At 45.8% G+C, this 72,089-nt stretch overlaps 2 protein-coding genes across 2 annotated transcripts; one reads left to right on the plus strand and one right to left on the minus strand.

The window, feature by feature from the left end:
* Positions 1-25,356: 25,356 nt before the first annotated feature.
* On the plus strand, positions 25,357-30,174 carry LOC123166280 (uncharacterized). The gene is made up of 6 exons (XM_044584054.1): positions 25,357-26,143; positions 27,219-27,330; positions 27,429-27,600; positions 27,685-27,884; positions 29,390-29,524; positions 29,766-30,174. Exons 1-5 carry the CDS (start codon positions 25,509-25,511, stop codon positions 29,519-29,521), a joined length of 1,251 nt encoding a protein of 416 aa, XP_044439989.1. The 5' UTR covers positions 25,357-25,508; the 3' UTR covers positions 29,522-29,524; positions 29,766-30,174.
* On the minus strand, positions 30,173-31,581 carry LOC123166281 (uncharacterized). Its single transcript, XM_044584056.1, has 5 exons — positions 31,131-31,581; positions 30,941-31,046; positions 30,777-30,858; positions 30,589-30,646; positions 30,173-30,510 (listed from the first exon to the last, which is right to left on the minus strand). The coding sequence occupies exons 1-5, from the start codon at positions 31,470-31,472 to the stop codon at positions 30,367-30,369; spliced, it is 732 nt and encodes a 243-aa protein (XP_044439991.1). The 5' UTR covers positions 31,473-31,581; the 3' UTR covers positions 30,173-30,366.
* Positions 31,582-72,089: the final 40,508 nt, after the last annotated feature.

Genomic DNA, 72,089 nt, shown 5'->3' on the forward strand with positions numbered 1-72,089 from the left:
ACATCATCACCAATAAGAGAAAAATACTAGAAGTTCAAATATCCACCATGCTTGCTAATTATACTTTTAAAGATGGAGTACCTAAAAAACTTGGAGATCCGAGAATACCAACTATACCTTGCTCTATCAAAAGAAATTATGTGAAAACCGCTTTGTGTGATTTGGGAGCTGGTGTTAGTGTTATGCCTTTCGCTTTTATATAAAAGACTTGATTTGAATAAACTCACACCTACTAAAATATCTTTGCAAATGGCTGACAAATCAACTGCCATACCTATCGGTATTTGTGAGGATGTGCCCATTGTTGTTGCTAATGTTACTATTTTGACTGACTTTGTTATACTTGAGATGCCCGAGGACGACAACATGCCGATTATCCTTGGTAGACCCTTCTTGAATACTGTAGGGGCTGTTATTGATTGCAATAAAAGCAAGGTCACTTTTCATATTATTGGTAATGAGCATACGGTGCACTTTTCGAAGAAACAATTCCAAGTGAATGGTATTAATGTTATTGCAAAATCTCCGACAATCACTATTGGAAGTTTTCAACTACCTCTACCTACTGTCAAAAAGAAATATGAAATGCTTATTGTTGGGGACGTTCATATTCCCGTTGAGGTAACTCAGTGATTTACGAAAGTTCTTCGGTCATGCTAATCGAAAGTGGTTGTTAATAAGACTTGATCAACCTTATTAATGAATCATTTTTGAGAGGTATGAACTTGATGAATTTAGTGAGCACTACCTTCTGTCCCTACCTTTTGTTTTCTGTTTTTATCAGTTAAATAAAATAAAATGTCATGTTTTGTCTGTTTTCTGAATTTCCCGTGCAATAAAAAATGAACCAAAAATAAAAGTTCTCAGAATGCCCTGAAAATTTAATACGATTTTTTCTGATTATTTAAGAATTTCTAGTGCAAATAATATCAGAGGGAGGTGCACCAGGTGGGCACAACCCACCTGGGCGCTCCAGGACCCCCAAGCGCACCCTGGTGGGTTGTGATCCCCATGTGGGCCCCCTCACTTATCTCTTCATCCCACATCACCACCTACCTCCAGAAAAAAATCACCATTGCTATCTCTCCCGTGTTCTTGCTCTCAAACCCGCGGATTTCGGTCTCTTTGCTCGAAGCTCCGTTTCTGAAACTGTTTCGGGGGATTGTTGCTTGGAAAAAGTTGAGTATCTTTAGGAAGTTTGCTTCCAAGAAGAACTCCAAGGGAGTTATTGGGGAGTCATCTGACAGTGATCTCCACACCCGGAGAATGGCAGAGGTACGGCCATGCGAATCGCCGCATAACCCATTCATGGAACGGGCCAGAATCCTTCAGGAGTTTGCACAATATGCTGCTAATGCAGGCCTCACCAACTTCATCGCAGCTAAATGTGAATAGTATCATCTCCTCACAAATTCCTTTGTGCAAATTTTTCATTTCCTTCCTAGGAATAATTCCCTTGAGGTGCAATTTAATTTATATGCTGAAGCCCATTAGATACCTCTTGCTGAATTTTGTGACATATGCTTGATCCCTTTTGATGGGAGTTTAGTAGAGCCTAGGCCTGCAGAGTTCGAAGGCTTTTATCGTACTCTGTCCATAGGGAATGAGAGAGGGGTATCAAGTGTCATCGCTACTAGCTTGCATTTTCCTGCCGTGCATTATTTTGCTCTATTCATTGAGTGCTTGCTTGCTAGAGAGAAGGTGGGTGCACTCAGTGCCCCGAACTTCGCTGTTTTACGATGTGCACTTCAAGGCGACACCACTTATAGCTTGGGAGCTATTGTGGCACGTCGCCTCCATATTAACAGATCAAAGGGTAAAGTACATGGTGGTATTTATGCTACTCGCTTGGCTGCTCACTATGCCAGCATGATTATCCTTTACCCAAGGTTTACCTAGATCGCGCGGCCATGGGACACCATCAGTTTGTTGCAAGTGATTACCCTAACATTCATGTTCCTTATAACCTGGTTTTTAGTGAAAACACTCGTGATATTATTCCATTGCCTGCACCTGCTTTGTTTGATCCTATTGCCATGGGCGGATACAAGATTATGCTTGCGGACATCGTCGCCTACCGGAACAACCTAGCTGCAGCACAGGTGGAGCCTCAGCAGTGGTATCCACAGGTACCCGCTCCTCAGCATTCCAATGTAGGACCCCATGGCTTCTTCGACTGACTGATTACCAAGTTAGGCCAAAAGCCTAATCTTGGGGGAGTACGTATTTCTCACCGACATTACATTCATGTTCACACATTTCATTTGTCGGTGTTCACACTTTTTCATTGTATTATCCATGCTAAATTTATTTTCTTGCTTTCTTCTTATGTATTTGAAAAACTTTGAGAAAATCCAAAAATATATTTCATGTTTCTTTTCGGTTTTTCTTCCTAGTTTAAATTGTTGTAGTACTAAAAAGAAAACCCAAAAATATTTCCTTGTTCTTCTTTTACTTGTTGGGAGCTTTCCCGTGTAAATAGTTTATCTCATTTTTGTTTTTCTCCTTTTATTTGCTTGTTCAAGAAAAAACCAAAAACTCCAAAAATATTTTAGTGTGTTTCTCTGAATTTCTTTTCTTTTTATCGAGTCTTACTGAGGAGAAGACCACGATGAAAATGATGAGTGGCTCTCATATGCATTATTGTTGATCTAACAAAGAGCCCATATTACCTTGTCTTCTCCTTTTGAATAAAATGTTTGCCGATTCTAGCTTAGTCCATGGCACTCTTGCACTATTATTATTTTCATATCGTTCGCTCGTGCAAGTGAATGGCAATAATGACGATATTTGATGAACTGGCTGTGGCAGAGGGAAACGGGTATGAACTCTACTTGTTCTATTTTTGTAAATATGTTTAACCTAGTATCCATGATTCAGCCTGTTATGATTAAACATGTTTGCAATAACCATTAAAGATTATAGTTTCTCATGCCATGCATAAGTAGCTAGGAGTGGATAATGATTTATCTTGGAAGTCAACATTGTGTTAAAATGATTGTGATGTAGTATGATGATATGGTATCCTCCTCTGAATGTTCGACTGGTTTGACTTGGCACATGTTCATGCATGTAGTTGAATCAAAACCAACATAGCCTCTATGATATTTATGTTCATGGTGTTCATATCCTAATCATGCTAGTATCCAATGTTACTTATGCATAATGCGTATTCATGACCGTTGTTGCTCTCTAGCTGGCCGCTTCTCAACCTATTTGCTAACCTTCACCTATACTAAGCGAGAATTCTGCTTGTGCATCAAAAACCTGAAACCCAAGTTATTCCAGATGAGTCCACCATACCTACCTATATTGGGTATTACCCTACCATCCTAAGTAAATTTGCATGTGCCACCTCTAAACACTTCAAATAAATATCCTGTTTGTGTGCCTGGATTGTTCATAGAGCTATAGGAGGTAGTCGGTATCTTCCATGCTAAGCGGGTTATTCTCAGGATGAGTGTTTATTCACTCGCCACTGCATGAGAAAGGGGCGGTAATAGGGATTCTCAGTCCCAAATTACAAAAAGAACTTACAAATAATCAAGCAAAAACTCCCATGGAGTAATAACCTTTACTTTATCGCTTGGGAAATGCCACTATTGTGTTTAGCATGGAAGATATTGACAACTGATAGTCGCGAAGCAAACAAGAAGGGTGCATTTCTCAAAATATCATTTACCTTTGTTTTAAAAACTTGAGCTCTGGCACCGCTGCACGAGAGCGTGTGTGCCAGTGACAAAAGAAGTGCGAGACGATCTGGGAAGTGAGGGATGCCCTTCCTGGGTATCACGAGCGGCAAAATCACTCCTTCCCTCTGCGAAGGGACTATCTATTTACTTTTATGTTGTGTCATCACCTTCTAAAATAAGCGCCAGAACCTGAGAGCACTGTTGTCATGCTTATGCATTGTGTGTAGCTAATGTTGGGTGCATCATGACTGGATCTTTTCTACCATGAATAATAATGTCTAGTCGCTGCTTGAACTTTGGAGGTGCTCTGCATTTATGTTTTGTGGTCTCAGAAAGGGCTAGCGAGATACCACTATTGTCATATTATATCATGGTTGTTTTGACAACATGTTGCTGTTTGAGATATCTTATTATTGCTCGCTAGCTGATTATGTCATTGATATGAGTTAATACAATTTCTAAGAGTTATTGTCGGCATGGTTAGTTATAATATTGGCTGAAAACCTGGGTGTTGTTTAAGCTTATTTATGCAAACAAGACAAAAAAAATCGTAAAATTGTTTCTTTTTCACTTTTAGTTTATCAACTGAACTGCTTGAGGAAAAGCAAAGGTTTAAGCTTGGGGGAGTTGATACGTCTCCGTCATATCTACTTTTCCTAACGCTTTTCCTCTTGTTTTGGACTCTAATTTGCATGATTTGAATGAAACTAACCCGGACTGATGCTTTTTTCAGCAGAACTACCATGGTGTTGTTTTTGTGCAGAATAAAAGTTCTCGGATTGGAACGAAACTTTGCGGGGATTTTCTATACAATAAAAGATAATTTCTGGAGTCAAGAACCACCGGAGGGGGGCACCTTGGTGGGCACGACACCCCTCCAGGCATGCCCACGTGGGTTGTCCCCACCTGGTGGCCCCGCAAACCCTGAAACTGACGCTATAAAATCATATTTTGTCAGAAAAAATCAGGGATAAAGAATTATCGCATTCCATGAGACAGAGTCGCTGCCGTCTCCTATTCTTCATCGGGAGGCCAGATCTGGAGTCCGTTTGGGGCTCCGGAGAGGGGGATCTTCGATCTTCATCATCACCAACCCTTCTCCATCGCCAATTCCATGATGCTCCCCACCGGGAGTGAGTAATTCCTTCGTAGGCTCGCTGGTAGGTGAGGAGTTGGATGAGATTCATCATGTAATCGATTTAGTTTTGTTAGGGCTTGATTCCTAGTATCCACTATGTTCTGAGATTGATGTTGCTATGACTTTGCCATGCTTAATGCTTGTCACTTTGGGCCCGGGTGCCATGATTTCAGATCTGAACCATTTATGTTATCACCATTATATCTATTTTCTAGATTCAATCTTGCAAGTTATAGTCACCTACTACGTGTTATGATCCGGCAACCCCGGAGTGACAATAGTCGGGACCACTCCCGGTGATGACCGTAGTTTGAGGAGTTCATGTATTCACCGTGTGTTAATGCTTTGTTCCGATTCTCTATTAAAAGGAGACCTTAATATCCCTTAGTTTCCAATAGGACCCCGCTGCCATGGGAGGGTAGGAGAAAAGATGTCATGCAAGTTCTTTCCATCAGCACGTATGACTATTTACGGAATACATGCCTACATTATATTTATGAACTGGAGCCAGTGCCGTGTCGCCCTAGGTTATAACTGTCACATGATGGATAGCAACCAACAAATCGCCGATTCAATGCCTACGAATTTCTCTTATATTGTTTCTGCTAAGTTACTACTACTGCTGTCACTATTATCACTGCTACAAAATTATTGCTATCACTGTTACCGTTACCATTGCTGCTACTACTACTATCAAAACTATCATACTACTTTGCTACTGGTCACTTTGCTACAGATAATTAATCTCCAGGTGTGGTTGAATTGACAACTCAGCTGCTAATACTTGCAAATATTCTTTGGCTCCCCTTGTGTCGAATCTATAAATTTGGGTTGAATACTCTACCCTCGAAAACTGTTGTGATCCCCTATACTTGTGGGTTATCACTTACCTTCTCCAGTGTTCCCTTGAATTCTGGAGTCTGCTTTCCTGCTTTACGCGGACCATATATTTTTCTTGTGGTTGTTGAATGCTATCGCCATCTTCTTAAGAGCACAGTTTTTGACTTTCTCCAGATCTGCATCTGTCGAATGATTTGGTACGGTGAATGTGACATGAGAGATTCCCAAAGCAACTCTTTTGCTCTTTGGTCGACAAAAGTAACATCTGGATCTTCCTTTGCTGGCTTTTTCCATTCTTGAACGGAGATCGGGATTTGGTCTGACAATAACTCTGCATTGACGAATGGACTTGTCCGCATTCTTCTTAGGTTCATGCGGTTCGCCATTAGGTTTGATGGCATAGATGTTGTACTTTACGCCATCCTTCAACTTTTTGGCCGGGCCTCGAACTGTCAAGCTGCTTGTAGAAGATTTGCTCGATCCGAATGGCTAAAAGAAGAAAGATCAATTCGTTAATATATATACAAATAAATTAAAACATGTGATGATCAGAAAATGCCTTATATAAATATACCTCTCCGGCCTTTGTTATTTGAAGAACAACATTTCCTTCGTCGTCATTGTTCTGGAGTTCATCTATTCGTTCGTCTTCATCAAATATCATACCCATGTTCAGATATTGCGTGCCGTCATCTTCTTCACTCTCATCTGGGCTCGGGGAGCGTATGATGTCGAACATAGTCTCTTCTCCTTCTCTGCCGATATTTTCCATAGCTTTTATTTAACTAATCCAGAAGAAAAATAAAAAAATTAGTATTCAAATTAGAATGCATGCATGCAATCAATAAGGAAAAACTGAATCGTAGTAGATAATATGCATCTCGAATAATCCAGATAATTAATATGCATCATCGAATATAATCTCGAATAGATCATCTCAAATATTATCGAATAATATAATCTTGAATACATCGTCTCGAATACATCACTAGCTAATACAGATCGAATATTATCGAAGAATATAGTTCACTCGCGGTGGACACCCAAAGAGAAGGAACCATCACAGGATCATAGCTCGGGTGAGTGACACGTCTCCATCGTATCTACTTTTCCAAACACTTTTGCCCTTGTTTTGGACTCTAACTTGCATGATTTGAATGGAACTAACCCGGACTGACGCTGTTTTCAGCAGAGTTGCCATGGTGTTATTTTTGTGCAGAAATAAAAGTTCTCAGAATGACCTGAAACTTCATGGAGAATATTTTTGGAATTAATAAAAAATACTGGCGAAAGAATCAAGACCAGGGGGCCCACACCCTGTCCACAAGGGTGGGGGGCGCGCCCCCCTGCCTCGTGGGCCCCCTGGTGCTCCACCGACCTCAACTCCAACTCTATATATTGACATTCGGGGAGAAAAAAACCAGAGAGAAGGATTCATCATGTTTTACGATACGGAGCCGCCGCCAAGCCCTAATCTATCTCGGGAGGGCTGATCTGGAGTCCGTTCGGGGCTCTGGAGAGGGGAATCCGTCGTCGTCGTCATCATTAACCTTCCTCCATCACCAATTTCATGATGCTCACCGCCGTGCGTGAGTAATTCCATCGTAGGCTTGCTGGACGGTGATGGGTTGGATGAGATTTATCATGTAATCGAGTTAGTTTTGTTAGGGTTTGATCCCTAGTATCCATTATGTTCTGAGATTGATGTTGCTATGACTTTGCTATGCTTAATGCTTGTCACTAGGGCCCGAGTGCCATGATTTCAGATCTGAACCTATTATGTTTTCATGAATATATGTGAATTCTTGATCCTATCTTGCAAGTATATAGTCACCTATTATGTGTTATGATCCGTTAACCCCGAAGTGACAATAATCGGGATACTTACCGGTGATGACCATAGTTTGAGGAGTTCATGTATTCACTAAGTGTTAATGCTTTGGTCCGGTACTCTATTAAAAGGAGGCCTTAATATCCCTTAGTTTCCAATAGGACCCCGCTGCCACGGGAGGGTAGGACAAAAGATGGCATGCAAGTTCTTTTCCATAAGCACGTATGACTATATTCGGAATACATGCCTACATTACATTGATGAACTGGAGCTAGTTCTGTGTCACCCTATGTTATAACTGTTGCATGAGGAATCGCATCTGGCATAATTCTCCATCACCGATCCAATGCCTACGAGCTTTTCACATATTGCTCTTTGCTTAGTTACTTTTCCGTTGCTATTGTTACAATTACTACAAAACTATTACTGTTACTTTTGCCACCGTTACCGTTACTTCCATACTACTTTGCTACTAAATACTTTGCTGCAGATATTAAGTTATCCAGGTGTGGTTGAATTGACAACTCAACTGCTAATACTTGAGAATATTCTTTGGCTCCCCTTGTGTCGAATCAATAAATTTGGGTTGAATACTTTACCCTCGAAAACTGTTGCGATCCCCTATACTTGTGGGTTATCAAGACTATTTTCTGGCGTCGTTGCCGGGGAGCATAGCTCTATTCTTTGAGTCACTTGAGATTTATATCTGTTGATCACTATGAGGAACTTGAAAGACGAAAAAACCAAGATTTTTCCCTCAACTACGAGGGGAGGTAAGGAACTGCCATCTAGCTCCGCACTTGATTCACCTTCTGTTTTGAGTAAGCTTGCGAACCTAAACCTGCTTCTGCTATTAATTCTGATATGTCGCATGTTATTGATGATGCCACTTCTGCTATGCTGATGCTTATGATGAAACTACTTCTATGCTCGATAATACTGTGCCACTAGGTGAATTTCTTGATGAACAACTTGCTAGGGCTAGAGAGAATGAAATTATTGAAACTGATAATATTGATGAAAGTGATGATGAATATTCTCCCCCTAGACATGAATTGCCTGTTGTGCCTGAGGGTTATGTTATGGATGAAGAAACTGCTAGAGACTTTCTTGCTTGCAATGATAGATACGATCTTAAGAAATTGTTAGTTAAGCTGAAAGAAAAATCTTTGAATGCTAGAATGAAATATGACCCTGCTTTTGCTACTTCACCTATCTGTATTTCCGATAAGGATTACAATTTCTCTCTTGATCCTGAGATAATTACTTTGGTTGAATCTGATCCTTTTTATGGCTATGAATCTGAAACTGCTGTGGTACATCTTACTAAATTAAATGATGTAGCCACCCTATTCACTAATGATGAGAAAACTCGCTACTACTATATCCTTAAGTTATTTCCGTTCTCATTAAAGGGTGATGCTAAAACATGGTTTAATTCTCTTGATCTTGGTTGTGTGCGTAGTCCCCACGATATGATTTATTACTTCTCTGCTAAATATTTCCCTGCTCATAAGAAACAAGCTGCTTTAAGGGAAATATATAATTTTGTGCAAATTGAAGAAGAGATTCTCCCACAAGCTTGGGGGAGGCTTCTCCAATTACTTAATGCTTTGCCTGATCATCCTCTCAAGAAAAATGAAATACTTGATATCTTTTATAATGGACTAACCAATGCTTCCAGAGACCACCTAGATAGTTGTGCTGGTTGTGTTTTCAGGGAAAGGACTGTTGATCAAGCTGAATTTCTATTGAATAATATGTTGACTAATGAAAATAATTGGACACTTCTTGAACCAACTCCTAAGCCAACTCCGAAGAAAAGGGGTATTCTATTTCTCAGTCCCGAAGATATGCAAGAGGCAAAGAAATCTATGAAAGAAAAAGGTATTAAATCTGAAGATGTTAAGAATTTACCACCTATTGAAGAAATACATGGTCTTGATAACCCGACACAGGTAGTAAAGGTAAATTCTCTCTATAGATTTGATGAAGGTGATATTCCTCGTTATAAGTCTGCTAGCCAATGCTTAGATGAGTTTGATAATTTTATTGTTAAACAAGAAAACTTCAATGCTTATGTTGGTAGACAATTGAAACGTAATGCTTATATGATTGAACACTTGAGTGATTATATGTCTAGAGTTAAAGGTGAACTTAAACTTATTAGTAAACATGCTTCTATGGTTACCACTCAAGTAGAACAAGTGCTTAAAGCTCAAAATGATTTGCTCAATGAATTAAATAACAAGAAAAATGATAATGTTGTTAGAGTTATGACTAGAGGGGGTAAAATGACTCAGGAACCTTTGTATCCGGAGGGCCACCCTAAGAGAATTGAGCAGGATTCTCAGAGAACTAATGTTGATGCGCCTAGTCCTTCTAAAAAGAAGAAAAAGAAAAATGATAGGACTTTGCATGCTTCTAGTGAACCTGTTGTTGGCACACCTGAGAATCCCAATGATATTTCTATCTCTGATGCGGAAACACAATCTGGTAATGAACATGAACCTAGTGATAATGTTAATGATGATGTTCATGTTGATGCTCAACCTAGCAATAACAATGATGTAGAGATTGAACCTGCTGTTGATCTTGATAACCCACAATCAAGGAATCAACGTTATGATAAGAGAGACTTTGTTGCTAGGAAGCACGGTAAAGAAAGAGAACCATGGGTTCAGAAACCCATGCCTTTTCCTCCTAAACCATCCAAGAAAAAGGATGATGAGGATTTTAAGCGCTTTGCTGAAATGATTAGACCTATCTTTTTGCGTATGCGTTTGACTCATATGCTTAAAATGAATCCTTATGCTAAGTATATGAAAGATATTGTTACAAATAAAAGAAAGATACCGGAAGCTGAAATTTCCACCATGCTTGCTAATTATACTTTTAAGGGTGGAATACCAAAGAAACTTGGAGATCCAGGAGTACCAACTATACCATGCTCCATTAAAAGAAACTAAGTTAAAGCTGCTTTTATGTGATCTTGGAGCCGGTGTTAGTGTTATGCCTCTCTCTTTATATCATAGACTTGATTTGAATAAGTTGACACCTACTAAAATATCTTTGCAAATGGCCGATAAATCAACTGCTATACCTGTCGGTATTTGCCTGTCGGTTATTGATTGCAACAAAGGCAATGCCACTTTTCATGTTAATGGTAATGAGCATATGGTACACTTTTCGAGGAAACAACCTCAAGTCCACAGTATCAAATCTATTGGAAAAATTCCATCAATTGTTATTGGAGGTTTTGAATTCCCTCTTCCTACTATCAAGAAGAAATATGATATTCTTATTGTTGGGGATGTGCATATCCCCGTTGAGGTAACCTAGTGCTATTTGAAATTTTTCTGGTTTCATGCGATTCGGAATGAGTTTGTTAACAAGACTTGATCAACCTTGTTAGTGGATTCCTTTTGATGAGCATGAGATGGATGAAGTTAGAAAGCACAACTTTCTGTACCCTCCTTTAACTTTCAGTTATTTAGAATGAATACAACAAAAATAGTGTTTTCTGTCTGTTTTCTGATTTATCCTTGCAATAAAAAAATACCCCGAAAATAAAAGTTCTCCAAATGTCCCGAAATTGAAATATGATTTTTTAGAATATTTAAGAATTATTGGCACTGAGAACACACCTGGGGGCCACACCACCTGGCCACGAGGGTCCAGGGCGCGCCCACCCCCTGGGCGTGTCCCCTACCTCGTGGGCCCCATGTGGCCCCCCTCCACTTATTCCAGCACCCACACACTCCTTCTTCCTCCAGAAAAAATCACCACCTAGCTCAAACCTGTGTTCTAGCTCGTTTTGCTGCGATTTTCGATCTCCTTGCTCAAAGCTCCATTCACAAAACTGCTTTGGGGGATTGTTCTTCGGTATGTGACTCCTCCAATGGTCCAATTAGTTTTTGTTCTAGTGCTTTATTCATTGCAAATTTTTGCTGCTTAGGTGACCCTGTTCTTGAGCTTGCATGTCAAATTTATTTGGTCCCAAGTAGTTCTAATGCATGATATAGTCTCTAGGAACTTGTGGGAGTAGTTGATATCAATCTTGTTGAGTTTGGTTCACTTTTATTTTGAGTTACTAAAATTTTCAGAAATTTGCAAAAAATGATGAAGAGATTATTGAGGGGCTCTTCGAGCCGAAGCTCGAAGGATAAGCAAAGTGAAGAGAATAAGAAGCCCAAATATAATCTTCCTCGCACCGCGGAAGTTCGTCCGTGTGAATGGCCTTGTGATGAGTTCTTGAGAGCAGCCGGGATTCATGATGATTTTTATTATTTGGCTGAGAATGCAGGCCTCACTGACTTCCTCCACGACCAGCTTGATCAGTATCTCCTACTCACTAATATTTTTGTGCAAAATTTTCATTTCCATGCTAGGAGATCACCACCTTCGGTGGATTTTCACTTATATGATGAGTATAAGGAGATGTCCCTTTATGATTTTTGTGAGGTTTGCAAGTTACCCTTTGCAGCCAGCATAGAGGAACCACATCGTAATGATGTGGAAGGGTTTATTGATATGATTGCTGTAGGGGAAACGAGGAAAGTTTCCGATGCAAGAATCACTAGCATACATTTTCCTGTTCTACGTTACTTTGCAATATTTGCTAGTAGATGCTTAATTGGTTTTGGGAACAGTGGAAACCTTAGTGCCCCTGATATTGTTATTTTGCACCATGCCTTGTTTCGTTATACTACTTTCAGTTTAGGCGCTATTGTTGCTAAACGGTTAAATCTGAACCGTACAAAGGGTCCCATCTTTGGAGGCATCTTTTCTTCACGCCTTGCTGCACACTTTAACATACCTATTAGGCATTATGAGAAAGAAGAAAAGTTGCTGCCTCCTGTTTTTCTAGATTATAAGAGTATGGTAGCACATGATTTTATTGTTAAAGATAAGAAGAAGATGCTTAAGTATAAATTGATATTTCATAAAAATTGTTGTGAGATCATTACCTTGCATGCACCCTCTCTGTTTGACATACTTTCAGGCACGTACCTCATCTTACCGGAGGCCATTCATGCATACTTGAGCATGACGCCTGCTCCAGAGGCTGAACCAGAACCACCACTTGACCCTTATCGGCAATCTGTTTATCAGTGGGATCCAGAGGAGATCGCCAACCAGTGGCACCCCGAGGATCCTCCTCAGTACACCGGAGAGAGTAGCTTTGATCCATGGGCATAGACCAACTTAGGCCAAAAGCCTAAGCTTGGGGGAGTACGTATTTCTCACCGACATTACATTCATGTTCACACACTCACTCTAGTTGTCGGTGCTCATACTTTTTCATTGTATTATCCATGCTAGTTTATTTTCTTTTCTTGCTTTCTTCTTGTGTGTTTGAAAAACCTTAAGAAAAACCCAAAAAATTAGTTGTAGCCTTTAGCTAGTTTACTTTCCATGCCTGTAGTAGTAATAATTAAAAAGAAAACCCAAAAAGATTTCTCGTTCTTCTTTTGCTTGTTGGGAGCTTTCCCGTGTAAATAGTTTTATTTTATTTCTTTTCTTTGGGGGTCGAGAGGAGAAGACCATGATTAAAATGTTGAAGTGGCTCTTATATGCATTATTGTTGATTTAACAAAGAGCCCATATTACCTTGTCTTCTCCCTTGTACTAAAATGCCTGCAGATTCCAGCTTAGTCCAATGCACGTGCACTATTATTATTATTATACACACCGTTCGGTCGTGCAAGTGAAAGGCAATAATGACGACATATGATGGACTGAGTGGGATGGGAGAAGCTGGTATGAACTCGACCTCTCTTGTTTTTGTAAATATGATTAGTTCATCGTTCCTGATTCAGCCTATTATGATGAAACATGTTTGCAATGACAATTAGATATTATAGTTGCTTATGGCATGCTTAATTTGCTAGGAGTTTATAATGGTTTACCTTGCGTGCCAACATGCTATTAAAATGGTTGTGATGTGGTATGATAGGGTGGTATCCTCCTTTGAATGATTCAAGTGACTTGACTTGGCACATGTTCACACATGTAGTTGAAACAAAATCAACATAGCCTCGACGATATTTATGTTCATGGTGGATTATATCCTACTCATGCTTGCACTCAATGTTTATTAATTTTAATGCATGTTCATGACTATTGTCGTTCTCTAGTTGGTCGCTTCCTAGTCTTTTTCTAGCCTTCACTTGTACTAAGCGGGAATACTGCTTGTGCATCCACTTCCATAAACCCCAAAGTTATTCCATATGAGTCCACCATACCTCCCTATATGCGGTATCTACCTGCCGTTCCAAGTAAATTTGTATGTGCCAAACTCTAAACCTTCAAATGAAATTCTATTTTGTATGCTCGAATAGCTCATGTATCAACTAGGGTTGTCTGTATCTTCCATGCTAGGCGGGTTATTCTCAAGAGGAGTGGACTCCGCTCCTCACTCACGAGAAAATGGCTGGTCACCGGGATGCCCAGTCCCATGCTCAAACCAAATCAAAATAATTGCAAACAAAAGTCCCCCAGGACTGTTGTTAGTTGGAGGCACCCGTTGTTTCGGGCAAGCCATGGATTGATGCTTGTTGGTGGTGGAGGAGTATAAACTTTACCATTCTGCTTGGGAACCGCCTATAATGTGTGCAGCATGGAAGATATCGAGATCTCTCAGTTGTTATGTTGACAATGAAAGTATGCCGCTCAAAATATTATTCATCTCTATTACAAAAATCGAGCTCTGGCACCTCTACAAATCCCTGCTTCCCTCCACGAAGGGCCTATCTATTTACTTTTATGTTGAGTCATCACCCTCTTATTAAAAAGCACTAGTTGGAGAGCACCGCTGTCATTTGCATGCATTATTATTAGTTTATATTGAGTATGACTATGACTGGATCTCTTTTACCATGAATTACAATGTTTAGTCGGTCCTTGATCTTCAGAGGTGCTCTGCATTTATGTTTTGCGGTCTCAGAAAGGGCTAGCGAGATACCATCTTGTTATATCATATTATGATTGTTTTGAGAAAGTTTTGTCATCCGAGATTTATTATTATTGCCCGCTAGTTGATTATGCCATTGATATGAGTAAACATGAGACCTAAATGTTATTGTGAATATGGTTAGTTCATAATCTTTGCTGAAAACTTGAATGCTGGCTTTACATATTTACAACAACAAGAGCAAACCGAGTTTGTAAAAGTTTTTCTTTATCACTTTCAGTTTATCAACTGAATTGCTTGAGGACAAGCAAAGGTTTAAGCTTGGGGGAGTTGATACGTCTCCATCGTTTCTACTTTTCCAAACAATGTTTCCCTTGTTTTGGACTCCAACTTGCATGATTTGAATGGAACTAACCCGGACTGACGTTGTTTTCAGCAGAATTGCCATGGTGTTATTTTTGTGCAGAAATAAAAGTTCTCGGAATGACCTGAAACTTCACGGAGAATATTTTTGGAATTAATAAAAAATACCGGTGAAAGAATCAAGACCAGGGGGCCCACACCCTGTCCATGAGGGTGGGGCGCGCCTACCCCCCTGGGCGCGCCCCTTGCCTCATGGGCCCCCTGGTGCTCCACCGACCTCAACTCCAACTCTATATATTCACGTACGGGGAGATAAAAATCAGAGAGAAGGATTCATCGTGTTTTACGATACGGAGCCGCCGCCAAGCCCTAATCTCTCTCGGGAGGGCTGATCTGGAGTCCGTTCGGGACTCTGAAGAGGGGAATCTATCGCCGTCATCATCATCAACCTTCCTCCATCACCAATTTCATGATGCTCACCGCCGTGCGTGAGTAATTCCATCATAGGCTTGCTGGACGGTGATGGGTTGGATGAGATTTATCATGTAATCGAGTTAGTTTTGTTAGGGTTTGATCCCTAGTATCCATTATGTTCTGAGATTGATGTTGCTATGACTTTGCTATGCTTAATGCTTGTCAGTAGGGCCCGAGTGCCATGATTTTAGATCTGAACCTATTATGTTTTCATGAATATATATGAGTTCTTGATCCTATCTTGCAAGTCTATAGTCACCTATTATGTGTTATGATCCGTTAACCCTGAAGTGACAATAATCGGGATACTTACCGGTGATGACCGTAGTTTGAGGAGTTCATGTATTCACTAAGTGTTAATGCTTTGGTCCGGTACTCTATTAAAAGGAGGCCTTAATATCCCTTAGTTTCCAATAGGACCCCGCTGCCACGGGAGGGTAGGACAAAAGATGTCATGCAAGTTCTTTTCCATAAGCACGTATGACTATATCCGGAATACATGCCTACATTACATTGATGAACTGGAGCTAGTTCTGTGTAGCCCTATGTTATAACTGTTGCATGAGGAATCGCATCCGGCATAATTCTCCATCACCGATCCAATGCCTACGAGCTTTTCACATATTGCTCTTTGCTTAGTTACTTTTTCGTTGCTATTGTTACAATTACTACAAAACTATTACTGTTACTTTTGCCACCGTTACCGTTACTTCCATACTACTTTGCTACTAAATACTTTGCTGCAGATATTAAGTTATCCTGGTGTGGTTGAATTGACAACTCAACTGCTAATACTTGAGAATATTCTTTGGCTCCCCTTGTGTCGAATCAATAAATTTGGGTTGAATACTTTACCCTCGAAAACTGTTGCGATCCCCTATACTTGTGGGTTATCAGTGAGATCCCTGAAGAACCTACTAGGTATTGGAGAACCTGACGTCCAACGCAACCATGTAGCGACGGACCTGCTCGTCCTCCTCCCTGACATGGTGAGGTACCACCTCCACGGGGGGACGCCAGCCTCAGCACCAAATGTGGCCCACGCGCCCGCCACCAAAGAAGCTCCGGGTCGACGACGGGACCTGGGTTCCTCACCAACATGCGCGCCCCTGAAGGTAGCACCTCCTAGTTGCTAGCACGGCGGAGCCCAGTCCCGAACATGGCGCCTCTGAAGCAGGACGTCATCGCGAACGAGTCGACAACGAGGATGCGGGCCGGGTATCATTGACGTCAAGAACGAATTCTATGCAAATGTAACATTTTTAAAATGCTTGGATTGGGATTTCTTATATACGAGGAACCTTTAGTCCCTGGCTAGGAATAGGATTCAGAATCATAACGGATTCTCTTAACCTTTAAGGGGTTTAACAAAAGGGCGCCATTCTGGATGTGCAGAAAATGGTCCATATTTTTCCTGATCTCATCTACTCTTCTATATGTCACGTTGTCTAGTGTCAAAGGATTCAAGAAAACCATGGCTTCGTCATTAGCTGGAAGTAACAGGCGCATGATGGTACGAAGCTCTCCAAAGTTGTTTCGGAACGGAGTCCCGGATAGGATAATTAGCTTTTTGGTACGAAGTTCAGTAAGAGCCTTCCGAATATCGCTATTTGGAAGGCCTTTGCTGAACTTCGTACCAAAAAGCGAATTATCCTATCAGGAACTCCGTTCCAAAACAACTTTGGAGAGCTTCGTACCATCATGCGCCTGGTACTTCCGGCTAATGATGAAGCCTTAGATTTCTTCAATACTTTGACACAAGACAACGTGACATATAGAAGGGTACGTAGATGAGATAAAAAAAATTGGATCAACGTGTGCACATCCATAATGGGGGCATTCTTGATAAATCCCTTATTAAAGGACTAGGACAATGTATTGTATACATACATATACTAATTAATTGCAAATACATAACAAACTTCTGCAAATACAACATTAAAATATGCAACTTTTGCAAATACTAATTGCTATACATTGGATCAGATGTCAAAATTCATCAACTTTTTTCTATACATTGTATTCATACATATATATATATACTAATTTCTCTACATATTGGATCAAAATGTAAAAATTACTCAATCAAAATTCCTTAACTTTTTCTATACATCTAATCATCTAGTGAAAAAATGTCAAAATTCCTCTGAAAATGTCAAAATTGCTATACATATATACTAAAACATACAAAAATACATATAAATCATCTAACTTAAGAAAATGTGTGTGTGTGTGTGTTCATGCATATATGTGTGTGTGTGTGTGTGGGCTCGGGGAGGGGTGGCCATGGCGGCACAGGGGGCGGGGGAGAGGGGGAGCTCGTAGCGGGGCGACGGCGAGGCGAGGTGAGTTGGGGGCGGCGACGGCATCGGTGGCGCGGCGAGGAGCTCGGAGCCGGAGGAGCGGGTGCGGGCGGCGTCCCGGGCGGCATCGGGCCGGGCTCGGGGAGGAGCGGGCGCGGGCGGCATCGGGGACCGGTGCGAGGAGGCGCGGGCGGCCGGCATCGAGGGCAGCGACGAGCTCCGGCGTTGGGGAGGCGAGACGGCGACGACGCGGCGATGTCGAAGAGGTGGAAGAAAGCAGTGAAACTGAAAATTTTGAAGTGTGAGTGTATATATGCGGAGACCTTTAGTCCCGGTTGGAGCCACCAACCGGGACTAAAGGTCAATTTTGGCCAGCCGAAGCGGCGGGAAGCGCAGACCTTTAGTCATGGTTGGTGGCTCCAACCGGGACTAAAGGGGGACCTTTAGTCACGGTTGAAGCCACCAACTGCGACTAAAGGTGGTGCGCTGCCAGACGAGGGGCGCGGTGGAAGTTTAGTCCCACCTTGCTAGTTGAGGGGATCCAGCACCTGTTTATAAGCCCCCGTGCGGGCACTGCATCGAGCTCCTCTCTAATGCAGGCCTTCTAGGCCTACCTCACCTACGCTGCCCTGGTGGGCCTACTGGCCTTGCGGGCCTGCATCCTGGCCCAACCACAGGTTGGGTTTCTAGTCATATGCAGGCCTTTGTGGCCCAGTAGGCGGGCTTTTTTTAATTTATTTATTTTTCATTTTTCCTGCTTTATTTATTTTCTTTTGTTTCTGAGTTGTTTTTTGCTTTATTTAGAGTTTCTTTGTGAATCTTTTTGCTTTAGGTAAAAAAATTATAAACTTTCTGTTAGTGCGAGTAGTTTTCAAATTTGAATAGTTTAAATTTGAATCATTTGAAATTTGTATGAATCACTAGTTTGTGAATAACTTTACTTTAAAAATAGATTTTTCAGTGATTCTTTTTTCTTCTGTTTAATATTAGTGTGTTTTATCATTATATTCAATTTGGTAATTCTTAGGTTATTTAAAAAATGAAATGCCTTTGTAACAAATGAGTTTTCGTCCGAAACCCTGATACTTCGAAAGAGATTGTCCATTTTGTACACGAAGTGCATCCAGTTTTTGTCGTAACCCTCTCAACTTTTTTGCACATGCTATGTGGGTGAAATGATGATGCCATGCCAACTTTCAACCTTTTCAGAGTTCATTTGTAGTTCTTTTCAATTTTAGGGTCATTTAGCTCAAAAAATCAGTAAATGCATGAAAAATAGCAAATGGAGCCAGAAAGGGTTGAAAATTGATGACGTGGCTTCGAATGGTGCATACTAAACACAAAAAGTCTGGAGGTGAAATAAGTTTAAAAAAATGAAATGCCTTTGTAACAGATGAGTTTTAGCCCAAAACCCTGATACTTCAAAAGAGATTGTCCATTTTGTACACGAAGTGCATCCAGTTTTTGCCGTAACCCTCTTAACTTTTTTGCACATGCTATGTGGGTGAAACGATGATACCATGACAACTTTCAACCTTCTCAGAGTTCATTTGTAGTGCTTTTCAATTTCAGGGTCATTTAGCTCAATAAAATCAGTAAATGCATGAAAAATAGCAAATGATGTCAGAAAGGGTTGAAAATTGATGATAAATTAATCACACATAAGTACCCTAACTATTACAAAGATTCCCTCCGGTTTGTCCGAAGTGGGACTTTCCAGATATATAAGTCCGGAAACTCACTAGAGAAAAAAGTGATGACAGTGAAGCCGGTCACATCCCAAAGTGGGATCTTTGGGTGTAAAACTTTTTCTTCGCATGTGTCCCTTTGCGTTGTAACCATGGACAAACTTCATCATTTAACTGGATGCTCAGGCCAATATTCACTGTGAAGGGAGCAATTTCATGAAACTTTTCATAATCTTCTGACATGTCTGTCTTGTCCTCCACTCCCACGATGTTTCTTTTCCCTGAAACAGTTATGTGGCGCTTTGGCTCATCGTATGATGTATTCGCTTCCTTATCTTTTCTTTTTCTCAGCTTGGTAGACATGTCCTTCACATAGAAAACCTGCGCCACATCATTGGCTAGGACGAATGGTTCGTTTGCGTACGCAAGATTGTTGAGATGCACTGTTGTCATTTTGTACTGCGGGTCTTCCGTTACCCCGCCTCTTGTCAGATTGACCCATTTGCACCGAAACAAAGGGACCTTCAAATCACGTCCATAGTCAAGTTCCCATATGTCCACTATGTAACCATAATATGTGTCCTTTCCCCTCTTGGTTGCTGCATCGAAGAGGACACCACTGTTTTGGTTGGTTCTTTTTTGATCTTGGGCGATCATGTAAAATGTATTCCCATTTATCTCGTACCCTTTGAAAGTCAATATATTCGAAGATGATAACTTGAACAACAACTACAGCTCATCTTCAACAGCGTCGTCATGCATGAGACGTGTCTGCAACCAACTGGTGAAAGTCTCCGTTTGTTCACGTGTAATCCAGTCGTTAGACTGCTCCGGGTGTTTGGAGCGTAGAATATTCTTGTGTTCCTCGATATACGAAGCCACCAAGGAGGAATTTTGTAAAATTGTGTAGTGTGCTTCAGTGAGAGAATGCCCATCCATACATATTATTGCTTTCGGTCCTAGCGTGCCTTTTCCACCCAGTCTACCCTCATGCCGCGATTCAGGAACACCAATCGACTTAAGTTCAGGAATAAAGTCAACACAAAACCCAATGACCTCCTCATTTTCATGGCCCTTGGAGATGCTTCCTTCCAGCCTAGCATGGTTATGAACATTTCTTTAAGACTCCCATGAACCTCTCAAAGGGGAACATATTGTGTAGAAATACAGGACCCAGAATGGCAATCTCTTCGACTTGGTGAACTAGGACGTGCGTCATGATATTGAAGAAGGATGGTGGGAACACCAACTCGAAACTGACACTTTGGTATAATTTCTGGATCAATTACCTTATGAGAGATTGCATTGAGGAATGCACAAAGCTTCACAATGGCTAATCAAACGTTTTCCGGTAGAAGCCCCCTCAATGCAACTGAAAGCAGTTGCGTCATAATCACGTGGCAGTCATGAGACTTTAGGTTCTGGAACTTTTTCTCGGCCATATTTATTATGCCCTTTATATTCGATGAGAAGCCAGACGGGACCTTCATACCGAGCAGGCATTCAAAGAAGATTTCCTTCTCTTCTTTGGTAAGAGCATAGCTGGCACGCCCCTGATGTATGCCGTCTTTTCCGTGCATACGTTGCTGGTCCTCTCGTGCCTCCGGTGTATCTTTTGTCTTCCCATACACACCCAAGAAGCCTAGCAGGTTCACGCAAAGATTCTTCGTCACGTTCATCACGTCGATTGCAGAGCGGACCTCTAGGTCTTTCCAATAGGGTAGGTCCCAAAATATAGATTTCTTCTTCCACATGGGTGCGCGTCCGTCAGCGTCATTCGGAGCAGATTGTCCGCCAGAACCCTTTCCAAATATTACTTTTAAACCTTGACCATATCAAGTACATCATCACCAGTACAGTGGCGAGTCTTCTTCCGGTGATCTGCCTCACTTTTGAAATGCTTGCCTTTCTTTCTTACGGGATGCCTGCTCGGAAGAAATCGACGATGTCCCAGGTACACATTCTTATTACAATTATCCAAATATATACTGTCGGTATCATCCAAACAGTGCATGCATGAGCGGTATCCCTTGTTTGTCTGTCCTGAAAGGTTACTAAGAGCAGGCTAATCATTGATGGTCACAAATAGCAATGCATGTAGGTCAAATTCCTCCTGTTCGTGCTCATCCCACACACGTACACCTTTTTTATTCCACAACTGTAAGAGTTCTTCAACTAATGGCCTTAGGTACACATCAATGTCGTTGCCGGGTTGCTTAGGGCCTTGGATGAGCATTGGCATCATAATGTACTTCCGCATCATGCACAACCAAGGAGGAAGGTTATAAATACATAGAGTCACAGGCCAGGTGCTATGATTGCTGCTCTGCTCCCCAAAAGGATTAATGCCATCTGCGCTTAGACCAAACCATACGTTCCTTGCGTCATCTGCAAAGTCCCGCCACTTTCTCTCGATTTTCCTCCACTGCAACCCGTCAGCGGGTACTCTCAGCTTCCCGTCTTTCTTACGGTCTGCTCCGTGCCATCGCATCAACTCTGCATGCTCTTTGTTTTGGAACAAACGTTTCAACCGTGGTATTATAGGAGCATACCACATCACCCTGGCAGGAATCTTCTTCCTGGGGCGCTCACCCTCAACATCACCAGGGTCATCGTGGCTGATCTTATAGTGCATTGCACCGCATACCGGGCATGCATTCAAATCCTCGTACTCATCGCGGTAGAGGATGCAGTCATTAGGGCATGCATGTATCTTCTGCACCTCTAATCCTAGAGGGCAGACAACCTTCTTTGCTTCATACGTACTGTCGGGCAATTTTATCAGTAACTTTTCAAATCCCTTGTCAGATACACCATTCTCTGCCTTCCATTGCAGCAATTCCAGTGTGGTGCCCAGCTTTTTCTTGTCAGCTTCGCAATTTGGGTACAACAATTTCTTGTGATCCTCTAACATGCGCTGCAACTTTAGCCTCTCCTTTTCAGTTGCGCAGTTTCTCTTTGAATCGGCAATGGCCCGACCAATATCATCAGCGGGCTCATCTGATGCCTCTTCTTCAGCTTCTTCCCACATTGCCGGCTCAACTTCTTCCCCCATTGTACCATCGTATTCAGGGAACCCACGGTCAGGATAGCTGTCGTCGTCCTCTTCTTCTTCACTGCCTTCCATCATAACCCCTCTTTCTCCATACTTGGTCCAGACATTATAGTGGGGCATGAAACCGGACTCAAACAGGTGGACGTGAATGGTTCTTGACTTAGAGTAATTCTGATCATTCTTACAGACAGCACATGGACAACACATAAAACCATCCGCCCGCTTGTTTGCCTCATCCACAATCAGAAAAGTATGCATGCCTTTAACGAACTGGGGAGAGCATCGGTCATCCTACATCCATTGCCGACTCATCTTCATTACACAACACCGAAAAGACCAAATTAATACAAGTTCATACATAAAGTTCATACACACTTATTCTCATAAAACAACATACAAACTCTCTAGCTAAAGCATTTAAATGCAACAACAAATGCGATCAAGATCGCAACTAAGGTAAAAATTGATCCAACAACATAATGATACCAAGCCTCACTATCAATGGCACATTTTCTAATCTTTCTAATCTTCAAGCGCATTTTCTCCATCTTGATCTTGTGATCATCGATGACATCAGCAACATACAACTCTAGTTTCATCTTCTCTTCTTCAATTCTTTTCAATTTTTCTTTCAAATACTCATTTTCTTTTTTAACTAAATTTAACCTCTCGACAAGAGGGTCGGTTGGAATTTCTGGTTCACATACCTCCTAGATAAAAATATCTATGTCAACTTAATGGGCATAATTTGTCATAAACACGAAATACAACAAATAGTTATAAAAGAGAATCTACCACATCCGAGTCATAATCCGGACGAGGGCCGACGGGGACGGATATCAAAACCATGCCACTATGTATAACAAACAACGTACGGGTAAGAAAATTATACAACTAACTATATATCTAAATCACACAAACATGATTTTTTTTAATAAAAAGATAAGACAAGAGGCTCACCAAGGTAGTGCCGGCGACGGGACGGTGCGGGCGATCGACGGTGGTTAGGACGGGGACGTGAAGGCACTAAGTAAACCACAACTATATATGCAAACTAAGAGTTAATTTGAGCTCAAATTGCATATAAATCAAATAAACTACCACATATAATTACTCCTAAACTAAAACCCACAAATCACTATACTTATAGAGCATTGCAAGAGCTAATCTAGCAATGAGAGATAAAAGGACAAAGTTGGTAACCTTTGTGATCACTTGGATGGATGGGGGGCCTTCAAATCTTGACAAATTTTGGGCAAAATGAAGGATGAGCTCGAGCTTTGGGGAAGAACAGAGAGGAGAGGAAAGGGGAAGAACAGAGAGCTCGATTGCGGGCTGGATGAAGGGTTTATATAGGAAAACCTTTAGTCCCAGTTCATGACACAAACCGGGACTAAATGTGAGCTTCTAGTACCGGTTCGTGCCACGAACCGGGACTAAAGGGCCTGGTGGGGGCCCAACCTGACACCAGCCTGCCACCACCTCTTTAGTCTCGGTTCGTGGCACGAAATGGTACTAAAGGTTCAACACGAACCGGGACTAATGATGCCCGCCCGCCTAGCCGTTGGAACCGACACTAATGGTCACATTAGTGCCGGTCCGTTTATAAACCGAGACTAATGTATGTCACGTAAAGTAGTTTTTCTACTAGTGCTACGTAGTTCATCATAGATAGATAAAAACAAGCTACATTTGAATGAAAAACAACATTGCCATGGACCATGAAGCTCCGTCTCCTCTTCCTCATTGCTGACGTCCACAATGAGCCGCTCCCTCTTCAAATAGACAAGGTGGCGGTTCCCTGAGACCCCTTGCTCGGATTGAGTCAAGTCGAGGATTGTCATTTGCTCCGCCTCGAACTGTGCCGCCGCCTCTGCGGCTTGCGCGTGTTGGAATTCGGCATCCGCCTGCTCCATGCCAAAGCCGTCGGGCTCATCCTCCATGCCATACACTTCCTTCGCCTCCTCCTCCACGTCATCCGGCACCTCCTCTTGCTTGTCCTTTGGCACCTCCTCCTTCTCTTCTTCCTCCTCCTCCTGTTCCACCGCAATTTGAGCGGGGCGGCGTGCATCTCGGCGGTGATCTTCACCTGACGCTCGGACGTGAGCATCCTGCAGTAGTAAAGCTCATTTTCAAAACAGGGTCAAGGGCGCATTAAAATGGGCAGACCCGTTAAAAGGATGCTTACTTTGCGAATGAAGTTCAGAATCAACAAGGGTTCTCCGAACGAAGGGAGTGTACTACTGTGGTGCAACCCCACTTTTTTTGTTGGAGAGATAGAATGGAGTTAATTCTTCCAAGCCATGGCGTCGACAAGGCCGGAGCGGAAGTGAAAGCAGACGGGGAGGGGGGGTGGTGGCGGCACGAACGAAATGGAGAGGAAGGAAATGGGGGCTGCTAGGGTTTCCTTCACCGTCTAGCTGGAAAAAGCCAGATTTGATCCCTCGGGCAGCGAGGCGGAGCGGTGGCATTGTGACATGAATGCCTTCTCACCAAATCGGAGAAGGAAGCCAGCGGTCCAATGGGTTTTTGCATGGATCTGACTGCTTGATGGACGATCTTCGGTCTCTCGGCCCGTCCTCTTGGATTGAGTTATCGTTGTGGGTTCAGGGTTGGGAGGTGCTTGATGTCTTGTATCGAGGTGTTCTCATCGGGGTCATTTGACGTAGTAGCAGTGTCGGGGTTTATGGATGTTGTGTATTCGAAGAATTTGGCGGGCCGCCTATGGGGTTGTGGGGTTTTATGTCATGTGAATAGTTCCTCGAAGATTCGTTTATATTGGTTTTCGCTCAGTTTTCCGTAAATTAACGGGATAATTCTTTTTTAATTATTCTATGAGACAAAACTTTTGCCTCCGTTTCAGAGAAATTCATGGAAGTGCGGACATTGGATGGAGTTTTTGTGGGACCGAAGAAACAGAAGCCGTATGCGTAATGGAATAACACTGGCAAACGAGGGGGCAAACAGAAAAGAGCCCCTGACCTATGCATCTCTATCCGAAACGCCAACCGTGGAGAAAACTACAGGGCCAGAACAGACAGACAGAGCACACACAGGAGCGGTGCTCGCTGAGCCCACCGGAACCACCGCGACCCAACCCCCCTCCCTAAACAAAACCGCGGCCCCCCGCCCGGACCCGAGAGCGGAGCGATTCCCCATTTCAAAAAAAGGCGACGAGAGTCCGCCGCCGTCTCCGCCCCGAGCCCCGATGGTGTCCGACCAGGAGCTCGCCCGCTACGTCGAGTCCTTCGTCCGCCAGGCCGCCGCGCTCCCAGGCGCCGCCGCGGCCGGGATATCGCCCGACGCCGTCGTGCGCCAGCTCCAGGCGCAGCTCGGCGTCGACCTCGCCCCCAGGGCGCCGCTCATCCGCGACATCCTCATCGCGCTCCTCTCCCCCGCCCCCGCCCCCGCCCCGCGTAAAGACCCTTTTGCCCCCGCCTCCTCTCCCCACGCCCAGCCCCACTTCAGCACCACCACCACGGCCTCCGCTTCCGCCCCCGCCGGCGTGCCCCACTTCTTCTCGCAGCAGCCGACGCCGCAGCAGCTGCAGTCCTACTACGCCGCCTCGCAGCAGTACCAGCAACACCACCACCAGCAGCAGCAGCACCGCGCCAGCCCGCCGGCCTCCTCGCCGTATGACGCCCCAGGGTCGTTCCGCTACGGACAGCCCGGCGAGGCGCAGCTGCAGAGGCTCGTCCAGCTGCAGCAGTACCAGCAGCAGCAGCACCACCACCAGCAGCAGATGGCCGCCGCGGCTAATGCGGCCACGGCGGCGGCCAGTCCGCGTGCGCCGGTGGCCGAGAGTCCGCGTGGGGCCGCATCCGCGAGAACAAAGAAAGAAAGGTGATTCTTCGCATCCTTCGTCTCATGATCTTTTTCCACATTCGTGCTAGGGTTTGCGTTGGGTACGGCTACTAGTGTGCTATGTATTAACTTCTACGCGAAGCTATGCTCCAAATTCTTTACACCACATGTTCTGGTAGTTCCTTTCTCAGATTTATTCGGCGGACTGAGTCTGGGTTATGCACAAAGGCCTGAACTTTTTTGTGTGTCACATGATATCCTTGTTCATGCTGTTAGGGCTAGTGCTTTTGATTCTTTCTGGTGGACAGTGATGTTCTATCATGATTACTGTGAGTAATTAGGATGGTGGTGTAAACTGCAAGCAAATGATTTCTGAGTGGTTCAGTAGGTTCATGCCAACCCGTACTAAATTTTTAATGTTCAAGGACTCTTGCGAGATTACTTCTTGTGTACTTCAGAAAATCTTTGAATACTGCCGTAGTTATGTCAACCTGGCCTGCAGAATTGAAGCCTCTGAACCCGTAGTAATGGATTTTGCTATCCCCATCAAAATTGTTGCTTTAAAAAGCATCCTCAACCAGAGCTTTTATTGCGCTCAAGAAATGGATTAGCAAGTGCACCCCATTTATTTTTCTGTAACTGTAAGGGATTTGAAAGAAATCCTTAATGTCTGTTTACTTGACTTTGTTTAACTGATTACATTTGTGTGCGGGATGGCAATATTTAGTAGGGTTTTGGCTTGTTGCCTAAAAAACATTTGATCAATCTTATACATACTATAATCTCTTTTTCACTAAATGAAGAGGCAGCGCTCCTTCGGGTTGCTCAAAAAAGGAAAACAAATACTCTCTCTGTAAACTGATGTAAGACGTTTTTGCAGTTCAAATTGAACTGCAAAAATGCCTAATTTAGTGTACAGAGGTTGTATTTATTTAGCACACATCAATCTGTCTGCGTGGAAGAATATTCCTGAGTAAAATCTGGAGGTGTACTTCCCCTATGACTACAGTAGTTACGGATGTGTCCCTTCTCTTGTTCTTGAATGTCAGCTATCTTTTACTGTTGTCCAGTCTGTTCATCAAACTTATTATTTCTGATCATCTTTATGAATCAGTGCAAGTACTGGAGTAAAACGAAGAGGTGGTCCAGGGGGATTAAACAAAATCTGTGGTGTTTCGCCTGAGCTGCAAGCTATTGTTGGTGAACCAACAATGGCTAGGACTGAGGTTTCATTATACTGGCCCATCTTTCTACTGTCTTCCCTTCTCTTGATATGATTACATCACGGAAGAAGCCCTGAGATTGTGAATTGAATCAATTGCAGATCGTTAAGCAGCTTTGGGCGTACATTCGCAGGAATGACTTGCAGGACCCAAACAATAAGAGAAAGATCATATGCAATGATGAGCTACGATTGGTTTTTGAGACTGATTGCACTGATATGTTCAAGATGAACAAGCTTTTAGCGAAGCATATAAAACCACTCGAGCCAACAAGTAGCCCTTGCCCACAAACAGTAGTTATGTTATAGAAAGTAATCAAGCTTTAGTTTAAATCATATTTGCTACAACTTCTTGCAGAAGATTCAAATCGAGATATGAAGAAGCTGAAGCCTGTGGAAGATGTTCCCGTTCCTCTTGCCGAAGATGTTGCTACAAACCAACCGCCACTTAACGTGTCTGATGCTCTTGCTAGCTTTTTTGGAACCGGAGAAAGAGAGATGTCCCAATCCGAGGTTGTCAAGTGTGTTTGGGACCACATTAAAAGCAACAATCTAGAGGTCAGTGGATGATTATTATCAGAACTTTGATGTGCTATACCGTTCTAGTATGAAGTGCTCTGGGTGATATTAAACTTGTAGTGGGCATTGCAAATTAATTGTGTCCAACCATGAAGAACTAGCTAAGTGGAAGCGATTCTTCATTCAGTTTAGTTATGTAAGCATCTTTGGAAAGTACAAGCATATCTAGGTTATTTTAGAATGTTAGAATTACTGTCTCACAAGAAAGCATAGTTAAGTGTACAACTTTAGGATGTTAGACGTAGAATTACCATCTCCCAAGGAAGCATATTTAAGTAGACTTGGTAATTGTACTCCTTTGTCTGTATGCTCTGGATAAATGCTATCAGGCCTGGAATTTTTTCTGTCTGATTCATGACCGATTGTGTTGACTGGAGTGGACATCATGGTTGATATTTTTATTTGGTAGATCACTCACTTTCTGTTTTCTCTTTCTGATTTTAGATTTGGTTGGCATGGTTGTTGGTGGTTGATCAACTAGAGGCATATATGGTGGTTGTTTTTAGATATAGGTTGTTGAGTGTATATTCCATGTGCTCTATTTATTTTAACTTGAAGAGCTGGCACATGGAAAAAAAATCTGTTTTTTGGTGTGTACAGTTATACCCTTATGCCTTGAGCAGCGATTAGCCAGTATTTTGCAGGTTGCTTTATACACAAGTTGGTCGGTTGTCTATTCTTTTTTAATGTATGGCAAGAGTGAAGCATAAGCAAAGCATGTGGGGTCAATTAGTTATATGCATATGGTGGTTGTTCTGGATAAAAGTCATTTTAGTGTATGCTCCCATTTGTTTTTCATTTTTGAAGTTAAAGAACTGGTACATGAGGTTGAGAGGTTTTTTAACACCACTATGACCTTACATACATCCTTGTCAGCTGTATGGGAGTATTTTGCTGATTGCTTTTTTATGCAAGTTGGCTTGTTATTTGTTCTCTTTCGACTTACGATGAGTAAAGCATAAGGAAAGCATTCCCGCAAGTCCCCCTTTCACTCTCCTGAGTGCTTTCATATATAACTGAACAGTAACGATGTTGCCACCTAAGATACTGCGAATTATAAAATCAGCATATATGCAATGTGTTAATGAAATTATTTGCAGCTCTCAGCTTGCAAACTTCTCTATTTATGGTATCAAATAATGCATGCCACCAACCCCACCCGCCATGTGATCTTCCTTGTTCTTTTTGTTGATCAGGAATGTTTCATGGGTGAATATTCAGTTCTGCATGTTGCCGCGTCTAGATTTAGGCATTAATCAGTGCTAGGCTTTTTAGGTAGGCATATTTTATATTTGGCGGATTGGTGGTAGACTGTATATTCCCTCTGCTTATATTGTGAGTTCCCTTACTTGCAAGGATATATTCTTGTGTGCAGACAAGATAAAATTCCTTATGCAACCATCTTTCTGTTCTACTTGGTACTCCTATGTAAATATAGGCTTGTCTAAAGTACCCCATTTCCGATCTTGCTTATTTTGTTGCAGGATCCATCAAATCCCACGATGATATTATGCGACTCTAAGCTTAAAGATCTCTTTGGATGTGAAAGCGTAACTGCTTCGGCTGTTTCAGAGTTGCTGTCAGACCACCTTTTCAAGCAACCTAACAAGATCTGACTGGTTAGTTATTGACTCCCTCCTAAGAATATCCTCATGCTTATCCATCTTGCACCGCCGATTGCCAGTCCCTATTTTTTTTCCAGCGTTGCACTGTAGAAGTACGGAAATGTGTGAAATCGGTATGAGGGTATTTTTAGTTGTTATATCAATATCTAGGCCTGTTAACTATTCGTTCTGTTTCATTTAACACAAATGTGTTCGTTTGCTTATATCTAATACGAGTGTCTAACTTCGGTTGCAGATGAAATGTGGTTGGTCTAACATCCTGGTAGTAGGAACTGATGAAATGGCAGAAACTCGCCGAAGTTATTAACTGCATCTTTGGTACCCAACAGGCTTATTTACTTACGAGAAAGGGCTGTAGGCTAATCTCATCACAGTAGCAATGAAAAGGAATGGTAATTCTGCATATTGTCTAGTTTGGTCTTCCCGGAAGGGTCACATCTGGTAGGCTGTCCGGATTTGTAGCAACAGTAAGAGAAAGTGAAAGCTGATTAACTTTGATGTAAATTCAGCAACCATAGACGCGTCTTATGGTAAGAGGCAGCTTTCTCCCTTTTTACCCAGAACATTGTGATGTTGTAGGTGATGTCTAATTATATGTTGTAGATCGTTATCAAAATGATAAATTTGCTCCCGTTCGTTCTAAATTGTGTCTCCGGTTATTCTTATATTCATTGAAGTTTTTCTTCCTTTTTGCAACCAACAACAACTACTTTGCTAGTATGTATTACATTAAGGGGTAAAGTCATTGTGCTTGCTGACCAATTTACAGGAGATTCTGGTATCTGTGCATCAGAATTCTCTGAAGCATCAACCTGGCCTTGCTGCCCCTAGTGAACCTATAAGTTGTTAAACATGGCGTAGAACAGAACCATGACCACCAGGCCAATGATGACACACACAATTATGTTGCTTCTCTCCTCATCCAGCGTGCCGTCCGGTAGGAACTTGTTTGCCACGATCAAAACTACCGCATCCAGATTCTGCAGTGGTAAACAAAGTCGAGTCATTGTACATGGATTTGTGCATTTTTTTATTCATTACGAGTGTATCATGCTTGCCTGGTAAATCATCTGTAGAATTCTCTGCAGGAGCGGCCCACATGCCTTGTTCACTTGGCTACAGAAACAAAAAACACAATGTGATTTTGATCTGAAACTTGTGTCTCTGCTCTCTAAATTGTACAGTAGCTATAGGTAAACACCAAAAGCTGGCGCAAATCCAGAGAGTTAGGTGGATGGCAATGTACCTGACGAGCAGTAGGCCTGTGTAGACGTGGGTCGTGGATACAGTGCAGTCTACGTCCCAGGGCAGCTTCTGGCCCTTCCATTCTGCAAGTAATCAAACACATTTCGGTATGAACTGATCAAACCGTGGTTGACACGTTATGACTGACAGGTGTTTGACACAGACCTAGCGACCACTTGACGCCCAGGTCGAAGGCTCCGTTCTCCGCGGGCTTGAGCACGAACGAGACCTGGTGCCGGAGCATCATCTCGTGTAGAAACATGAACACGCTCTGTCAAAGCATGTCCCGTGTCAGCGACCAGAACGAACAAAAGAACAAAAGAAAGTAGCAGCAGCAAGCAACATGCTGTAGTACCTTGCTCATCTCTGAAACATTGACGGTCGGTAGGTTCCTCAAGAAATACTGGCACTCGTCGGCGATCAGCTCGAGCAGCTCCCGGACGCTCCGGTTCTGGATGGCGGAGTTGAGCTTCACGATCCTCATCACCGCCCGGAACCCGTCTTCTCCTCCTCCTCCGTCGCCGAACAGGGCCTCCACGCGCAGCCTGCCGCCGCCCCTCTTCCTCCTCGTCCCGGCGCCGTTGCTCCATGCCCTGCATTGACGCCCCGGCATGCTAGCGCTCACGCCGTTTCGGCGCAGGCGGGTCGGCGACGCGGCAAGAGGAGGAGGAAGAAGGCATGACAGGGTCGAATCCATGGCGGAGGCGCGCTCTGGACGTGGAGTGCATCGTGCCTGGATGTGGACGATTTATGAGGCTGGGGTTTTGGTTTGGGACAAGGAAGGGATGGTATGGGCGCGAAGCCATCCATGTCCCGGTGTGCTCTAGACTAGATTTATAGCTTGGCATGAACAGGTTGCAAGGAAAGCAAGGAAGGATGCTCTTCCAAACTTGGCTTGAGGTCCATACCCTACATGCATCCTAGAACTGGCTATGCTCATAGGCAGCATGTTTCAGAACCTTGATCGCTGGGTTTTCTAAACTTGTTTTAGCTTAAAACTGACAAGTCGGAAGCCAAGCATTCTCACATTCACCGGGCATTGTAGCTCGGCCCACTCTTCTCCAGCTCGGTAGCATCTCACTCGGTAGCTTAAATCATATTTTAATTTCATACCATACTTATCATAGTATTAATACAGTACAAACCAAAAAAGTATAAACCAAACAATGAAAACCGAATAAATCGAATGCACGGAATTACTACTATGCTACGGGAATGTATCCTGTGCACTCGCACTTGTGGTGCTACCGGTGCACGGATGCCATAGAACATTTTTAAAAATCTAAAAAAAGTCTAGCACATTAACACAACATCAATGTATGATGTCACAAAATTTCGTATCAAAATTGAAAACACTTTTTAAGATACAAAAATGACAAGTTTGACATCTGTGTGATAATGGGCCAAATCTAAAGCCCAAGTTATGTTACATACTATTCACTGTTGAATTTGTCATTTTTTTTTGAGTTATGTTTCAAATTTTGACTTGAATTTTTGTGACAACCTACATTGATGTTGTGTGAATGTGCTAAATTTTTTTTCAGAATTTTTTGAACAATTTTAAAGCGCAATATGAGTTCGGTGGACCGGTAGCACTACAAGCTCCGGTGCACCAGATATTTCCCTACTATGCTACGGCCAAGACCTGCGACTCCACACACCCGAAACTCCGAATTTTCTATTTACCGCACATGTGCATCAAATAGGCGCCGTTTCACACAGGATGAGCACGCCAACCCGAGTGCAAGTGGGCCAGCCCATTTTTAGCGTTAGATAGAGAGGTTCCAGTTCCAGTTTTGGGACCCTTCTAGAAGGTTCCAAGCCAACCTTACCAGGTTTGGGAACGTTCTAGAAGGTTCCTGGCTGTTTTTTTGTTGTTTTCCTACTGGTTTTCCGGTTATATTTTTTCCCTTTTTTCTCTTCTTTTCTTATACCTTTTCTTAATTCAGAAATTCCCAAAAATGTTGAGTATGTTCAAAAAATGTTAAGAATTTCAAAAGTAAATTAAAAATTATTCATATTTTTCAAAAAAAATTAACAGTTCGGAAAAATATATCACATTTTGTAAAAATTATTTGGATTTTATTTAAAAGTTCGTGGTTTAAAAAAAATCAAATATTTTTGATTTTTTTTCGAATTTTTTTTCATGATTTGCAAGAAATGTTTGAAATTTAAAAAATATTCATTTTCTAAAAATTTTGAAATTTCAAAATGTGTTCGTGTTTCCATGTTTGAATTTCAAAAAAATTCATATTGAAAAAGATCCAGAAAAACTTATTTTTTTGCATTTTTAAAATGTTTCCAGAAAATTAAGAACCATATTCTACAATACCGGTTTGCTACAACCCAGATCACTACAGTATTCTATCCGGTCGCTCGGTCCGTTTGCTAGAATGCTCGGTCCACTCGATACTATGCTCAGTCTGGTTCGCTCGTTGAAGACAGTTGTCAATGGGCCAGTCCATTTGGAGGCCGCATGTGTGTTGCCCCGACAATTTGCCGCTAAGAGCGGTAGATAGGAGCTCCTCCCAAACTCACTAGGGTACCGGGAACCCTCAAGAAAGAAAACTCCGCTTGGCACTGAAGCCCAATGTGTCAGGGACAAGGGAGGCGGCGACGGTGACTCTACACACCCCTGGCTGCCAACCCAAGCTGGGACACAAGCCTAGATATTCGGTGCCACACCGATTTTATGTCTAGATAGACATGGATGACATGACAATGCTTGTCATCCCGGTAGCTTTCCAGAAGGTGCTGAAGGGGTGGATGAATATCATGCTTCCCCATTGCATCCAGGTGTCCGCCTGCCCATGAAGTGACAAATGGGTGCGGGTGGCCTAGTTCGCAGTGGGGTGTTGTTGTTTAGGAACGGAACGAGTTCTGTCAGATGTACCACCTAGTTTAGGATGTCACCCTCGTGTTCAAGCTTCAGGCTCGGGGACTGAATTTTGAAGATCTTTGATGGCGGCACCTGCACTACAAAGGCATATGCCTGCCCTAACAACGAATTTCTGGTATATAAAAACTTATTTTCAAAACATGTTTCACCATTTATGAAGCATGCTCACATATTTCACGATAAAATTATGCTAAATTGTTATAAATGTACATGACAAATAATGTTTCATATCCCACAAAAGAATATGATAAATTCAGGTGTGTTACACTTCTCTTGTTTTTTATATTAGAAAATTCTTATATTCTTGTGAACAAATTCCCATTCTTTCTTCCAAGTGACCTTACTCCGAAGAATTTTTATTTCTAATCTTGACTCAATCTCACAAAATTGGATTGATTGGCACACCGCGCATCTAGCATTCGGTTCTCCTATCTATCTCTTCCAACTAAGTTGATCTCTGAAAAATCTGAAATCTTGCAAGCAATCATTCCAGAGCCAATTACAAAGATACCTGGTCTTCCACTCTATTCACTGGAGAGAAGACAAGAAAGTAAACAATTCTTCAAAGGAATTGGCTCTATCGAAAAGGAGGAATTGGCTCGCTCCTTCACTCGTTGTGTAAGCGTAGAATGCACATTGCAACATGACACCAAAGAAATAACTCTTTGAGAACACATATATGTTGGAAAACATTGCATGGAAAACAAAAAAATTCTACGCACACGCAAGATCTATCCATGGAGATGCATAGCAACGAGGGGGAGAGTGTGTCTACGTACCCTCGTAGACCGTAAGCGGAAGCGTTTAGTAACACGGTTGATGTAGTCGAACTTCTTCGCGATCCAACCGATCAAGTACCGAACGTACGACACCTCCGCGTTCAGCACACGTTCAGCTCGGTGATGTCCACGCCTTCTTGATCCAGCAAGACGGCGAGGTAGTGGATGAGTTCCGGCAGCACGACGGCATGGTGACGGTGATGGTGATGCTATCTCCGCAGGGCTTCGCCTAAGCACTACGAAAATATGACCGGGTGTAAACAGTGGACGGGGGCGCCGCACACGGCTAAGAGATTGTCGTGGTTATGTGTGGAACCCCCTCCCACATATATATAGGTGGGGGAGAGGGGAGAGGCCAAGGGGCATCCCAAGTAGGGCCAAATCCTACTTGGGGACTTCCCGAAGCCACGCCCCCTTCCTTATTTGAGTGCGGGAGGAAGGCAGGAGGAGGTGGCGCCCCCCCTTTCCTTTCTCTCCTGAGGAGGGAAAGGCAGGAGGGGCCACTCCTCCCCTTTCCTTCCCCTAGGGCCGGCCGGCCATGTAGAGGGGTGTTGGAAATATGCCCTAGAGGCAACAATAAATAGGTTATTATTATATTTCCTTGTTCATGATAATCGTTTATTATCCATGCTAGAATTGTATTGATAGGAAACTCAGATACATGTGTGGATACATAGACAACACCATGTCCCTAGTAAGCCTCTAGTTGACTAGCTCGTTGATCAATAGATGGTTACGGTTTCCTGACCATGGACATTGGATGTCGTTGATAACGGGATCACATCATTAGGAGAATGATGTGATGGACAAGACCCAATCCTAAGCATAGCACAAGATCGTGTAGTTCGTTTGCTCAGAGCTTTTCTAATGTCAAGTATCATTTCCTTAGACCATGAGATTGTGCAACTCCCGGATACCGTAGGAATGCTTTGGGTGTACCAAACGTCACAACGTAACTGGGTGGCTATAAAGGTGCACTACAGGTATCTCCGGGGTTGGCACGAATCGAGACTGGGATTTGTCACTCCGTGTAAACGGAGAGGTATCTCTGGGCCCACTCGGTAGGACATCATCATAATGTGCACAATGTGACCAAGGAGTTGATCACGGGATGATGTGAGTTACGGAACGAGTAAAGAGACTTGCCGATAACGAGATTGAACAAGGTATCGGGATACCGACGATCGAATCTCGGGCAAGTAACATACCGATTGACAAAGGGAATTATATACGGGATTGATTGAATCCCCGACATCGTGGTTCATCCGATGAGATCATCGTAGAACATGTGGGAGCCAACATGGGTATCCAGATTCCGCTGTTGGTTATTGACCGGAGAACGTCTCGGTCATGTCTGCATGGTTCCCGAACCCGTAGGGTCTACACACTTAAGGTTCGATGACGCTAGGGTTATAGGGAATAGAGATACGTGGTTAACGAATGTTGTTCGGAGTCCCGGATGAGATCCCGGACGTCACGAGGAGTTCCGGAATGGTCCGGAGGTAAAGATTTATATACGGGAAGTCCTGTTTTGGTCACCGGAAAAGTTTTGGGTGCTATCGGTAATGTACCGGGACCACCGGGAGGGTCCCGGGGGTCCACCAGGTGGGGCCACCGGCCCCAGAGGGCTGCGTGGGCCAAGTGTGGGAGGGGACCAGCCCCAGGTGGGCTGGTGCGCCCCCCACAAGAGGCCCAGGGCGCAGGAAGGGGGGGAAGGGGGAAACCCTAGGCTTAGATGGGCCTAAGGCCCATCTAGTGGGGCGCCCCCCTCTCTTCCCCCCTTTGGCCGCCCCCAAGCCCCATCTAGGGCTGGCCGCACCCCTTGGGGGGGGGGGAACCCTAGATGGGGGCGCAGCCCTCCCCCTCCCCTATATACGTTGGGGTTTTGGGGCTGCCATACACACGAGAGAACATCTCCCTCATGGCGCAGCCTACCCCTCTTCCTCCTCCTTTCCCGCGGTGCTTGGCGAAGCCCTGCGGGATTGCCACGCTCCTCCACCACCACCACGCCGTCGTGCTACTGCTGGACGGAGTCTTCCCCAACCTCTCCCTCTCTCCTTGCTGGATCAAGGCGTGGGAGACGTCACCGGGCTGCACGTGTGTTGAACGCGGAGGCACCGTTCTTCGGTGCTTAGATCGGAATCAACCGCGATCTGAATCGCTACGAGTACGACTCCTTCATCCGCGTTCTTGCAACGCTTCCGCATCGCGATCTACAAGGGTATGTAGATGCACTCCCCTTCCCCTCGTTGCTAGATTACTCCATAGATTGATCTTGGTGATGCGTAGAAAATTTTGAATTTCTGCTACGTTCCCCAACAGTGGCATCATGAGCTAGGTCTATGCGTAGTTTCTATGCACGAGTAGAACACAAAGCAGTTGTGGGCGTAGATGTTGCCAATTCTTCTTGCCGCTACTAGTCTTATCTTGTTTCGGCGGCATTGTGGGATGAAGCGGCCCGGACCGACCTTACACGTACGCTTACGTGAGACAGGTTCCATCGACTGACATGCACTAGTTGCATAAGGTGGCTAGCGGGTGTCTGTCTCTCCCACTTTAGTCGGAACGGATTCGATGAAAGGGTCCTTATGAAGGGTAAATAGAAATTGGCATATCACGTTGTGGTTTTACGTAGGTAAGAAACGTTCTTGCTAGAAACCTATACAAGCCACGTAAAAACTTGCAACAACAATTAGAGGACGTCTAACTTGTTTTTGCAGCATGTGCTATGTGATGTGATATGGTCAGAAGATGTGATGAATGATATATGTGATGTATGAGATTGATCATATTCTTGTAATAGGAATCACGACTTGCATGTCGATGAGTATGACAACCGGCAGGAGCCATAGGAGTTGTCTTTATTTTTTGTATGACCTGCTTGTCATTGAATAACGCCATGTAAATTACTTTACTTTATTGCTAAGCGCGTTAGCCATATAAGTAGAAGTGATCGTTGGCGTGACAACTTCATGAAGACACAATGATGGAGATCATGATGATGGAGATCATGGTGTCATGCCGGTGACAAAGATGATCATGGTGCCCCGAAGATGCAGATCAAAGGAGCAAAATGATATTGGCCATATCATGTCACTATTTGATTGCATGTGATGTTTATCATGTTATGCATCTTATTTGCTTAGAACGACGGTAGTAAGTAAGATGACCCTTATAATAATTTCAAGAAAGTGTTCCCCCTAACTGTGCACCGTTGCGAAGGTTCGTTGTTTCGAAGCACCACGTGATGATCGGGTGTGATAGATTCTAACGTTCGAATACAACGGGTGTTGACGAGCCTAGCATGTACAGACATGGCCTCGAAACACATGCAAAACACTTTGGTTGACTTGACGAGCCTAGCATGTACAGACATGGCCTCGGAACACAAGAGACCGAAAGGTCGAGCATGAGTCGTATAGAAGATACGATCAACATGGAGATGTTCACCGATGATGACTAGTCCGTCTCACGTGATGATCGGACACGGCCTAGTTTGACTCGGATCATGTATCACTTAGATGACTAGAGGGATGTCGATCTGAGTGGGAGTTCATTAAATAATCAGATGAACTTCATTATCATGAACATAGTCAAAAGGTCTTTGCAAATTATGTCATACGCTTTAGTTCTACTGTTTAAGATATGTTCCTAGAGAAAATTTAGTTGAAAGTTGGTAGTAGCAATTATGCGGTCTGGGTCCATAAACTGAGGATTGTCCTCATTGCTGCACAGAAGGCTTATGTCCTTAATGCACCGCTCGGTGTGCTGAACCTCAGCGTCGTCTGTAGATGTTGCGAAACATCTGACATACACGTTTTGATGACTACGTGATAGTTCAGTGCGTAATGCTAACGGTTTAGAATTGTGGCACCAAAGACGGTTTTTGAAACGTCGCAGAACATATGAGATGTTCCGAAGACTGAAATTGGGATTTCGTACTAGTGCCCACGTCAAGAGGTATGAGACCTCTGACAAGTTTCTTAAGCCTGCAAACTAAGGGAGAAAAGCTCAATCGTTGAGCATGTGCTCAGATTGTCTGAGTACTACAATCACTTGAATCGAGTGGGAGTTAATCTTCCAGATGAGATAGTCATGGTTCTCCTTAGTCAATGCCACCAAGCTATTAGAGCTTCGTGATGAACTATAACATATCAGGGATAGATATGATGATCCTTGAGCAACTCGCGATGTTTGACACCGCGAAAGTAGAAATCAAGAAGGAGCATCAATTGTTGATGGTTAGTAAAACCACTAGTTTCTAGAAGGGCAAGGGCAAAAGGGATACTTCATGAAACAGCAAATCGTTTGCTGCTCTAGTGAAGAATCCCAAGGTTGAACCCAAACCCGAGACTAAGTGCTTCTGTAATGAGGGGAACGGTCACTGAAGCAGTACTACCCTAGATACTTGGTAGATGAGAAGGCAGGCAAGGTCGACAGAAGTATATTGGATATACGTTACATGAATGTGTACTTTACTAGTACTCCTAGCAGCACCAGGGTATTAGATACCGGTTCGTTTGCTAAGTGTTAGTAACTCGAAATAAAAGCTGCGGAATAAACGGAGACTGGCTAAAGGTGAGATGACGATATGTGTTGGAAGTGTTTCCAAGGTTGATGTGATCAAGCATTGCATGCTCCCTCTACCATCGAGATTTGGTGTTTGCGATGAGCATGATTGGATTATGTTTATCGCAATACGGTTATTCATTTAAGGAGAATAATGGTTACTCTGTTTATTTGAATAATACCTTCAATGGTCTTGCACCTAAAATGAATCTCGATCGTAGTGATACACATGTTCGTGCCAAAAGATATAAAATAGTAATGATTGTTCCACATACTTGTGGCACTGCCATTTGATTCATATTGGTATAGAACGCATGAAGAAGCTCCATGTAGATGGATCTTTGGACTCACTCGTTTTTGAAAAGATTGAGACATGCGAACCATGTCTATTGGTATATATGCATGAAGAAACTCCATGCAAATGGATCGTTTGTACTCACTTGATTTTGAATCACTTGAGACATGCAAATCATACCACATGGGCAAGATGACCGAAAGGCCTCGTTTTCAGTAAGATGGAACAAGAGAGCAACTTGTTGGAAGTAATACATTTTGATGTATGCAGTCCAATGAGTGCTGAGGCATGCAGTGGATATCATTATGTTCTTACTTCACAGATGCTTTGAGTAGATGCTGAGAATATTTACTTGATGAAACACAAGTCTGAATTATTGAAAGGTTCAAGTAATTTCAGAGTGAAGTTGAAGATCGTCGTGACAAGAGGATAAAATGTCTATGATATGATCATAGAGATATCTGAGTTCCGAGTTTGGCACACAATTAAAACATTGTGGAAAGTGTTTCACAATTAATACCGCCTGGAACACCATAGTATGATTGTGTGTCCGAACATCATAACTGCACCCTATTGGATATGGTGCATACCATGATGTTTCTTATCGAATTACCACTATCGTTTATGGGTTAGGCATTAGAGACAACCGCATTCACTTTAAATAGGGCACCACGCAATTCCGTTGAGACGACACCGTTTAGAGAAACCTAAGTTGTCGTTTCTTAAAAGTTTGGGGCTGCGATGCTTATGTGAAAAAGTTTCAGGCTGATAAGCTCGAACCCAAAGCGGATAAATGCGCCTTCATAGAATACCCAAAAACAGTTGGGTATACCTCCTATTTCAGATCTGGAAGCAAAAGTAATTGCTTCTAGAAACAGGTCCTTTCTCGAGGAAAAGTTTCTCTCGAAAGAATTGAGTGAGAGGATGGTGGAGACTTGATAAGGTTATTGAACCGTCACTTCAACTAGTGTGTAGCAGAGCACAGGAAGTTGTTCCTGTGGCACCTACACCAATTGAAGTGGAAGCTTATGATAGTGATCATGAAACTTCGGATCAAGTCACTACCAAACCTCGTAGGACGACGAGGATGCGTGCTACTTCAGAGTGGTACGTGATCCTGTCTGAGATATCATGTTGTTGGACAATACTGAACCTACGAGCTATGGAGAAGCGATGGTGGGCCCATATTCCGACAAATGGTTAGAAGCCATGAAATCCGAGATAAATGGATCTTTGAGAAGAAGACGGACGTGGACGGTAATGTTACCGTCTATGAAGCTCGACTTGTGGCAAAGAGTATTTCCACAAGTTCAAGGAGTTGACTACGATGAGATTTTCTCATTCGTAGCGATGCTTAAGTCCGTCGGAATCATGTTAGCATTAGCTGCATCTATGAAATCTGGCAGATGGATGTCAAAACAAGTTTTCGTAAGGAAAGGTTGTATGTGATACAATCAGAAAGGTTTTGTCGATCCTAAGGATGCTAAAAGGTATGCTAGCTCCAGCGATCCTTCCATGGACTAGAGCAAGCATCTCGGAGTCAGAATATACGTTTTGATGGAGTGATCAAAGTTTTTGGGTTTATACAAAGTTTGTTAGAAACTTGTATTTACAATAAAGTGAGTGGGAGCGCTACAACATTTCTGATAAGTGTATGTGAATGACATATTGTTGATCCGAAATGATGTAAAATTTCTGGAAAGCATAAAGGGTTGTTTGAAAGGAGTTTTTCAAAGGAAGACCTGGATAAAGCTGCTTACATATTGGGCATCAATATCTATAGAGATAGATCAAGACGCCCGATGATACTTTCAAAGAACGCACACCTTGACATGATTTTGAAAGAGTTCAAAATAGATCAGCAAAGAAGGAGTTCTTGGCTGTGCTACAAGGTTTGAGTATTGAGTAAGACTCAAGACCTGACCACAGCAGAAGAGAGAGAAAGGACGAAGGTCGTCCCCTATGCTTCAGACGTAGGCTCTACAGTATGCTATGCTGTGTACCGCACATGCAGTGTGCCTTGCCATGAGTTGGTCAAGGGGTACAATAGTGATCCAGGAATGGATCACATGACAGCGGTCGAACTTATCCTTAGTATCTAGTGGACTAAGGATTTTCTCGATTATGGAGGTGAAAAGGAGTTCGTCGTAAAGGGTTACGTCGATGCGAACTTTGACACTAATCCGGATGACTCTGAGTAGTAAACCGGATTCGTATAGTAGAGCAGTTACTTGAAATGGCTCCAAGTAGCGTGTGGTAGCATCCACAAGATGACATAGATATTCGTAAAGCACACACGGATCTGAAAGGTTCAGACCCGTTGACTAATAACCTCTCTCACAAGCATAACATGATCAAACCCGAACTCATTGAGAGTTAATCACATAGTGATGTGAACTAGATTGTTGACTCTAGTAAACTCTTTGGATGTTGGTCACATGGTGATGTGACCTATGAGTGTTAATCACATGGTGATGTGGACTATATTATTGACTCTAGTGCAAGTGGGAGACTGTTGGAAATATGCCCTAGAGGCAACAATAAATAGGTTATTATTATATTTCCTTGTTCATGATAATCGTTTATTATCCATGCTAGAATTGTATTGATAGGAAACTCAGATACATGTGTGGATACATAGACAACACCATGTCCCTAGTAAGCCTCTAGTTGACTAGCTCGTTGATCAATAGATGGTTACGGTTTCCTGACCATGGACATTGGATGTCGTTGATAACGGGATCACATCATTAGGAGAATGATGTGATGGACAAGACCCAATCCTAAGCATAGCACAAGATCGTGTAGTTCGTTTGCTCAGAGCTTTTCTAATGTCAAGTATCATTTCCTTAGACCATGAGATTGTGCAACTCCCGGATACCGTAGGAATGCTTTGGGTGTACCAAACGTCACAACGTAACTGGGTGGCTATAAAGGTGCACTACAGGTATCTCCGAAAGTGTCTGTTGGGTTGGCACGAATCGAGACTGGGATTTGTCACTCCGTGTAAACGGAGAGGTATCTCTGGGCCCACTCGGTAGGACATCATCATAATGTGCACAATGTGACCAAGGAGTTGATCACGGGATGATGTGAGTTACGGAACGAGTAAAGAGACTTGCCGGTAACGAGATTGAACAAGGTATCGGGATACCGACGATCGAATCTCGGGCAAGTAACATACCGATTGACAAAGGGAATTGTATAAGGGATTGATTGAATCCCCGACATCGTGGTTCATCCGATGAGATCATCGTGGAACATTTGGGAGCCAACATGGGTATCCAGATTCCGCTATTGGTTATTTACCGGAGAACGTCTCGGTCATGTCTGCATGGTTCCCGAACCCGTAGGGTCTACACACTTAAGGTTCGATGACGCTAGGCTTATAGGGAATAGAGATACGTGGTTACCGAATGTTGTTCGGAGTCCCGGATGAGATCCCGGACGTCACGAGGAGTTCCGGAATGGTCCGGAGGTAAAGATTTATATACGGGAAGTCCTGTTTTGGTCACCGGAAAAGTTTCGGGTGCTATCGGTAATGTACCGGGACCACCGGGAGGGTCCCGGGGGTCCACCAGGTGGGGCCACCGGCCCCAGAGGGCTGCGTGGGCCAAGTGTGGGAGGGGACCAGCCCCAGGTGGGCTGGTGCGCCCCCCCACAAGAGGCCCAGGGCGCAGGAAGGGGGGGGGAAGGGGGAAACCCTAGGCTTAGATGGGCCTAAGGCCCATCTAGTGGGGCGCCCCCCTCTCTTCCCCCCTTTGGCCGCCCCCAAGCCCCATCTAGGGCTGGCCGCACCCCTTGGGGGGGGGGAACCCTAGATGGGGGCGCAGCCCTCCCCCTCCCCTATATACGTTGGGGTTTTGGGGCTGCCATACACACGAGAGAACATCTCCCTCATGGCGCAGCCCTACCCCTCTTCCTCCTCCTTTCCCGCGGTGCTTGGCGAAGCCCTGCGGGATTGCCACGCTCCTCCACCACCACCACGCCGTCGTGCTGCTGCTGGACGGAGTCTTCCCCAACCTCTCCCTCTCTCCTTGCTGGATCAAGGTGTGGGAGACGTCACCGGGCTGCACGTGTGTTGAACGCGGAGGCACCGTTCTTCGGTGCTTAGATCGGAATCAACCGCGATCTGAATCGCTACGAGTACGACTCCTTCATCCGCGTTCTTGCAACGCTTCCGCATCGCGATCTACAAGGGTATGTAGATGCACTCCCCTTCCCCTCGTTGCTAGATTACTCCATAGATTGATCTTGGTGATGCGTAGAAAATTTTGAATTTCTGCTACGTTCCCCAACAAGGGGCACACCAGCCACCTAGTGGGCCGGTCTGTCCCCTCCTTTAGCCCATTAAGCCCATACACTTACCGGGGGTGTCGGAACCCCTTTAGGTGACCGGATGAGTACCCTGTGCACTCCGAAACCATTCCGGTGTCCGAATACCATCGTCCTATATATCAATCTTTACCTCTCGACTATTTTGAGACTCCTCGTCATGTCCGTGATCTCATCCGGGACTCCTAACAAGATTCAGTCACCAAATCATATAACTCATATAGCACTATACCGTTAACGAACGTTAAGGGTGTGGACCCTACGGGTTTGAGAACTATGTAGACATGACCGAGACACCTCTCCGGTCAATAACCAATAGTGGAACCTGGATGCCGATATTGGTTCCTACATATTCTACGAAGATCTTTATCGGTCGAACCGTTATGACAACATACGTAATTCCCTTTGTCCATCGGTATGTTACTTGCCCGAGATTCGATCGTTGGTATCTTCATACCTAGTTCAATCTCGTTACCGACAAGTCTATTTACTCGTTCCGTAATACATCATCTCATAACTAACTCCTTAGTCATTTTCTTGCAAGCTTTTTATGTGTACTACCGAGAGGGCCCAGAGACACCTCTCCGAAACTCGGAGTGACAAATCCTAATCTCGATCTATGCCAACTCAACAGACACCTTCGGAGATACCTGTAGAGCATCTTTATGATCAACCATTTATGTTGTGACGTTTGATAACACACAAGGCATTCCTCCAGTATCCAGGAGTTGCATAATCTCATAGTCGAAGGAATATGTATTTGACATGAAGAAAGCAATAGCAATAAACAGAACGATCAATATGCTAAGCTAAGGAATGGGTCTTGTCCATCACATCATTCTCCTAATGATGTTATCCCGTTATCAAATGACAACACATGTCCATGGTTAGGAAACCTTAACCATCTTTGGTCAATGAGCTAGGGCCAGTTCTTTTGGGCAATTCTCCCAGAATTGACCCCCTCCCCAGCTTCTTCCAGAATTGCCACTCCATCTTTTTTTTTACAATTCCTAGCTAGTTAAGGTCTAATTAGCTAGGAATTGTAAAAAAATTTCAAGTGGCAATTCTGGGAGAAGCTGGGGAGGGGGTCAATTCTGGGAGAATTGCCTAAAAGAACTGGCCCCTAGTCTAGTAGAGGCTTACTAGGGACACGGTATTTGTTTATGTATTCACACATGTATTTAAGTTTCCGATCAATACAATTCTAGCATTAATAATAAACCTTTATCATGAATAAGGAAATATAAAATAACAACTTTATTATTGCCTCTAGGGCATATTTCCTTCAGTCTCCCACTTGCACTAGAGTCAATAATCTAGATTGCATTGTAATGAATCTAACACCCATGGAGTCTTGGTGCTGATCATGTTTTGCTCGTGGAAGAGGCTTAGTCAACGGGTCTGCTACATTCAGATCCGTATATATTTTGCAAATCTCTATGTTTCCATCCTTGACCTTTTCACGAATGGAGTTGAAGCGTCTCTTGATGTGTTTGGTTCACTTGTGAAACCTGGATTCCTTCGCCAAGGCAATTGCTCCAGTGTTGTCACAAAAGATTTTTGTTGAACCCGATGCACTAGGTATTACACCTAGATCGGATATGAACTCCTTCATCCAGACTCCTTCATGCGCTGCTTCCGAAGCAGCTATGTACTCCGCTTCACACGTAGATCCTGCCACGACGCTTTGCTTGGAACTGCACCAACTGACAGCTCCACCATTCAATATAAATACGTATCTGGTTTGTGACTTAGACTCATCCGGATCAGTGTCGAAGCTAGCATCAACGTAACCATTTACGATGAGCTCTTCGTCACCTCCATAAATTAGAAACATATCCTTGGTCCTTTTCAGGTACTTCAGGATGTTCTTGACTGCTGTCCAGTGATCCATTCCTGGATTACTTTGGTACCTCCCTGCCAAACTTATGGCAAGGCACACATCAGGTCTGGTACACAGCATAGCATACATGATAGAACCTATGGCTGAGGCATAGGGAATGACTTCCATTTTCTCTATCTTCTGCAGTGGTCGGGCTTTGAGTCTGACTCAATTTCACACCTTGTAACATATGCAAGAACTCTTTGAGTGATCCATTTTGAACTTCTTCAAAACTTTATCAAGGTATGTGCTTTGTGAAAGTCCTATTAAGTGTCTCGATCTATCCCTATAGATCTTGATGCCCAATATATAAGCAACTTCACCGAGATATTTCATTGAAAAATTCTTATTCAAGTATCCTTTTATGCTATCTAGAAATTCTATATCATTTTCGATCAACAATATGTCATCCACATATAGTATCAGAAATGCTACGGAGCTCCCACTCACTTTCTTGTAAATACAGGCTTCACCGTAAGTCTGTATAAAACCATATGCTTTGATCACCTCATGAAAGCGCATATTCCAACTCCGAGATGCTTGCACCAGTCCATAGATGGATCGCTGGAGCTTGCACACTTTGTTAGCACCTTTAGGATCGACAAAACCTTCTGGTTGCATCATATACAACTCTTCTTTAAGAAATCCATTAAGGAATGCAGTTTTGACGTCCATTTGCCAGATTTCATAATCATAAAATGCGGCAATTGCTAACATGATTCGGACAGACTTAAGCATCGCTACAGGTGAGAAAGTCTCATCGTAGTCGACTCCTTGAACTTGTCGAAAACCTTTCGCAACAAGTCAAGCTTTGTAGACAGTAACATTACCATCAGCGTCAGTCTTCTTCTTGAAGATCCTTTTATTTTCTATGGCTTGCCGATCATCAGGCAAGTCCACCAAAGTCAATACTTTGTTCTCATACATGTATCCTATCTCAGATTTCATGGCCTCAAGCCATCTGTCGTAATCTAGGCTCATCATAACTTCTTCATAGTTCATAGGTTTGGCTTGGTCTAGTAACATGACTTCCAGGACAGGATTACCGTACCACTCTGGTGCGGATCGTGCTCTGGTTGACCTATGAGGTTCAGTAGTAACTTGATCTAAAGTTTCATGATCATTATCATTAGCTTCGTCTCTAGTTGGTGTAGGCATCATGGGAACGGTTTTCTGGGATGTGCTACTCTCCAATTCGAGAGAAGGTACAATTACCTCATCAAGTTCTACTTTCCTCCCACTCACTTCTTTCGAGAGAAACTCCTCTAGAAAGGACCCATTATTAGCAACTAAGATCTTGCCTTCGGATCTGTGGTAGAAGGTGTACCCAATTGTTTTCTTAGGGTATCCTATGAAGATGCACTTCTCTGATTTAGGTTCGAGCTTATCATGTTGAAGCCTTTTGACATAAGCGTCGCATCCCCAAACTTAAAGAAACGGCAGCTTAGGTTTCTTGCCAAACCACAGTTCATACAGTGTCGTCTCAACGGATTTAGACGGTGCCCTATTTAATGTGAATGCGGCTGTCTCTAATGCATAACCCCAAAATGCTAGTGGTAAATCGGTAAGAGACATCATAGAATGCACCATATCTAATAAAGCATGGTTACAACGTTCGGACACACCATTACGCTGTGATGTTCCAGGTGGCGTGAGTTGTGAAACAATTCCAAATTGTTTTAAATGAAGGCCAAACTCGTAACTCAAATATTCGCCTCCGCGATCAGATCATAGAAACTTTATTTTCTTGTTATGATGATTCTCCACTTCACTCTGAAATTCTTTGAACCTTACAAATGTTTCAGACTTGTGTTTCATCAAGTAGATATAACCATACCTACTCAAATCATCTATGAAGGTCAGAAAAAATGATACCCGCCGCGTGCTTCAATACTCATCGGACTGCATACATCGGTATGTATTATTTCCAATAAGTCATTAGCTCGCTCCATTGTTCCGGAGAACGGAGTTTTAGTCATCTTGCCCATGAGGCATGGTTCGCAAGTATCAAATGATTCATAATCAAGTGATTCCAAAAGTCCATCCGCATGGAGTTTCTTCATGCGCTTTACACCAATATGACCTAAACGGCAGTGCCACAAATATGTTGCACTAGCATTACCAACTTTGCATCTTTTGGCATCAATATTATGAATATGTGTATCACCACGATCGAGATTCAACAAGAATAGACCATTCATCAAGGGTGCATAACCATAAAAGATATTACTCATATAAATAGAACAACCATTATTCTCTGATTTAAATGAATAACCGTCTCACAATAAACAAGATCTAGATATAATGTTCATGCTCAACGCGGGCACCAAATAACAACTATTGAGGTCTAAAACTAATCCCGAAGGAAGATGTAGAGGTAGCGTGCCGACGACGATCACATCGACCTTGGAACCATTCCCGACTGAGGGAGTCCTGGATTAGGGGGTCCTCGGGTGTCCGGGCTATGTGATATGGGCCGGACCGATGGGCCGTGAAAGGACAAGGTAGAAGACCTTCCCTCGTGTTTGGATAGGACTCTCCTATGCGTGGATGGCAAGATTAGGTGTCCGGATGTGTAATTTCCTTCCTCCACAAACCAACTCTGTACAACCCTAGGCCCCTCCGGTGTGTATATAAAACAGAGGGTTTTTAGTCCGTAGAGGTTATCATAATTCCCATAGGCTAAACAGATAGGGTTTAGCCATTACGATCTCGAGGTAGATCAACTCTTGTAACCCCTATACTCATCAAAGACAATCAAGCAGGATGTAGGGTTTTACCTCCATTAGGAGGCCCGAACCTGGGTAAACACCGTGTCCCCTTTGTCCCTTGTTACCTTTGATCCTCAGACGCACAGTTTGGGACCCCCTACCCGAGATCAGCTGGTTTTGACACCGACATTGGTGCTTTCATTGAGAGTTCCTTTGTGCTGTCGATAGAAGGATCGATGGCTCGCCTTGTCATTAATGAAGATATTACTTCTAGAAGGACCCTAACTCCGGGACAGGTCCTCCAGCTCGGTGGTTTTACCATGGGCGCTCGCTCGGTCGTTAAGCCAACGACGGCCCCCACAATCACCAAACATCATCTCCGCATTAGTCTCGCACACTCTGAAAAGATGGATCCGACAGATGTCTCGTCTTTGAATGAGTTGCTAGATCGCATCGCCGCCCTGGGGGTCGCAACAGACTATGATTGGATTGGGCTTAAACCCGATCAGAGGGAGATCAAGTCCCCACCGATCACCCATCTGGTAGCGGTCGTTGAGGAACGAGCCGAGGACGCTTCTTCCCCTAAGTTAAAAACCATCTATGTTCGGATTTCTGAGCCCATCGAGCCGGATGCCCATCCTCGGGAAGAGACCTCGTGTCCTCCGAACATAGGATCAGGCATTGAGCCCGGAAGTCACCAGGACCTTCCTGATCCAGAGCTGGTGACCTCAGAGATTCTTTGAACTCCAGATCCAATCGTGGGCCGGGATTCGGATTTTAGCCCGCCCACCCACCACAATCAATATTCACCAAGCAATTCAGGCCCTCTAGACATATGTGACCTAATGTATGTACGGCAGCAACTCAGGAAACGGTCCATCACTTCTGGGCCAGATTCCTCCTTGTTAAAAACAAGATTAAAGATTGCTGCGACGACGACGCGGTTTCAGTTTTTTGCCAAAACTGTACGGACGAGGGAATTCTCAATGCCCTCAACCGCCGCTGCATACATCACTTTACAGATCTGGCACACATAGTACAGAAGTACTGTGTGTGGAAAGCGCCTGGGAAGCCCAGACATCCCGGTGGGAACCCCCTGCCTTTAAGCAACCCGCTGTAAGGGCAAAGCGGATGCACCTTTACGAAGCATGTGACCACAAGTCCATTGACAAGAAAAACAAACCCTTCACGGGATATAGAACCGTCCTGGACGAACTGCTCCCTATCAGATACATACAACGCTGAACACCGAACCAACGCATAGCCTTCGGGCATGTTGGGTACTCCGACAAGTGGCTAAGAGCGGTGAGGCCATGCTCACTAGTACTACTCGAGAGAAGCATTCTTTGGAGGATGACGATTTCAACGTCTTTATGGTCTTTGAGACCTTTTCTTCAAATAATCAGCGCAAACGAGCCCTCCTCGACCTCGCCGAAGTAAACCAAGTAGCCGCAAGGAACCCTTGGAGCAATACGGCCATAACTTTCGTCATCGATGACGAACCAAGGGCCCGATCAGTCCGAGCACCAGCTGCCTTGGTCTTAAACCCAATTGTGGATGGCTTTCGACTCACCAAAGTGCTCATGGACGACGGTAGCGGACTTACCCTCATCTATGAAGACACGCTCGACAAAATGCAAATGGACAAGAGTCGCAACGAGCAAAGCAGTACCACCTTTCAAGGTATTATCCCCAGTCAAGAAGCATGATGCTTGGGGAAAATTAAACTTGATGTAGTATTCGGCACGCCTGATAACTACAGGTCCGAAGAGTTCCTCTTCCACGTGGCCCCTTTCAACAGCGGATATCACGCCCTTTTGGGGCGGGACGCCTTCGCACGCTTCCAAGCCATACCCCATTACGGGTACATGAAGCTTAAAATGCCAGGGCCTAACGGAGTAATCACTATCACCAGCGATCCGGATATAGCACTCCGTGCCGAAAACAAAACCGCGTCCTTGGCCCTCGAGGCACTATCCGAGGCCCTCGCGGCCGAGGAGTTAACCACTTTGCATTCCACAGTGTACAAAGACGACGTAGTCCTTGACAAGAGGTCCAAATCCACCTCTTTCAAACCAGCAGACGAAATAGTCAAATTTCAAGTGCACCCAACGGATCCTAACAAGACAGCATCCATCGGAGCACAGCTGGATCCAACGGTTGACGCCGCCCTACGAGCATTCCTACGTGAAAATTGGGACATCTTTGCTTGGCACCCGTCGGACATGCCCGGAATCCCACGCAGACTGGCCGAACATAGCCTCAACATAATAAAGGGGTTCAAACCAGTCAAGCAAATGCTGCGGCGATTTTTCGAACCCAGACGACAAGCTATGGGGGAGAAGCTAGCCAAACTACTAGAGGCTGGGTTCATTAGAGAAATCAAACACCCGGACTGGCTAGCCAACCTGGTCATGATGCCGAAGAAGGATAAATCCTGGCGCCTTTGTGTCGATTTCAAAGACCTCAATAAGGCTTGCCCCAAGGACCCCTTCCCGTTGCCCCGCATTGACCAAATTATTGACGCGAATGCAGGACACAATTCATTATGTTTCCTCGACGCCTACTCCGGATACCATCAGATTAAGATGAAGGAGTCCGACCAGGCTGCTACGGCATTTATTACCCCGTACGGGCCTTTCTGCTTCAACACTATGCCCTTTGGGATCAAAAACGCTGGCACCACTTACCAACGCATGATTCAAACATGTCTGGAAAAAAAAATTGGCAAAACAGTGGTGGCATACGTGGACGACGTGGTCATCAAGACTAAACACGTTGAATCATTGGTGGATGATCTGCGCCTCACATTCGACAACCTCCGAACATATGACATACGGATCAATCCGGAAAAATGTGTCTTCGGCGTTCCAGCCGGGAAACTTCTCGGGTTCATTGTTTCCAATAGAGGAATCGAAGCGAACCCAGCCAAAATTCGAGCCCTATCACAATTGGCGACGCCAACAGACTTAAAGCAGGTCCAAAAACTAGCTGGGTGCGTGGCAGCCTTAAGCCGCTTCATCTCCATATTGGGAGAAAAAGCACTACCACTTTATCAACTACTCTGGCGCACCGACCACTTTGAATGGACGGACGCGGCTACAGCCGGATTGGAAGAAATAAAAACCCTGTTGGCAGGTAACCCAATCCTAGCCGCACCAAGTGTTGGCGAGCCTATGTTGCTCTACATATCTGCGACTCACGAAGTAGTGAGCACCGTGCTCGTCGTTGAACGAGAGGAAGAGGGACACAAGTTCCCCATCCAGAAACCGGTGTACTATGTATCGGCGGTCCTCACACCATGTAAATCTCGATACCCTCACTATCAGAAGATAGCTTATGCAGTCTTTATGGCATCCCGGAAGCTGCGGCACTACTTTCAAGAGTGTTCGATCATAGTGGCATCCAAAGTACCACTCAATGACATCATAAATAATCGGGATGCCACCGGCCGCATAGCCAAATGGGCCATCAAGCTCTTACCATTTGAAATAACATACAAGCCACACCGAGCTATTAAATCTCAGGTGCTGGCTGACTTTGTCGCTAAGTGGACGGAAGCCGAGCTCCCTAAAGTGTACAACACATACTCCAACTGGATCATGTACTTTGACGGCTCTAAAATGTTAGCCGGACTGGGGGCTGGTGTCATCTTGACATCCCCTATGGGGGACACAGTCCGCTACGTGTTGCAAATAATATATACGGACTCCAACAATGCAGCCGAATACGAGGCACTACTACTTGGTCTCCGAATGGCTGTCTCTATGGGCATACAACGCTTAGAGGTGTGTGGGGATTCAAACCTCGCAATATCCCAAATAAATGGAGAATTCGATGCAAAAGACCCGAAAATGGCGGCATAGCGAACGCCATTGTGACGCCTGGATAATTAAGCTACAGTAATCCCACATTAACGATACCACGTCACCTCGGTTATCGTTGCTAATCTCGCGTTAGTTCGAAACTAATTCAAATTCAGATTCAAAATCAAACAAACAATAAAAGTTTTCAAATATTAAAACTAAAATGTTCAATAAATAGTAGATAAATCAGAGGCTATGATAAAATTGTAAACAACATTATTGAAATTTGATAAGTGACTTAAACAACCTCAAACAGTAGCTGAAAACATCATTTAATAACCTTTTTATTAATACAAAATACATATGAAATGATATTTACCCCCAACTAGTTTTTGGTGGTAGGATATATTGTGCTGTGATTTTTGGGCCAGCTCTCATATTTTACAAAACTCATTTGGTGCCCAAACAATTAGCCAAAACAGAAAAGAAAAGAAACAGAAAAAGGAAAAAATGAGAATGCCTAAAGAACTACTGTGCACTTAAGCCTACTGCTATAGTCCCCGGTCCAGCCCACCCCTGTGCCTTCTTCTCCCTCTGTTCACCACAGACTCCGTGGACGGGCGTGGCGCGTCCATGGCCGGGATTGCCACGTGCTGGTCATCCCCCGGCTTTCCTCGATGGATAAGGCCACCCTCGACGCCTCCTCCCTCCGCTGACGAAACCTAGCTACCGCATTCCCCCCATGCGCCGCTCTCTTCCTCCCCCGCGTGAGACCGCCACCACCGTCACCATGGTCGTCGTCTATGTGCTCACCATCGCCCCCACCGCCTAGGACTGCGCCAGGAGCCTCGCCGTCGTCCGCCTCGTCCTCTCCGACCACTACCTCGAGCTCGGCGGCACCTCGCCGACGGGATCGACGCGTCTTCCTCACCTACGGCCGTCGTTGCCCCGCGCCCGATCTACCTCATCGGAGCTCCTTTGCTACGCCGTCCGCGTCCTCCGCCTCCCCTCGTGAGCACCACTCCCACCCCCCTTATTTCTTCTCCGTTCCGCCATCGTTCCGCTGTGGCCGAAGCTCGACATGGCCGCGCCGGGGCTCCCGTGTACGTTCTGCTTCTGCTACGTGCTTCTCATGCTCCCACCGTTGCTGCTGGTTCCGGCCGTGCCCGCGTTCCCTGCCGCGCCCTCGCTGCCCCGAGGCCACACCCCCGCACGCACGTCCGCCCGCTGCTGCTCGCGCCATCCCGCGATGCGGCCGTCGCTGCTGGCTGTCACCGCTGTTGCTGCGCTACTACAAGCTGCTGCCGCTGCTTTGCTCTTATGCTGGCACACGTGCTGCCCTGCTTGCTCTACTGCGCTGCTGCCTGGCCTCGCGCAACCGCCCGCGCGCCCGACTCGCCCGCCCGCTGCCGCAACTGCTTTGCTGCCACCGTGCGCTGCCGTCGTAGCCGCCCGCATGCGCGCGCGCCCACAGCTCGCATCCGCCCGCGCCGCGCGCCCTGGTCAGGCCCCCCGCTCAACCGCTCCAGCCCGCGCCTGCACCGCTTATCGCCCCGCCTCGACCTGCTCTGCCCCGCGCGCCGCCGCAGCTCGCCGGTCGTCGCCGGCGCGCCTGCCTCCAGCCCCGCTGGCCACCGCCGTCGCACCTGCCTCCGGCCCCGCAAGCCACAGCCGCGCCCGCCTCCGGCCCGGCTGGCCACCGCCGCTGCTGCGGGTTCGGCCGCCGCGTGCCTGTCCGCACGCGCGTGGTTGGCCGGTTAGACCTAAGCTAGGTGGGCCCCAGCCACTAACTATCTAATTAACCCCCTAACCCCTTGTTAATTAGTTAGGTCTATTAAGCTAATTACCTAGATATTTTAACTAATAGACACTGACTGGTGGACCCCATTTAGTTAACTAAAGTAATAAACCTCTGTTAAAATGTGTACCTATGACATGCGGGTCCCCTGGCCCACTTTGACCAGTCAACTGGGTTTGTTGACTGCTAACTCAACAGTCAAGAGGGCACACACTGCCGGGTACACTTCTGTGTACCCATAGCAGTTTCTATATTTAATATTTTGAATTAAATTAAAACAGGATATTAGAAAATCATTTAAAACTTTGAAAAATCATAGAAATTTAACCGTAACTCGGATGAAAATACGATGTACATGAAAGTTGCTCAGAACGACGAGACGAATTCGGATACGCAGCCCGTTCGTCCGCCACACATCCCTAGCATAGCGAACACGCAACTTTCCCGCTCCGGTTCATTTGTCCGAAAACGCGAAACACCGGGGATACTTTCCCGGATGTTTCCCCCCTTCGCCGGTATCACCTCCTACTGCGTTGGGGCACACCTGGCACCGTTACTTGTTATGTCATGCATCGATATGCATTTGTTTGCATTGTATTCATTGTTTCTTCCCCCTCTTCTCTCCGGTAGACTACGAGACTGACGCTGCTGCTGGTGCCCTGATCGACTACGTTGTTAACGACTCCTCCTTGCCAGAGCAACCAGGCAAGCCCCCCTGGATCACCAGATATCGCCTATTCTTCTCTCTACTGCTTGCATTAGAGTAGTGTAGCATGTTACTGCTTTCCGTTAATCCTATCCTGATGCATAGCCTGTGCTTGCTAATGCTGTTGTTACCCTTACCCGCAATCCTACATGCTTAGTATAGGATGCTAGTATTCCATCTGTGGCCCTACATTCTTGTCCGTCTGCCATGCTATACTATCGGGCGGTTTACTCAGGAGGTGATCACGGGCATATACTTATATACATATTATATGCTACCTATGGTGAGTAAAGTCGGGTCGGCTCGTACAGTACCCGCGAGTGATTAACGGATTGGGACCGAAAGGACGTTTGTCCCGACGGCCCTCTCAGTGAACCTTTGTGGCGGAGTGACAGGGCAGGTTGAGACCACCTAGGAGAGAGGTGGGCCTGGCCCAGGTCGACGTCCGCGGTTACTTCATAATAACACGCTTAACGAGATCTTGGTATTTGATCTGAGTTGGGTCGTTGACCTTATACGCACTAACCGCCACGTGGGACAAGATATGGGCAACCGGCGTCGTGGTATCAGCCGAAGCCTTCGTGATGTCAGTGACTGAGCGGCGCGCGCCGGATTGGACTGGAACGCCTGCTCTTGTATTAGGGAGGCTAGGTCTGCTTCCGGCCCCATTCGCAACATGCAGGTGTGCAATGGGCGATGGGCCCAGACCCCTGCGCCATAGGATTTAGACCGATGTGCTGACCTCTCTGTTGTGCTTAGGTAGGGCTATGACGTGTTGATCTACCAAGGCCGGGCGTGACCCAGGAAAGTGTGTCCGACCAAAGGGGATCGAGCGTGTCGGGTAATGTGGCGCACCCCTGCAGGGAAGTTTATCTATTCGAATAGCCGTGATCTTCGGTAACAGGACGACATGGAGTTGTACCTTGACCTTATGACAACTAGAACCGGATACTTAATAAAGCACACCCTTCCAAGTGCCAGATACAACCCGGTGATCGCTCTCTAACAGGGCGACGAGGAGAGGATCGCCGTTTAGGTTTATGCTATGCGATGATACTTGGTGAACTTACCATCTACTCTCTTCTACATGCTGCAAGATGGAGGCGCCAGAAGCGTAGTCTTCAATAGGATTAGCTACCCCCCTCTTATCCTGGCATTCTACAGTTCAGTCCATCGATATTGCCCCTTTACACAGATAACCATGCATAAGTAGTGTAGATCCTTGCTTGCGAGTACTTTGGATGAGTACTCACGGTTGCTTTTCTCCCCCCTTTTCCCCCTTTCCTTTCTTCCTGGTTGTCGCAACCAGATGCTGGAGCCCAGGAGCCAGACGCCACCGTCGACGACAACTCCTACTACATCGGAGGTGCCTACTACTACGTGCAGGCTGCTCACGACGACCAGGAGTAGTTTAGGAGGATCCCAGGCAGGAGGCCTGCGCCTCTTTTGATCTGTATCCCAGTTTGTGCTTGCCTTCTTAAGGCAAACTTGTTTAACTTATGTCTGTACTCAGATATTGTTGCTTCCGCTGACTTGTCTATGATCGAGCACTTGTATTCGAGCCCTCGAGGCCCCTATCTTGTATTATGATGCTTGTATGACTTATTTTATTTTAGAGTTGTGTTGTGATATCTTCCCGTGAGTCCCTGATCTTGATCGTACATGTGACGCCCGGATAATTAAGCTACAGTAACCCTCTGGAAATGATGCCATGTCACCTTAGTTAGTGTTGATAATCTCGCGTTAGTTCAAAACCGGTTCAAAATTCAAATTCAAAATATGGCAAACAACAAAGTTTTAAAACATTAAAACAAAAATGTTAGGACTGTGCCAAATATTACATAGGTAATTATTGTGAAGAAAGCACATGTTTAGAAAATACTTAAATGACCTAAATTAAATAAAACAGAAAAGGAAAATAAATAAAAGAAAAGAAAACACAAAAACAGAAAACAAAACTAACAAAAAAAGAAAGGAGCCCCCCACTGGGCCAACTGGCCGAGCTGGCCACCAGGCCGACTAGGCCAGCCCACCCCCACACCTCCATAACCCCCCCATGACACCCAAACCCTAACCCGTCGCCCCACTCCCCCCATGTCGCCACTCCCTCTCGCCCTGCCGATCCGATCTGGATCAGGGACCAACCTCCACACTCCCCTCGCTCCTCGCCCCCTCTGCTCGATCCAGATCGGGGCAACGGCGCCCGACCCCATCGTCCCCGACGCGCTCGCCGCGCGGAGCGCCTGGACCTCGCTGAAGCCACCCCGCCGGCCTGCCTCCTCGCCTCCTCATCCCTTGTGACACCCCCGATTTGACCGTACACTAATCATGCACGCAAATGTGTACGATCAAGATCAGGGACTCACGGGGAGATATCACAACACAACTCTACAACATAAATAAGTCATACAAGCATCATAATACAAGCCAGGGGCCTCGAGGGCTCGAATACAATTGCTCGATCATAGACGAGTCAGCGGAAGCAACAATATCTGAGTACAGACATAAGTTAAACAAGTTTGCCTTAAGAAGGCTAGCACAAAAGTAGCAACGATCGAAAAGGCAAGGCCTCCTGCCTGGGACCTCCTAACTACTCCTCGAAGCCGAACTCCATGTAGCATCATCCTCGGGATCTCTAGCTCCTGGACTCCAGCATCTGGTTGCGACAATCAGGTATAGAAAGGGGAAAAGAGGGAGAAAAGCAACCGTGAGTACTCATCCAAAGTACTCGCAAGCAAGGAGCTACACTACATATGCAATGGGTATATGTGTAAAGGGCCATATCAGTGGACTGAACTGCAGAATGCCAGAATAAGAGGGGGATAGCTAATCCAGTCGAAGACTACGCTTCTGGCCATCTCCATCTTGCAGCATGTAGAAGAGAGTAGATTGAAGTCCTCCAAGTAGCATCGTATAGCATAATCCTACCCGGCGATACCCTCCTCGTCGCCCTGTTAGAGAGCGATCACCGGGTTGTATCTGGCACTTGGAAGGGTGTATTTTATTCAGTATCCGATTCTAGTTGTCATAAGGTCAAGGTACAACTCCGGGTCGTCCTTTTACCGAGGGACACGGCTATTCGAATAGATAAACTTCCCTGCAGGGGTGCACCACATAACCCAACACGCTCGATCCCATTTGGCCGGACACACTTTTCTGGGTCATGCCCGGCCTCGTAAGATCAACACGTCGCAGCCCCACCTAGGCTCAACAGAGAGGTCAGCACGTCGGTCTAAACCTATGCGCGCAGGGGTCTGGGCCCATCGCCCTATGCACACCTGCACGTTGCGTACGCGGCCGGAAGCAGACCTAGCCCCCTTAATACAAGCGCGAGCTTACGGTCCAATGCGGCGCGCGCCACTCAGTTGCTGACGTCAAAAGAGCTTCGGCTGATACCACGACGTTGGGATACCCATAACTACTCCCGCGTAGATGGTTAGTGCGTATAGACCAAATGGCCAGACTCAGATCAAATACCAAGATCTCGTTAAGCGTGTTAAGTAACCGCGAACGCCGACCAGGGCCAGGCCCACCTCTCTCCTAGGTGGTCTCAACCTGCCCTGTCGCTCCGCCATAAAGTAACAGTCGGGGGCCGTCAGGAACCCAGGCCCACCTCTACCGGGGTGGAGCCACCTGTCCTTTCAGCCCCCTCATCAGAATCACTTGCGGGTACTCCTCGAGCCGACCCGACTTTAGTCACCACATGTGTCATGTATATAATGTATATAGGATATACCCGTGATCACCTCCTGAAGTGATCACGGCCCAGTAGTATAGCATGGCAGACGGACAAGAGTGTAGGGCCACTGATGGGAAACTAGCATCCTATACTAAGCAGTAGGATAGCAGGTAAGGGAAACAGCTGTAGCAACAATGACAGGCTATGCAACAGAATAGGATTAACCGAAAGCAGTAACATGCTACACTACTCTAATGCAAGCAGTATAGAGAAGAATAGGCGATATCTGGTGATCAAGTGGGGGGGGGGCTTGCCTGGTTGCTCTGGCAAGTAGGAGGGGTCGTCAACTCCGTAGTCGAACTGGGCAGTAGCAGTGTCGGTCTCGTAGTCTACCGGAGAGAAGAGGGGGAAGAAACAGTAAATACAATGCAAACATAAACATGACGATGTGTGACATGACAATGAGCAGTGTGAGGTGTGCCCTAACGCGACAGTAGGTGGTACCGGCGAAGGGGGGAACATCCGGGAAAGTATTCCCGATGTTTTGCGTTTTCGGACAGATGGACCGGAGGGGGAAAGTTGCTAGTTCGATAGGTTAGGGAGGTGTGGTGGACGAACGGACTGTGTATTCGGATTCGTCTCGTCGTTCTGAGCAACTTTCATGTAGAAAACATTTTCATCCGAGTTACGGTTTAAAAGATATGAATTTCAAAGATTATTTGAATTTCTGGAATTATTTGAATTTAGCAAAAATGAATTATGACGTCAGCATGAGGTAACGCTGACGTCAGCAGGTCAACAGGTCGGCTGACCAGTCAAACCAGACAGGTGGGTCCAGTGGGACCCACATGTCATTGACAGGGCACTAACAGAGTTTTATAACTAACTTAAACAGGGTTATTAGCAGGTAGGCCCGACCTGTCAGTGCCTATTTAGATTAATTAATTAGTTTTATTTATAAAAACACTTTATTTAGTTTAATTATGTGGCGGGGCCCGCATGTCAGTGGCTGGGGCCTGCCCAGTCAGCCCAGTTGACCAGGTCAACTGGTCAATAGGGGGCCAGGGGGCCCACTGGCAGTGACCCAGGGGGTGGCCCCAGGTGTGCCAGCTCAGCGCGGCCGGCGGCTCAACGCCGGCGACGCCAAACGCGGCGGCGCGGCTCGGATCTCGCCGGAAAACGCGTACAGGGCTCGGGGAGGAGCGGGGCTAGTCTCATTCGAACGAGCTCGCAGTGCCGCATCCAGTGATGGCCGTAGCATCGCCGGACTTGGCCGGAATCGGCGCCGGCGAGCGGCGGAGGTGGCGGCGTGCACGGGTGCTCGACGAAAACGGAGCTACGGCGTGCTATCGAGCAAACGGAGAGGCTGGGGAGTATCATCGCGTTGTGGGGAGTGCAACGGGCTTGAGCCTGTGACCAAAAGGTCACCGGAGCCTTGCCGGCGGCGAGCTCCTCGGCGATGCGTTCAGACGCAAGCGGAGCGGCGGCTACGAGAGCTCAAGAGGCCGGGAGAGCGAGGGGAGAGGATGAGGGGCTCACCGCGCGGCGCAAGAAAGGCCCGTGGGAGGCTTAGTAGCAGCAGCAGTCGCTGGAGTCGAAGAAGACGGCGGCGACCCGAGGAAGAAGGCGACGGCGTTGGGGGTGATGTAGGGGGGGTCCCGGCTCGAGCAGGTGGTCGGGGAGGACGGGCTCGACGCGGCGGAGCTCGTGGACACGTCGAGGTCGCGAGGAAAGCACGGTGGTCGCGTGAACGACGGAGAACGGCGGCGACCGCGTCGTTCTCCTCTCCAGAACGAAGGAGAAGGAGAGGGGAGAGGTGGATCTGGGGGAGGGGAGGCACAGAGGCGAGCGAGAGGGGCAAGTGGGAGGGATGGGCGGAGGCCGAGGCGTCGGGGCGGCCTTATCCTCCCCTGTCGCCGGCGAGGGGGTGCGGCGGGGACCTGCCCCTGTTCCGACCCCGGTCGGGGGAACAGGGAAGGGGAGGGCACGGTCGAGCGAGGTGGGCCAGGCCGGCTGGGCCTGGGGTCGGCCCAGTTGGGCCAGGGTCCAGTGGGGGGTTCTCTTCTTCTCTTTTTTTGTTTGTTTCTCCCCTGGTGCATTTTTTTCTTTTTATTTATTTTCTTTTCTGTTTTAATTCATTTAAAAGCATTTAGGCATTTTCTAAAAACATGTCCTCTCCACAATAATTATCAGTGCAATATCTGGCACCCACCGAACATTTTTGTTTAAATTTTTGAAAACTTTTATTATTGACATTAATTTGAATTTAAAATTTGAAACGGTTTCGAATCATCGCGAGGTTAACAATAGTAACCGAGGTGACGTGGCATGATTAGTGGGGAATTACTGTAGCTTGATTCCCCGGGCGTTACAAATCTCCTCCACTACAAGAAATCTCGTCCCGAGATTTAAGAGGGGAAGTGACGGGAAAGGGATTTGGTCACGAAATTCTAACGAGCGTTCTCGATCTTGGTTGCTCTTCTCGAAGCGTTTGATCCATTATGTTGATGTCTTTATTTCCTGGCTTCAGGTCATCATGATGAAGCTGGCATCCTTTCTTCGGAAACTCCATCGTACTTACGAAGGACAAGGGGTAACTTCGGAATAACAGACCTCTGAACGGTTGACTATCTGGTTGATAACCTCGGGGAAGGTGGCGGAAAGTAACTCTCGAAAGGAAATTTAAGACAATATCGAGAGCAAAGTAAGGAGGTATCGTGGGGAAGTTTCGAGCGGGCAAGCAATCGTTCGATGCCTGAAGGGTTCTGAGCAACGGGAATAAGTATTGTATCTGATACCAAAATAGATCACTAGGAAGGTGGCCCGCGAATTAAATACGAAGCCAAGTGTGAGGAATAACCATTAGAAACAGGGTTGTATAGAAGAGTCAGGTTTCGATCCTGTGGAACTATGGGTTATGGGCCCACCATGTGGTTTTTTTATAGGAGCAGTGACATCTTGCACGGTCATGATAGCAAGGCATGTCAGAGAGTACCCTGTCAGTTATGTCGGCAACACGTTGGTACCAAGGGTGAGGGACGAAGAGAACTATTTTCCTACTCGTTGAAACGAGGCGGACCAATAGGCAAGTTCTCATCCATCGGTGGCTACCGAAATGTCCTCAACAAAAGTAACATGGTCTACTGAGAGAGTGGTACAACGAGGTGCTCAACTAAGCAGGGAATTATCTCTGCTCAGCTAAGTCAGATTACAAGAAAGGTTAAACAAAACAATGGAAAGGAAAATATGATTATCAGATTAAACAGAACAATGGAAAGGAAAATGTGTTTAAACACATATTTCAAGGGTATAACCTTCCCAAGGTCAAGCAGAGCATGATATCCATGACAGGATATAATGTAGAAAACTCTTTAGGTAGGGGAGAGAAATTTCATGACATTACCCATACAACGGTGTTTGGATAATTGAGCAGGAAACATTTAGCATTGGGCTTCAAATGTTCCTGTTGAAAATGGGAGTACCATAGACATGCTTCGAGATAGCATTGACATGGTCAACAGGTGAAGATCAGACTTTGGAAACAAAAAGGATCCATCAGGAACAACTTATAGAATAAGTCTTACAATTTCCTCATGGAAGAAAGGATAAACTTGCTAATAAGGAAACTATAACCGTAGGTCCTCCGGCCAGGTGTGTTAGGCATGACATCACCTTACCGGGTCATATAGAGACCAATGTTATAACTCTTGGAATTAGGTTTCAACCATCATATCTGAACGAGATTCAGATCTGATTGGGGTCTAGATACTTCAGACTCGGAATGCCTAAGAAGAAAAAGGTGCAACACCAATTGACGAGATGACATTATAAGATTCTCGGGAAACGGACTATGGAAGCAAGTTCTGAGACAAGGGTTCGTCATTAAATCAAGGAGAGGTGAGGAGGTGACTGATTGACTCAGTGACAATTCCATTGAGATTTCCAAAAGATGGATTTCCACAACTAGGTGAACAAGGAGATAACATTAGCTAGATCGAATGACATAGTGAGGTATGCTCGAGGAAAACATACTCAATTAAACATTGGTTGAAAGGTGCACCCGGATTATGGGCTTAGGTAGAATGATCAATGTTAGAACAGTGATTCGATAACCAATGGTCTAAGAATGAAATATCGACCATTAACTTCAAAGCAATAGGGTTGCTAGAAGTTTTGAAGTCGCACATCATAGTTCAATTGTCGGTTTTCCGGTTAGGAACAACACGGGTATCAGAAAACAAATGGAGATGGCGAGAAGTATTACTATATCAAGAATTCTCAAGAGGTGGAGAAATTCTCACAATATCCTTGACATAAAGGATGGTAATACTCCAAGGTAGAACATATCATAAGCTAGATAGCAAGGGAATCAAGGTACAACACAAAACACGAACAAGTTTGTGTTGAATGGAAGGCAATAAAATGGCCGATGATAAAACAAATCATCGAGGGCAAGGATGGTATTTCTCATCCAGAATTCGATAGATATCTTGGAAGAGCTCAGAATGTTGATGATGTTCACGACACATTTGTAGCGAGAATTTATGAAGAGGTAATCTATCGGCGATGACATCAAGTCAAAGGAATGATGAAGCGAAAAGTTATTGGAACCAGGGGTACGACACAAACTCGAAATCAAGCTTGCTGTTCAAGGCGAAATGATATGACGAGGAAAATCGACGTAAGCTTAGCTCAGCGTCGAAAGTGGTGCTCCGGGAATAAAGACCAGGTAGCATAGTTAAAATCGGCACGATAATAACATAGCCGAGCAGGCTAGGGATGACGTGATCGAGTACGAACTCGTAAACAAAGGAGATTATTAAGAGTTGTATAATCGTGATGCGGACTCGATTCAGTTATCGATGTCCTTGAGTGTTTAATAACTCGGAGCCCGTGAAAAATTGGAATCCATGAGAATATAATACTTGATGGAGAACTCATAAGAAGTTATGCAGTTCCGTGATAATCTCGAGATACCAGGGGGTAATACTCGACGACGAACCAAAGTAGAGGTTGGACTGGGGTATTGCTCTACAGAGGACAAGTGCTTAAACTTGCACGAGAAATGTTATTTAAAGGAGAACATGGTCAGAACCACGATTGAAAAAGGCCAGATCCCAGATATAAGATGAACTTATACCAAGGGAATAATTAATTTTAAAAGAAGCTACGATGAGAAGATCTACATCGTGTCCATGGGCATGAACACAAAGTTCAAGGTCGACTCCCACTTCTTCAATGCATAACCTTTCATTCACTTCTCGCGTTTGATGAAGTTGCAGTGTTGAACATTTTATCTAGCAAAATACCAGAAGAGTATGACTCATGAAATCTTTCGAGTCCACACATATTATGGAAGGCCTAGGTTCAACCCATCAGGGCATATTAGGAATATATGCCACAAGCTTCAAGAGTAATTATCACCAGCTCAAAAGCAGAGTATGGTTGACAAAGCAGAGGATACAATTTACCAAAGGCATTATGTATCAGGGAAGAACTCACAAGGTGATTAAATATGAGGGCACTGTCGGATAATAATCTAACAAAGGGTTTGGTTGTCCACAAGGGATCAGATGTGAGCATCGGTACTCAACTAGAGGAAGAAAGAATGCAAGGGGATCAGATTATAGAAACAACTGACTAACTCAAAGCTCAAATGCAAAGGAATTATGATTTCCAAATCAAAGGATCAGAAGCAAACGCTCTGATTAAGGATGGATAAGTTGAATAGCCTTAGGGGTACAATCGATGGCAATTCGATTGGTCGATACCAGCTCATGTTTAAAATGACGTTTGAGCGAGAAGGAAGAATTCTAGGATCTGATTGAGGACTGTGAGCATTCGCAATATTTTGAATCAACTGACTCAAAATGATAATGACAAGGAATGACAATAAGATTACGAGACTTATGGGATTAACCATAATGCAAACAAGCAAGAATTTCAAGAGCAATAGATTGCTTAGGATTTTCGGAAGTTCAAATAGTATTTCAAAGACTTTTGTGAATTACTTGAATCAACTGGGGACGAGCGGATACTCGGTAAGTGCGAGAATTATCCGTAGGGGTATTCAGGTGACAAGGAACAGCGAGGCAGTAAGCTCAAAGGATTCTCGGAACAACAGAGAGAATTTCGAGGTATCTTGTAATAACAAGATCAACTGGGAAACATTGTATGAATGGCGAGTATACGTGGTTATCCATAGGAGTTTATCAATGAAAGGGAATTGCAAAAGCGATGAACACAAGTTTTCGGGTTATCAGCGGAGAGTATCTTCAGGGTCTTCACGTGCAGCAGACGATCATCAGTAATAAGGGGCTCTCCGGGTGAAAGTGACAACGAGATCCTAATGTCAGATTTAGCAAAATTCAATTAACCCGAATAGAAGAGAGATCAGAGTCCCAGAGTATAGGCAAGGGGTAAAAGATCCTAATACCACCCAATGGCGACGTGGGCCTGTAAGACACACAACCATGTTAGTAAAAGTTTTGCAATGTCTAGACTCGACTTCGGCCAAGGAGTGTGGAAAGGGGGATTCCTACAGGCAGTCGCCTCTGATACCAACTTGTGACACCCCCGATTTGACCGTACACTAATCATGCACGCAAATGTGTACGATCAAGATCAGGGACTCACGGGGAGATATCACAACACAACTCTACAACATAAATAAGTCATACAAGCATCATAATACAAGCCAGGGGCCTCGAGGGCTCGAATACAATTGCTCGATCATAGACGAGTCAGCGGAAGCAACAATATCTGAGTACAGACATAAGTTAAACAAGTTTGCCTTAAGAAGGCTAGCACAAAAGTAGCAACGATCGAAAAGGCAAGGCCTCCTGCCTGGGACCTCCTAACTACTCCTCGAAGCCGAACTCCATGTAGCATCATCCTCGGGATCTCTAGCTCCTGGACTCCAGCATCTGGTTGCGACAATCAGGTATAGAAAGGGGAAAAGAGGGAGAAAAGCAACCGTGAGTACTCATCCAAAGTACTCGCAAGCAAGGAGCTACACTACATATGCAATGGGTATATGTGTAAAGGGCCATATCAGTGGACTGAACTGCAGAATGCCAGAATAAGAGGGGGATAGCTAATCCAGTCGAAGACTACGCTTCTGGCCATCTCCATCTTGCAGCATGTAGAAGAGAGTAGATTGAAGTCCTCCAAGTAGCATCGTATAGCATAATCCTACCCGGCGATACCCTCCTCGTCGCCCTGTTAGAGAGCGATCACCGGGTTGTATCTGGCACTTGGAAGGGTGTATTTTATTCAGTATCCGATTCTAGTTGTCATAAGGTCAAGGTACAACTCCGGGTCGTCCTTTTACCGAGGGACACGGCTATTCGAATAGATAAACTTCCCTGCAGGGGTGCACCACGTAACCCAACACGCTCGATCCCATTTGGCCGGACACACTTTTCTGGGTCATGCCCGGCCTCGTAAGATCAACACGTCGCAGCCCCACCTAGGCTCAACAGAGAGGTCAGCACGCCGGTCTAAACCTATGCGCGCAGGGGTCTGGGCCCATCGCCCTATGCACACCTGCACGTTGCGTACGCGGCCGGAAGCAGACCTAGCCCCCTTAATACAAGCGCGAGCTTACGGTCCAATGCGGCGCGCGCCACTCAGTTGCTGACGTCAAAAGAGCTTTGGCTGATACCACGACGTCGGGATACCCATAACTACTCCCACGTAGATGGTTAGTGCGTATAGACCAAATGGCCAGACTCAGATCAAATACCAAGATCTCGTTAAGCGTGTTAATTAACCGCGAACGCCGACCAGGGCCAGGCCCACCTCTCTCCTAGGTGGTCTCAACCTGCCCTGTCGCTCCGCCATAAAGTAACAGTCGGGGGCCGTCAGGAACCCAGGCCCACCTCTACCGGGGTGGAGCCACCTGTCCTTTCAGCCCCCTCATCAGAATCACTTGCGGGTACTCCTCGAGCCGACCCGACTTTAGTCACCACATGTGTCATGTATATAATGTATATAGGATATACCCGTGATCACCTCCCGAAGTGATCACGGCCCAGTAGTATAGCATGGCAGACGGACAAGAGTGTAGGGCCACTGATGGGAAACTAGCATCCTATACTAAGCAGTAGGATAGCAGGTAAGGGAACAGCTGTAGCAACAATGACAGGCTATGCAACAGAATAGGATTAACCGAAAGCAGTAACATGCTACACTACTCTAATGCAAGCAGTATAGAGAAGAATAGGCGATATCTGGTGATCAAGGGGGGGGGGGCTTGCCTGGTTGCTCTGGCAAGTAGGAGGGGTCGTCAACTTCGTAGTCGAACTGGGCAGCAGCAGTGTCGGTCTCGTAGTCTACCGGAGAGAAGAGGGGGAAGAAACAGTAAATACAATGCAAACATAAACATGACGATGCGTGACATGACAATGAGCAGTGCGAGGTGTGCCCTAACGCGACAGTAGGTGGTACCGGCGAAGGGGGAACATCCGGGAAAGTATTCCTGATGTTTTTCGTTTTCGGACAGATGGACCGGAGGGGGAAAGTTTCTAGTTCGATAGGTTAGGGAGGTGTGGTGGACGAACGGACTGCGTAATCGGATTCGTCTCGTCGTTCTGAGCAACTTTCATGTAGAAAACATTTTCATCCGAGTTACGGTTTAAAAGATATGAATTTTCAAAGATTATTTGAATTTCTGGAATTATTTGAATTTAGCAAAAATGAATTATGATGTCAGCATGAGGTAACGCTGATGTCAGCAGGTCAACAGGTCGACTGACCAGTCAAACCAGACAGGTGGGTCCAGTGGGACCCACATGTCATTGACAGGGCACTAATAGAGTTTTATAACTAACTTAAACAGGGTTATTAGGAGGTAGGCCCCACCTGTCAGTGCCTATTTAGATTAATTAATTAGTTTTATTTATAAAAACACTTTATTTAGTTTGACTATGTGGCGGGGCCCGCATGTCAGTGGCTGGGGCCTGCCCAGTCAGCCCAGTTGACCAGGTCAACTGGTCAACAGGGGGCCAGGGGGCCCACTGGCAGTGACCCAGGGGGTGGCCCCAGGTGTGCCAGCTTAGCGCGGCTGGCGGCTCAACGCCGGCGACGCCAAACGCGGCGGCGCGGCTCGGATCTCGCCGGAAAACGCGTACAGGGCTCGGGGAGGAGCGGGGCTAGTCTCATTCGAACGAGCTCGCAGTGCCGCATCCAGTGGTGGCCGTAGCATCACCGGACTTGGCCGGAATCGGCGCCGGCGAGCGGCGGAGGTGGCGGCGTGCACGGGTGCTCGACGAAAACGGAGCTACGGCGTGCTATCGAGCAAACGGAGAGGCTCGGGAGTATCTACGCGTTGTGGGGAGTGCAACGGGCTTGAGCCCGTGACCAAAAGGTCACCGGAGCCTTGCCGGCGGCGAGCTCCGCAGCGATGCGTTCAGACGCAAGCGGAGTGGCGGCTACGAGAGCTCAAGAGGCTGGGAGAGCGAGGGGAGAGGATGAGGGGCTCACCGCGCGGCGCAAGAAAGGCCCGTGGGAGGCTTAGTAGCAGCAGCAGTCGCCGGAGTCGAAGAAGACGGCGGCGACCCGAGGAAGAAGGCGACGGCGTTGGGGGTGATGTAGGGGGGGTCCCGGCTCGAGCAGGTGGTCGGGGAGGACGGGCTCGACGCGGCGGAGCTCATGGACACGTCGAGGTCGCGAGGAAAGCACGGTGGTCGCGTGAACGACGGAGAACGGCGGCGACCGCGTCGGTCTCCTCTCCAGAACGAAGGAGAGGGAGAGGGGAGAGGTGGATCTGGGGGAGGGGAGGCGCGGAGGCGAGCGAGAGGGGCAAGTGGGAGGGATGGGCGGAGGCCGAGGCGTCGGGGCGGCCTTATCCTCCCCCGTCGCCGGCGAGGGGGTGCGGCGGGGACCTGCCCCTGTTCCGACCCCGGTCGGGGGAACAGGGAAGGGGAGGGCACGGTCGAGCGAGGTGGGCCAGGCCGGCTGGGCCTGGGGTCGGCCCAGTTGGGCCAGGGTCCAGTGGGGGGGGGGTTTCTCTTCTTCTCTTTTTTTGTTTGTTTCTCCCCTGTTGCATTTTCTTTTCTTTTTATTTATTTTCTTTTCTGTTTTAATTCATTTAAAAGCATTTAGGCATTTTCTAAAAACATGTCCTCTCCACAATAATTATCAGTGCAATATCTCGCACCCACCGAACATTTTTGTTTAAATTTTTGAAAACTTTTATTATTGACATTAATTTGAATTTAAATTTTGAAACAGTTTCGAATCATCGCGAGGTTAACAACAGTAACCGAGGTGACGTGGCATGATTAGCGGGGAATTACTGTAGCTTGATTCCCCGGGCGTTACATCCCTCTCCTCGTCGGAGTGTCGTCCCCGTCCGCCACCCCGAGCTCCGCTGCCATTACCCCACGAACGCCGGTGAGACGACGAGCCTCCCCTCTCCCCCTATCGGACGCCATCCGCCGCGCCCGACCCGCACCTGGACCAGCCACATCGCCCCTCGCCCCTTACCCCTTCCCTACACGCCGCTCGAGGCCGCGCCCAGCGTGCCTCCGCACGCGCACTGGCGCGTGAGCCCGCACCGCTGCCTCGCTCGATGCTGCCAGCCACCGCGCCCGCCCCCGCTCGCCTCGGCCAAATCGGCCACGCGCTGCATCGCCCGGCCGCGCACATCGCAGCCCCGCCCCACCCGGCGCTCGCGCCGTCCGCTTCGGGCCTTGCCGCAGCCGCACCCTATGCGCGCCGCCCGCCCGTGCTGCGCCCCTGCTCGCGGTGCGCGCCCGCGCCACGTGCCCGTGCCCCTCGCTGCCCCGCCTCACCGGCGCTGCAGCAGCTCGCCGGTCCCGTCGCCTCTGCCGCCCGCTCGCCCCACCCGCACGCGCTGCTCCTTCCCGCTCGCCCAGTCTCACGCCGAGGAGCCTCCGCCCCTCTCGCCGCGGCCTTGTGCGCCCGTCATCTGCTTCCGGCCGCCCTGCTGCGTGTCGGCAGCCGCGACCTTCCCCATGCTCCGCTCGGTCGCAGCCGCCGGAGCTCCACGCCGGTGCGCTGGCGCCCGCGCCAACCAGCCACCCCACGGCGCCCAGTCGGGTGTGCCCCCGCGGGCCAGCGCCCGTTCGGGCTGTGCCTGTTAGCACCCAGCGCCCGTAACCCGCATCGGCCCCCTGGTCGAATGACACGTGGGGCCCAGCCCCCAGAACGTTAAAAAGGAAAGAAAAGGAATTAAAAATATAATAATTAAAATATTAATTAATTAATTAAAGAATTAATTAACTTAATTAATTCGGATTAGATTAACCTAATCATTTAGTTAAAGCTAATTACCCCTGTTTAATTACTATGAGACTATGACAAGCGGGACCCACTAGTTAGTTTGACCAGTCAACAGCCAATGCTGACTCGGCTGTTGACTTTGACCGGCCCCATCAGCCAGCGTCTGCTGACTAGGCAGTTGACCAAGTCAACTGGGCCTACTGGTCAGCCACCCAAGCCCATCTGTGGGTACACTTCTATGTACCCATAGCAATTTAACATTTAATTTTCGAAGTAAAAATAATTTAGAAATTATTTAAAACTTTAAAAATGAATATAAAATAATCCGTAACTCGGATGAAAATACTTTGTACATGAAAGTTGCTCAGAACGACGAGACGAATTCGAACACGTAGTCTGTTCATCCGCCACACACCCCTAGCATAGCAAACACGCAACTTCCCCCCTTCAGTTCATTTGTCCGAAAACGTGAAATACCGGGAATACTTTCCCGGATGTTTCCCTCCTTCGCCGGTATCACCTCCTACCACGTTAGGGAACCCCTAGCACCGCTCATTGTCATGTCATGCATCATCATGCGTATGTTTGCATTATATTTATTGTTTCTTCCCCCTCTTCTCTCGCTAGACACCGAGACCGACGCCGCTGCTACCCAGTACGACTACGGTGTTGACGACCCCTCCTTCTCGGCTGAGCTTCCAGGCAAGCCCCCCCTTGATCACCAGATATCGCCTATTCTTCTCTATACTGCTTGCATTAGAGTAGTGTAGCATGTTACTGCTTTCCGTTAATCCTATTATGATGCATAGCCTGTCATTGTTGCTACAGTTGTTACCCTTACCTGCAATCCTAAATGCTTAGTATAGGATGCTAGTATTCCATCAGTGGCCCTACACTCTTGTCCGTCTGCCATGCTATACTACTGGGCCGTGATCACTTGAGGAGGTGATCACGGGCATATGCTATATACTTTATACTGTTACATTACTTATGATACTGTTCGGAGATGGCGGTTGAAGGGGCAGGTGGCTCCATCCCGGTAGAGGTGGGCCTGGGTTCCCGACGGCCCCCGACTGTTACTTTGTGGCGGAGTGACAGGGCAGGTTGAGACCACCTAGGAGAGAGGTGGGCCTGGCCCTGGTCGGCGTTCGCAGATACTTCAATTAACACGCTTAACGAGATCTTGGTATTTGATCTAAGTCTGGCCACTGGCCTATACGCACTAACCAACTACGCAGGAACAGTTATGGGCACTCGGCGTCATGGTATCAGCCGAAGCCTTCTTGACGTCAGCGACTGAGCGGTGCGCGCCGGATTGGACCATAAGCTTGCTCTTGTATTAAGGGGACTAGTTCTGCTTCCGGCCGCCCATGCAACGTGCAGGTGTGCAATGGGCGATGGGCCCAGACCCCTGCGTGCATAGGATTTAGACTGGCGTGCTGACCTCTCTGTTGTGCCTAGGTGGGCTGCTACGTGTTGATTTTCTGAGGCCGGGCATGACCCAGGAAAGTGTGTCCGGCCAAAGGGGATCGAGCGTGTTGGGTAATGTGGTGCACCCTTGCAGGGAAGTTTATCTATTCGAATAGCCGTGATCCTCGGTAACAGGACGACCCAGAGTTGTACCTTGACCTTATGACAACTAGAACCGGTTACTTAATAAAACACACCCTTCCAAGTGCCAGATATAACCCGGTGATTGCTCTCACACTGGGCGACCAGGGGAGGATCGCCGGGTAGGATTATGCTATGCGATGATACTTGGTGAACTTACCATCTACTCTCTTCTACATGCTGCAAGGTGGAGGCTGCCAGAAGCGTAGTCTTCGACAGGACTAGCTATCCCCCTCTTATTCTGGCATTCTGCAGTTCAGTCCACCGATATTGCCCCTTTACAGAGATACCCATGCATATGTAGTGTATATCCTTGCTTGCGATTACTTTGGATGAGTACTCACGGTTGCTTTTCTCCCTCTTTCCCCTCTTTCCATTTCTACCTGGTTGTCGCAACCAGATGTTGGAGCCCAGGAGCCAGACGCCTCCGTCGACGATGACTCCTACTACACTGAGGGTGCCTACTGCTACGTTCAGGCCGCCGACGACCAGGAGTAGTTTAGGAGGATCCCAGGCAGGAGGCCTACGCCTCTTTTGATCTGTATCCCAGTTTGTGCTAGCTTTCTTAAGGCGAACATGTTTAACTTATGTCTGTACTCAGATATTGTTGCTTCCGCTGACTCGTCTATGGTCGAGCACTTGTATTCGAGCCCTCGAGGCCCCTGGCTTGTATTATGATGCTTGTATGACTTATTTTATTTTAGAGTTGTGTTGTGATATCTTCCCGTGACTCCCTGATCTTGATCGTACACGATTGCGTGTATGATTAGTGTACGATTGAATCGGGGGCGTTACAAGTTGGTATCAGAGCCGACTGCCTGTAGGAATCCCCCTTTCCAACTCCTTGGCCGAAGTTGAGTCTAGTCATTGAAAGGTTTCTATGAACATGGCTGTGCGGCTTACGGGCCCACGTCGCCATTGGGTGGTATTAGGATCTTTTATTCCTCATCTTTACTCTGGGAATCCAATCTCTCTTCTATTCGGGTTAAATGAT

Source organism: Triticum aestivum, chromosome 7D (assembly GCF_018294505.1).
Source record: "Triticum aestivum cultivar Chinese Spring chromosome 7D, IWGSC CS RefSeq v2.1, whole genome shotgun sequence".
In the NCBI taxonomy this organism is placed as follows: domain Eukaryota; kingdom Viridiplantae; phylum Streptophyta; class Magnoliopsida; order Poales; family Poaceae; genus Triticum; species Triticum aestivum.

Coding starts and splice junctions, on each gene's coding strand:
- LOC123166280 (XM_044584054.1), top strand. CDS start 25,509: ATGGTGTCCGACCAGGAGCTCGCCCGCTACGTCGAGTCCTTCGTCCGC. Junction 26,144..27,218: donor GCGAGAACAAAGAAAGAAAG/GTGATTCTTCGC, acceptor TTTATGAATCAG/TGCAAGTACTGGAGTAAAAC. Junction 27,885..29,389: donor TTAAAAGCAACAATCTAGAG/GTCAGTGGATGA, acceptor ATTTTGTTGCAG/GATCCATCAAATCCCACGAT.
- LOC123166281 (XM_044584056.1), bottom strand. CDS start 31,472: ATGGATTCGACCCTGTCATGCCTTCTTCCTCCTCCTCTTGCCGCGTCG. Junction 30,859..30,940: donor GGGCGTCAAGTGGTCGCTAG/GTCTGTGTCAAA, acceptor GATTACTTGCAG/AATGGAAGGGCCAGAAGCTG. Junction 30,511..30,588: donor TTCTACAGATGATTTACCAG/GCAAGCATGATA, acceptor TTACCACTGCAG/AATCTGGATGCGGTAGTTTT.